This window comes from Pogona vitticeps, chromosome 4 (genome assembly GCF_051106095.1).
Source record: "Pogona vitticeps strain Pit_001003342236 chromosome 4, PviZW2.1, whole genome shotgun sequence".
Lineage (NCBI taxonomy): Eukaryota > Metazoa > Chordata > Lepidosauria > Squamata > Agamidae > Pogona > Pogona vitticeps.
This window is the reverse complement of record NC_135786.1, coordinates 177,821,677-177,893,765: the sequence shown is the minus strand read 5'-3', so window position 1 is coordinate 177,893,765 and position 72,089 is coordinate 177,821,677. Positions and strand designations below refer to the sequence as shown.

Genomic DNA, 72,089 nt, shown 5'->3' with positions numbered 1-72,089 from the left:
TAACAGCCATTTGGCTCTTGTGGAGACAACTTAGTAGATATCTTATTGAAAGGCTATGAAAATGATAGTCAACCTCTGGCATTTGATAATATTTGCATTGTACTTAAATATCATAATGGATTTTGTTGCCTTGCTTTTAACAGGTGTCTGAGGAAGTGGACATGTTAAAATTTAGCAGTTACTCCTTCAAGTACTACAATGCTTTTGTCTCTTTAATTTTTATAATTTTTGTTTTATTTATGCCTGGTATGCTAGCACAGACTAGCACAGCTGTCTCTTCTAAAACTGCTTTTTAATCGTATTGTTTGTTAATTAGGTTGTAACCTGCATGAAGTTACAAGCTGGAAAAAGGGGTTGTATAAATAAAATAGATGTGCTTATGAGTAAGGCGGTTTTATGAGCACACAGGTGAAAAATCAGCAGCAGAAAAACAAAGAGAGCAAAACTGCTCCATTTTGTTAATTAGTTTCTGTTTGCATCAAAGCAAACTGAATCTTTGGATTGTTTTCCAATTGACACTATCCAATCAACAATGTTAATGAATGATGTTATTATATAGTGTGATACAGGGTAGACAAAAACACATTTGTTTATAATCATAATGTTCTTTTAAATGTCTGCAGTTTATAAAACCATAATTACGAGTGAAAAAGTAGGATAGTGAATTCTATTGCATTTAATTTGTTTTAAAATTAATCTCAGGTGAAGAAAAAAGGTATTTAGAAGACTATAGTCAATTTAAAAGCATCTGCAGATTATTATGAAATAATAGCTAATGCATAAGAAGTTACAGAATTATAAGATATATAATCTTTGAAGATTCCAGGAATGCCATGAAAATTTAAAGTAAAGAAAGAATTATTCTGAAATATTTGGCTTCCAAGGACAAGACAAGGCTGCTCTCAGAAGCAAAGTCTCAGGAAGAGACTTCCATGTTATAGCAGAGTCTGCAAAACAGAGAGATACAAGTAGCATAGTTCCCTCTAACAACTTCCTTTTTGGAGTAATGAGACTTTTCAAAAGCAAGGTAACAAACAAGCAAAGTCATGTTGTTGGTGTAACATTTGGTGTAACATGTTCCAGTTCCTTTCAAAATTTACCTCTAAATGGCATTGAAATCACTTTTAAAGAGGCATTTTGATCAGACTTTTTCGAGTGCTATATTGTTCTTTTGTGAATCGTAAGATATTTGTTTTCAAAGCTAGTAACAAAGAAGTAACAAGGAGTACAACAAGTTACATAATAGCTGAAATCTTGTTGCAGTAACTTACACTGTGTTTGGCTGAGGATGATGTCATGACCCATGGTTAAACATTTCCAATTCATCCCCCAAAGATTCTGAGGCTCCTAGGTAATCTCTTTCATTGTTGAGAAGCCATGGGCCCCCATAGCTTCCCAGTGATGAAGGCAATTCTATGGGAGACCTGGAAGGTTTGGATGAGAAACTAGAATTTTTTAATTTCAAAAGAGTTGCCGCCACCTATGACTTTATCAGCCTTGTGCATCATAAGTTATGGCAAGAAGATTTTAGCCACAGAGTTACTTTCGTTCAACCTTGTTAACAAGTAAATGACAATTTGTTATTCCCGGAAAGTCTGAAACAAGGAACAGGAACACAGTTTTCAAAAGAATTTTCCCAATCTCTGTGTTATATGTGTACTATTATCCCAAGTCAACGAGTATTATAACAAATATGCTACATCATAGAATGGATCTGAGGTACTTTGGCATCAGCAACAAGATTATGATGTTTTGACAGGAGAGGCTGTCCCTGCATAGCTTACAGCAGTGGTTCGTAAATTTGGGTGTCACAAGTTTTCTTGGGCTATATTTTCCAGATGCCCTAGTTAATATAGCCAGTAGCTGGAATTTCTGGGAGTTATAATGCAAGAATATTGGGAAACCCAAGTTTAGGAATTACAATTACAGAATTGGGTTGGAAGAATTGACTTTAGATCTCTCTCTCACACACACACACAACTAGCAGTCAGCACCTTCAACTGGTCTTATATATGAATTCAGTACTCAGTAGATAAACTTTTCTTCTTGCCTACTGTAAATCTGACTTATTATTTTAAGCTTGCTGAGTTTGGATAACAACAGAAATAATTATCTCTAAAGTGTAGGCTGTTAAATGTATTCATGGTGCCTGGACTGTCAATGCCCCTGGAGTATGCAAAAATCTGGCTTTGTTTTTTCAGTTGAGGCAGTGATACTAAGACACATTGCATATTTTTCAGTTTCTAAACTCAAGAATGACACAATCCAAAGGGCATTTCCATGTTGAGGAAAATCACTGGTACACCCGTATACTACATGACTTGACCAGAAGTGAGCTGGCTTGGGTCTCCCAGCCAAATTTGTGGAACCAGTTAAAAAGAAATCCTAATTTCGCCATCATAACCTCTGATTACTGGCAGCCCCTGTTTCCTACTAAGGTTTCTGATTTCTTACCCCTTTGGTTCCCTTACCCCTGCACTGTTTTCAATCAAGGACCAAGATTTGCGTCATGGATTAGTGAATGCAAAATATTTATCAGTGGCAGCTATCTGAGAAATGGCCATGGCAGGGTTGTACAGAATGGTCTCTTACATGTATCTTGGAATCTCTCCATATATTTTCATATGAGATGATCATCAGATTTAGCAGCTGGCTTTCTTTATGTGATTTTTTTTTACTTTGACAAGATAATAAAAGACAGGTTGTAAAAATTAAAACAAAAATCCATGTTTGCCCCACAGTATGCTCCACTGAGTTCAGTAGGACCCAATGCAATATATTATGCAACAAACACACACACATAGACACACATGCACATCTTGATGAGCAGTGTTGGCTTCATTCAGAGGGCTGTGAAAGAGATACAAAATTCAAGCACCGTCCTTAGCTTCTGACTGTCTCCCTTTGTGAGTGGATTTTGTAATATGAGCTTTTTGGTTCAGTAAGTTCAGTCAATATCATGTCAGAAGCAATCAACTTGCAAGCAAAGCAAGTTGACCTAATATCAATTTTTATGAAATTAAAATATCTCAGTATGCGCTGTTTTATGTTCTTTTTTATGTGCTGCTTTTGCATCAACTCTCGAGGACTCCTGTGTTTTCATGGGTGGGCGGGCCTTCAGTCACAATTACAAAATGGGGTGTGTATGAGAGAAGAGGGATTAAGCCTGTGTGCTTTGTTAAGCCAATATTAAAATGATCATGTTGGCATTGCATTAGCTACCAGTATCTTTTCCTCAGTAGCTGAATAGTCTGAACTTTAAAATCAGTTTCTAAAGAAGACTCAATTAGAAGACTCAATTACTCATTTGTTGCTTGGCTCTAAGTTATATTTCTTTTCTTCAGTGCGCCAAAGACATCTTTAATGGCAAGAGTGTCCACTTCTTGGAAATGACAACCCCCCTCAACATGTCTGAGAAAGACTCCCACCAGCAGCATACATGTGGGCCTTTCTCCCTGACCTTGGCAACAAGTAGGTTAGGCTGAGAAAGACTACTGCCAAAGATGCTAGAATCTCATGGCATCGTGGTTGAATTAAGGTACTGTAGTCAAGAATCTGTTCGAGACCTAAGTTCAATCTTGCCTGGCTCTGGTATCTGGCTCAAAGTTGACTTAGCCTTCCATCCTTCCAAGGTCTGTAAACTGAGTACCCAGCCTGCTGGTGGAAGGCAACATGTAGCCTGTGTAATTAAATTGTAAACTGCCCAGGGAGTGCTTTAAGTGATATGGGGTGGTGTATAAGCAGCACACTTTGCTTTGCTTTTAGACTGCAGTAGCCATGCTGGCTGATGGGAGCTGTAATCCAACACATGTGGCAGGCACCAGGTTGAGGTAAGTGGCCATACAGTATTGTCCATGCTCACAGGCAAAATAACTGAGTCTTTGAATTGCCAGTCCCTATAATCAAGCAAGCTGTTCCCCTCACCCCGCCCAAGCAAGCTAAAGGAATACTGTTCATGAAGCAAACCACTACAAAACCACTCTCAGAACATCTCTCTTTATCAGCTTCCTCTAAATACTCAAGGGAACATCTATAGGCTGCAATCTGATGCATGTAACCTAGAAAATAAACCCCATTGTAAATGGCGACCAGAATCCTATTATTTATTAATGCCAGTGATAAGCCAAGTGGAGTAAATCTGAGAGGTGAATGCCATCAGTTAAGGTGCCAATGCTTGTCTTCCTTTTCATGTACCAGTCATGTGACTTGACCCACAATGAAGAATACATCTGTCCACTCCCTAAGTAACAGAAATTCAATGCTGCAGTTTATGCTGTTTGATTGATGCTGGTGTACATAAGTAATAGGATTCTATTCTTTGGGAGTTTATTTCAAATAAACATAAAGGGAATTGGTAGTGTTTGGCAGTGCAATCTCCTACTTGTTTGCCTGGGTGTAACATTATTCCCTTCAAAAAGAGAAATATCGAACATCCATACCCAAAGCCCTCCAACACATATCCCTCTGTTCACCAGATGGAAAATGAAGGAGGCTTTGGGTGGGTGGGAGTACAGGGAAATATCTCCATTTTTTCCACTTGGAATAATCATCTACAAACAGAATCCACCTCTCGCCACCACATTTCATTCTTGAAATAAACAAAAATGAAAGCTAACCATCTGGCATTGATCAACCCTGATTTTAATCTTCTGATTCGCTATTAATTTAGTCAACTATCTTTTGAGGTCATCCTCTAGCTCTTTACAGATTGTTCAAACATGCTTGCATTTCTGCACATTAGCCTACATCTCACCGCTCATCTCCTTTAGTGCCTCCTCATGAATTATCCAAAGGACAGAGAAGCCCATAACTCAGTCATTTGTCAGCTAAATGTTTTTGCAGGAGCTGGATGCTTCCTTAGTGATCTCTGGAACACTCTTGACCAACATATTTATGAAAACAAACCTACAGCCTCAGAAAGTATTGATCACTAATGTTTCAAAATGAAATTACTCTATGAGACTTGACAAACTGGAACTGCAACCAAATGTTGCAGTATGGAATGTTCTTCTTCAGGAGGCTGGCATCCAACCAGCTCGACAGTCTGAAACATGTTTATTTAGGCCATTCAAATCCATTTTTTATTCCACAATCAGACGCTCAGAATTCAGTGACTACTGATCTCATGCGCTCCAGAATTCAGTGACTACTGATCTCATGCGCTCCAGACATTTCTTCATTCTGTTACTACTATGTCTGTTATGCCCAAGGTTTTTGGATCCAGAAATCCCAGAATATCTTGATGTTGTCATTTTCTGACACCTTCTCTACCTGATATTCCCATGGAGGAGGCAGGCAAGTTATATTTTTGCATAATGATCAGTGCACTAATTGCCACTCTATCATGTCTAATTTTGTAATATTCTATTACAGTATTATTAATCTGTTTGTAGATGAGTCTTCCAAGTAGAAAAAAATGGATATATTTCCCTGGACTCCCACCCACCCAAAGCCTCCTTCATTTTCCATCTGGTGAACAGAGGGATATGTGTTGGAGGGCTTTGGGTATGGATGTTCGATATTTCTCTTTTTGAAGGGAATAATGTTACACCCAGGCAAACAAGTAGGAGATTGCACTGCCAAACACTACCAATTCCCTTTATGTTTATTTGAAATAAACTCCCAAAGAATAGAATCCTATTACTTATGTACACCAGCATTAATCAAACAGCATAAACTGCAGCATTGAATTTCTTTTAGTTAGGGAGTTGACCCTTTTATTCTTCATCGTGGCTCAAGTCACATAGGGAGTTTTCAATTAAACAATTGTATATTGATCTTCCAAGTACTCCTGTGAGGAGCTTGAACATTGTTGGAAGGTAGTTAATTGGTCGATAATTACTCGGTCTGTTGTCCTTTTGATGATTTTTTATTAACAGAAATGTGTGGCCTGTTGTCATCCAATCTTTAATTGTAGAATTTTGAAGTAAGTGATTAAATTGCACTGCTGTATGTTGATGGAGACTTGTTAAATGCTTCTACCTAAATCCGAGCAGCTCATCTGAACCAGGTGCACTCCAATATTTCACTATTTTTACTTGCCTCTTAATCGTTTCAGTTGTTATTACAATATCATCCATTTCTTTTCCTCAAGTTTCTTTACAAATGTCTTTAATCCATGAGGCATATTTGTTATGTCCATTTGGGCTTTTCCACATTTATTTCCAAAATTTTAGAGCATCACCTTTGCATGGGCCTAATTTCTTTTGCTCTGCATTTTCTCCCAGTGATGTATAGAATAATCATTGGTTATTTCAAAATTGTGTGTTTTCTCTATATTGTTTCAAGCGTCTATCATATCTTTCCATTTTCTTTGCTGTAGCTGGTGCCTGTTGTTTAAATTCTTCCATAAACAATTGTTTTCCTTTCTAGATCATATATTTTGCATAGTTTGGCTTTTACTTTTTCATTTTTAAGTTTTGAATCTTTCAAATATTTTCAGTTGCTAATGTTTGCAAGTAATTTGTTTCTTTTTCTTTCCAGCCGTGTTTTCCTTTTTGGAGTGCCGGGGTTTTCTGTTTTGATGATGATGACGATGATGCAGCAGCAGCTTGTAATCACATTCCATGGTTATTATGGTAGTTGTGCTATACATGAGCTGGTTTGTTTCCTTTAGTGTGTTGGTTGGGATTTTTCTGATAACTATATTCAGTAGACCTTTGACCTTTTACTGGTTTACTTTATAATTGGCACAAAGCAGGGGGCCTTTGTCTTTCTGTGTTCTGACTAATATGGGTTACTGTTTTTTCCTCAGTTATGTTTGCCATTCTGTTGTTGTTGTCATCATCGTTATCATCATTGCTGGTGCTTTTGGAGGACCAAAGGATCAAGGCTAAAAATAAGGAGTCAAGTTTTAAAAATTTGCATTAGGAAGAAAATTAGCTGGTACTAGAAATTATTTAAAACTGGTAACCAAAGATTTTGGCATCATTCCAACGGTTAAATGTGTAATGGGGAGGAGGGTGACCCGATCTTGCTTCCATATTCTTTTAATTTTTATCTTAATATTTGGTGCTTTGCAATATTTGCCATTTTTGAGTTTGCTTGTTGGTAGAATTTCAACTTTTGTAAAGTACTGTATGGTTTTCTTCGTTATTTACTGTCTACAGTTTTATCCATAGTAACTTGCTCATCTGAGTACAGTATTGAGGTTTCATCTTCTAAAACTGGAGGTGATTGGAATTTATAAAATGGAGAGGGGGAGGTGAGTAATGCACCTGATTTAGCTAATTATTAAAATGAATTTAGAATAATAATTACATTTGAAATGCATCCAGTACAGGAGAGGCTAAACAGGACAGGAGTCTCATAGGGAATGTCGAGACCGAGCCACCAGAATAATATCTTCAATTTTGCATATGCTGACATAGCAAACATTTTCAGCTAGTGCTGTTTCAAGTACAGGCCCCATTCCCTCCAAGCCATCTGGGACTGGAAAGCTTAAATGAATTAATTACATATTGATGTCAGATACTGTACCTTAAGCTTCACATCCACAAATTCCCCAAAGGCAAAAGAGAGGGGAAAAACAAAGAGAAATAACAATATGTCTATGTAAATGTTATAATATAATGCATACTATAATATGGGGAAAAGTTGCAACACTCAAATATTTGTTTTGTAGATCCATTGAAACTAAGGGAATGTAGGGAATAACTGACAAGCAAATCTCAGTTATTTTAATAGGCATATTCTATTTGGAAATAGCTTTGGATCCACCTTTTTATTTGCAATCTCTCTCTTGATTATCTGCTCAAACTGTTCTTCATATATGGCACCGGCCAATTGCAAGTGTCTCAGTTATGTCACTTTAACATGGGGCAATGACATACAATGATGAGGACTGAAATGTAGCATCATAGTAATGGACATTTCTGCACTCTCAGTTCTTCCAGCACAGGACTTCTGTCAGTGGAATGAATCCTTTAGACCCCATCCTCTGAGAGTTCATAGGCCAACACACCACACCTTGGTAATTAGAATCGATCTGGGTCACACAGTAACCTCTCCATTTCTTTTCAGACCTTTCTTGTCCAGAAAAAATTGTGTACATGAGGGTCAAATATTTTGTCATTCTTACTTTTAAAAATAAGGCAACCACTGCTTTAATAACACACCATTCTTTCAGTGACAGCAACTACAACAACATGCTAGCCACCACTAGCTGCCTGGCTGCATTCTGGGAGCTGTAAATTTAAGCTACCAAAATCCTATCCAGACTTTGAGGACCTACTGAGCAGAGTCAACTACAAAAGGTGTCCCCATAATATTAGAGCCTAGGAGAGTATTTTGAATAACAAAAGTGGATGGAACGCATAGTCCTTATTTGGTCCTGACTACCCCGTGCTTTCTTCATATTGGCAATACACATCTCCCATCAACAACTCTGAGGTTATGGGTGCTGGACCTCTGTGTAGTTAAACGTCTATGTGTAACTCTTAGGCCTGCAAAACATAACAACAAAAACAGTTGATTCTCACACACGGAGAGAGACCTCCCATGACCCATGCCATGCTTCCAGTATGCTCCATACCCTCCCCAGCCACCACTGGGAGACACCATTCCAGGAGAGGGGGCTGGCTAGGCTGCCGCTATTGGACTGGGGGCCATCATACTGCCAACAACAGGGGCCTCTGGAAATCTGAGACCCACCTTTCTCAGGGCACTTCCTGGAGTTTAATAGTATTCATTTAATAATTATTTATTGAAATGTTTATTTTTTGGAAAAAAAATCTGTGTATAACCGAAACTGTGTTGCTCAGATCTGTGTAATTCAGAGGAGAAGTGTACGTATAGTAAAGGATGGGGTGGTAGTGGAACTCTTTTATTGTAGCTGTTGCCTAAAATCCAAAATCCTTGCCAATCTACTCCATTTGGCTTGATGAGGCTCTGTACGATATAAACTTAAAGAGGACTCATAGTATTATGTACATCTTGAAATTCAGTTTTTAAAAGCTTTTCTTTCTCACTGGGATCCATCCCATGGACAAAGAACTCTGCCATTGTACAAGGTTCCCCTAAAAAACCACAATTTATATTTTAGCGTAGACACTAGGTTTGTGCATGAGTGAAGCACTCTGCCAGGTGAGTGAGTTTTTCTGCTTCCCTTCCAGAGGTCCATCCATTTTAGGGCTGATGCATATGTGGCATTGATTCGAATGTCAATGCCTCATCCACTTTTTAAAAATCCCTGCACCAAAGAGCAGGAATAAAAGAAAGAAAGAAAGAAAGAAAGAAAGAAAGAAAGAAAGAAAGAAAGAAAGAAAGGAAGGAAGGAAGGAAGGAAGGAAGGAAGGAAGGAAGGAAGGAAGGAAGGAAGGAAGGAAGGAAGGAAGGAAGGAAGGAAGGAAGGAAGGAAGGAAGGAAGGAAGGAAGGAAGGAAGGAAGGAAGGAACCAGGCTGGACAAAAAAGCTGATGCCCATCTGGTTCCCTCTTTGCTTGCCTGGTTGCTCCCCCATTCACTGCCCATCTGGCTGGCTACCTGCCTGATTGCACCTTCACCTGGTCCGGTCACACCTTCCTTGCTTCTCCCCCAGCCACTTGCCCCTTCACCCATCCAGTCTCCCACCTCAATTGCATTCACCTCACCTAGTTAACCTCAACATTCACCCTCATCCTCTCCCCCACCCCAAGCCTTCCCTCAACACCTCCTCCACCACTCAGGCACAAGTTCCTGTGACCTACCACCTTCACTTTCTGACCCTTTCCCTCATATAGAATCTTGGAATCATAGAAAAGGGAAATTGGAAGGGGCCTACAAGGCCATCAAGTCCAACCCCCTGATCAATGCAGGAATACAATCAAAGCATATCTGCCAGGTGGTTATCTAAGTTTTTCTTGAATGCCTCCAGTGTTGGAACACTCACTAACTCCTGAGGTAACTGGTTCCACGGTTGTACTGCTCTAACAGTTAGGAAGTTTTTCCTGATATTCAACCGAAATCTGACTTCCTTTAACTTGAGCCCGTTGTTGCATGTCCTGCAATTTGGGATGATCGAGAACAGATCCTGCCCCTCCTTTGTATGACAGCCTTTCAAATATTTGAAAAGTGTTATCACCCCTCAGTCTTCTTTTCTCAAGGGTAACATGCCCAATTCTTTCAGTCTTGGTTTCCAGCTCCCTGATCATCCTTGTCATCCTCTTCCAAACTTGTTCTAATTTGTATTCTTGAAGGCTTTCACAACCCAGAAAACCCACAACAACCATTGTTCTAATTTGTTAGCATCCTTGTTGGCGTGTGGTGTCCAGAATTGAATAGAGGAGGACTAGCACCTTGCAGGATTTGGAAACTATACTTCTATTAATGCAGCCTAAAATAGTATTTGCCTTTTTTGTAGCCACATCACACTGTTGGCTCATACTTAGCTTGTAATCTATGACAATTCCAAGATCCTTCTCACACATACTTTTGCTGAGCCAGGTCTCCCCCATCTTGTAACTGCACAATTGTTTTTTTTTTTTTCTGAGTTGCAGTCTTTATCCCTGTTGAATTTCATTCTGTTGCTTTCGGCCCAGTTCTCTATCCTATCAAGGTCCTTTTGAATTTTGTTTTGTCATCCTCCCTCTCCCTTTCTGTTATCCCCACCACCACTCTGTCAGACGCATCTGATAGGAGCTGGAGATGAGACTGGTGGTAGTGGTGGCAACAAGGAGTGTGAGGCATCAGCAGGCAGTCTGAGGTGGTAGAAGTGGTGGGTATAGCGGCAGGGTAAAGATGCATACACTGCCACAAAAGTTTTGGATTTGGACTAAACATGATTTTAGCCTGAGTCAAAAAAAGAGACAGATCCCTCTACTGGTTTATTCCAACTTTGGGACTAGGCCCCCTATTAATCTGAGCCCTAAAACTGTAATTGACTCAGTTTGGACACAAATCTGGTACTGAATAGATCCCAAACCACTGTTATGTATATGAGATTTAGAGAAGAATATGTTGTGACAATGGTACTTTGCTAGTCATTGTATATGATAGCAATAGAGATAGGACCTGCATTTTGTTAACTGAATGGTTCATGGATAAGATCCAGCATTCAACATCTGGAGTATCAAACCCGCTTATAAGGCAAAAATAAAAAATATAAAAAAATAAAGAAGACGAAAATGTTGTGGCACCCTGGAATATCAAGAAGGCTCTCAGGTAGCAAGGTTGGGAAGAACTTCACCAAAAAAAGTTAGAATTCTATTAATAATCCAAAGATAACACTAGGTTACATGGACTAATGGACTATAGAAGGCAAATTCATATGTTTATGGAAAATGCAAAGTAATGGTGAACAGCATCAGAAATGTATGGGTTTAATGTCTACATATTGTGACACCATCTAATTAAGAAATGCAAAATCAAGCTCCTGAAGTAGCACTCAATTAATACTTATTATGTACCAAAGTATACTTAGTTTCTTAAAGGCCCATTAATTGGTAATATGCTGCAATTAGCCCTTAAGTATGTGATTAATATTTGAGTAAATGCTCATTTACTGCTATTTGACATTCATTACCAATGAATAGACATTTAATTGAAGACTTTAAAGCAGGGGAGCAGATCAGCTTTTGCTTCTTCCATTATTATTCTCTGCTTTATCCCACTTGCCTTTCAGGTAGTAGTGTTATACTCTTCCTCACAGTTCATTCAGCTAAGCAGGAAATAAGCAGTTTCTCAGCTCATAATAACATTTAGGCTTGTGTGCTGGGGTTATAAATACAGTATACCAAAGCACACCCAATTGCAGTCAGCCAAATATTTTTAGCCCCCCATTCAAGGATCTATAAAACATATTTAGAATGATAATTTCCCTTTGCATACTCCTCCCCTTCTGTAATTGTAGATGCACATGTTGAGGGCAAATAAGGGAGAGGAAATGCAGCAATCCATAAATAAGGTAATAATACTGCCTTGCAGAAAAGAAATACACACACCACCCAACAATTTTAAAATACTTACTTGTGAATATGCATCCAATATACATGTTGGATGCAGATCAGCAAAAGCAAAAGTAGGGCGGAATCCGAAATGGTTTTAAAATAGGAACACCTGGCAACTGGCATTTGCAGTCAGATTCGTCCAGTTGGTGTGGGGCCGGGCTCACTTTCAAAGGTAAAAATTTTCAAATTGGAAATTATTTAATTGAATGATTCCAACATTCATCGTCCAAAGGGGAGGGGAGGTTATACTTTTATTAGACCACTAAAAAATAACAAACATAAGCTTGCTTTTGACCTGTATCGGTCTTCATCAGGCTTGGCACTATAGTGATGTGGATGATGGAGAACAAACTCTTAAAGTCCCCAAATCATTGCCAAATATGCAGAACACTTTCCTTTGTTAAAATAAAGCTTCAAAATGGAGACTGCAGATTCCAATCCAAGGTGCATTTTCAAATTTGACCTCTAGTATTAACTGTAATGTCTCTCCCAATCATACCAGAAAAAAGATTGCAAGTCATTCAGCATACGTACACCCACACCCACACACCCATTATGCAACAGGCAATGTCTGTGGAGATTTTTTTAACTTACGACAATTCACTTCCAAAAGTTATGCCATTTAGATAACTGTGCAACAGGATTTCAACCAATGAATTAATTACTTGTTGAAAACAGGAAATCATTCCCAGATGTTTTCTCACTACTTGCATTTCCAGCTGATAAACATTCTTCTGGTTTCACATGTAACAAAAAACTTCTGCTGTAAACATGGAAGTGAAAATTACTGATTTCCTTGTAGCCATGCCTTGTCTCGCTACACCTTGCCTCAGCGTACCAGGGCTGTTTCCTCAGGCGGCACCAAGAACAGCTCCCAATACCCCGTGATGGGACCCTGGTGATGGGTAGTTTCTCAGCCACCTGCCAAGTGCTCCAGTAATGCCAAAACTTCTTGGGCCTTGAACGCCTCCCAATCTATAGTGTCCACCCAACAGTCATCCTCCTGTGCTTTACTTTCCTCTTTAAATCTCCAGCCTGCCATGGCTAGTATGTGGCTTCCTAGTATTGTCAGCATTTGTGCTGCCCATGACCCAGTCTACAAGTAAATTGTGGGTCAGGAAACTCACCCTGGCTCTTGGGGAGATGGAGAGCCCTCTCTTGCCTTCAGGGGGATGGGGGCCAGTCCCACAAATATACACCTACAAGTGATTCCCCTGAAATATGCACCTATATACTTTTAAAAAGTTGTTAAGGTGTTTAAGAAGGTTAAATAAGCATGCAAACAACATCTCCACCCTCTAAATCAACCATTCTCAGCATATGGTCTCCTGAGGGGCCCTGGCAAATTTGGCAATGACAGGTTCATCTGTCTGCATTGTATCCTTGTTTGCACACAGCCAAAGGTTGATGGGGCCCCTGGAACCTGACAAGTGCTTTTAAGAGGTCCGTGACAAAAAAAGAGGCTGAGAACGGCTACTCTAAATCACTGTTTATGTCAACCTCTAGGGAAGAACGCTGACCGTTCACAGAAAAGAACCTCCTCTATCCATGGTGACTCTCCCAGTGATTTGGAATACTGGTTTCCTAGGATTCTAAATTATGGAGAGCTACCATGAGAAAAACTGTCATCTTCTTGTGGAGAGACCGATGGGATTGACAGTAAAGGAAGCAATAGAGTTCCACTTCTATATTGTTTATCTACTCTGCTTAGGGTCAACTGAAATGAGACACACTGCTCTCATTCCCTAAAAATTGCATGCCTGAGCAATCAGATTTACATATTAAACTTGTCTTAACTTGCAAGAGGGGAGGATTTGCTCCTCGGATAAACAGACATCTTCAGCCATACATGGAAGCTCTAGTTCTAAAGGCAAACCAAGTGACATGTCTAGTCTGACCTTTAAGGAACACGTAAATAAGGATATAAAGTATGGATATTTTGGAAGCGTACATCCAAGCTCTGAATCAATATAAATTTTGAATAACTCTTTTCATTGCTACTTTATTTGCCATTTGAAAGACCTTTCAGGGTTTCTGTAGCAGTAAGTTGCAGAGGAAACATTTGGTTCTTCTGTGCTGTTTGATATTTCTGTTTGACTGAGCTGGATACCTGTGATACCTGAATTTGCAGCTTAAAAGCAAATGGAAGACCATCAGACCTTGCTGCTCAGTAGGACATTTATTTTTTAAAGTAGCTTGCATTTGGGGGGGAGAAAAAAAACCCACAACTGTTCCATTTAGTTTTTTCCCTCCTTATGGTGTCCTTTATCAGCATCTAGCAGGTGTACTGAATTGTGACTGTTTCTTTTTAACCAAAATTTGTTGGGTAACAAGTGGTTTGTTTGAAATCCATTTAGTCCTGTTCGGCAATCCACTTTGCTACCTCCATCAGTGCTTCTTCAAGTACAGACAGAACTCTAGAAATACTGTTTTCACTATGATTGAGGGGTATTAGTGGTGAAGAGACTGAAATGGAGTATGGAAGTTTGTAAGCAGCCTTTTTGACTACTTTTCTTTATCCTGAAAGTGCAATTCTTCAAACTGTTGTTAGAATTTCATCTAAACTCACAAAGTTTCCATGATCGGGAGCCTTGACTTAATAGGTTCTTGATTGTAGGAGCTTTGTTAAGCACATTTGTCAGAAGTTCTTCTGCAGGGCTGTGAACTAAACATATGAAGGTCTGAGTAACTTCTGGGGGATGCGGTATGGCTTACATGTGTGCACCCACCCACATCACTTAGTAAACTTTCACATTTAGCCCACATAATCCCTGAACTGATACTGATGCTTTCTGTTAAATAAATAAAAAATTAAGCAGAATTCACAAACATACAATGGCTGAAATCCTGTTGCATAGTTACAGAAACCATGTAAAATTTTGGTTGAAATTGCTGTAAATTAAGAGGTCTCCATAGATGTCATCCATTGCAGACAGAGATTTCTTAACTTATGACAATTCACTTACAGAAGTTACACAACAAGATTTCGGACACTATCAAAAAGGCTTTGAAATCTACTCTCTATATCATAAGGAATGTTTCACATGATGAAGAGGGAACTTCTGAAATTTTTCATAGATATCTTATTGATCAAATTGTTTGCCCTTTCTCCTCCTCCTATTCAAGGTATATTGGCATTGACTGCACTCCTTCCTCACTAAATAGCACCATTTTAATGATTCAGCTGAGCAACAGTGAGGATTGGAAGCTATGTTCTCATTTTGATTTGGCTTCAAGGTGGTATCACATGACAAAATCTGATGAGTGATTTGATGTCATCAAAAAAACCAAGTTGGAGTATGAGGCTTTCTGCCTTCCTTCTGGTAATACACCATTGGGGGGGGGGTAATAAAGGATCTTGAGCTATGGTTCTATATACAACAGAAAATTAAGATTGTGAAACCTTTGTCTCACAAACCATTGGATTTCTCATTTACCAATTTAAGCATTTTACAAATACAGCCATATCATGCAGCATTTCTGTCACCCAGTGCCACACATTTCTGCATGAAAAAAAAGTTCCACCTAATGTGATGTTAGATTATGAATGCCATTTCTGTTGTTCTTGATTCTGAGACCTGTTTTATCACTGCAAATCAGCACTTGGAGGTGCAGTTACTGACTGATTAAAGTGGCATGTGTGAATAGGACTTTTAATTTTATAATAAAATGTTGCTGCTCACTAAGCACTTATCTGTTGGCACATCGGGGTGCTAAGCTTTCCTACATAGCAGATACAAAGCCATACAGTAGGTGATGGATGGAGAGAGTGTGTGGAGTGTCAGTGCAAAAAACCAAAACAGCTATACATGCACATGTGCGCGCACACACATACTTTAAATGTCCATTAACAGATCTTGTGAAAATACTATTTTATCATCTTCAAGCACCATACACTCTTCCTATCTGTGCATACTTCACAAGTTGTTCAGTAACATTTCACCTTGATCAATTTGTGCCTTTGCAGGGAAATGCATGTCTTGGTACTTGAGGATGAACAAATATAACAGCCAGTGTTCTTTTCCTCAGTATTTCCTGGGCTGCCGCCTCTAGCAGGCTGCTTGAGTTAGACTCCCTGGGCTTCTCAGCAGGTGTGAAATGCAAGGTTATGCAGCACAGACCGTTTGGCCTTCATGTTATTGCAGTTTGTTCCTACAATGTTTGCCTTTGTTCTGTTGTTTGCTTTTGGTTAAGAGCTGAGCCCTTGTGGTTCACCCAGATATGCCCTAGAGTCGGCTGTCCTTCCAATTTATCACCTGACAGCAATGATTGTACAATGTAATTAAAAGTCAATGCTAGCTTTTTGGATATATGCTATAATGAAAGAACCATCTGAAATTAGGACTTAAATAATGAAGGGTTCAGGGACAAGCAGGATGGTATTTGTTATGCATTTTAATAGAGGAACTTTGCCGCTAATTGGAGGCTAACTAAACCCGTTGGACACATTTCAAGTCACATCAGTGTTTTTTTCTCCCTAAGGAATCTGATAGGCTATGCAGCTTAGAACTGCCTTTTTCTATCTTAATTACCACATTGAGTTGTTCTAATGTTGGTTTACTTTAGAAGTGTGCATTATGATTATAAGCAAGCAAGAATTTCTTCTACCAGCAACCAGAATCTAATTTTCAGTTTAACACTTCCCTATCCACAAGAAGTGAGTGTACAAAGCAAGGGGTGAAGGCAACCTTTTAAATACTAAAGCTACATCCATGACCTGAGCACATGTATGTTATTCACACTAGAGAGCACGGACGAATATGAGCTACTCTCATCTGTAAGCACACCTCCGGGGATGAAAAGAGTTGTGGTATAGAATGGGGCAATGTTATGTCTACTCTTGTACATTGTTGCACATCCATAAGAACACAGGCACGTCCTTCCCAAGAGCTTATACATTTGAAAGGGTGAACTTTCATTAGCCCAAAGCCTGTGGCTAAAGCTCTTCAATGCATGTTAGCATTGTCCTTTGGATCTTCTAGAGAACAGCAAGAGTATTTGTTGTTACTGCAATATCTATAAATGCCTGCTGATGAACATAATGCAAGGTAAAAAAATGAATACAAGACCAGAACAAGGCTTGGCAACTACAGCACTGAATTAAAAACACCAACAACCACAGGAGTTTATTTAAGGTGCCAAATCCAAACTCTGAATAGTCATGATGATGTCCAATGTCAGGAAGGAGAAGAAAGACAAGAATGACAGAACTCTACAATTTTGCTCTTGAGTTTTAGGAATAATACTGCTGTCATCTGTTTATTGAGCTCTCTTTTTGATCTTGTGCCAGAAAATAATGACAATATGTAGTATATGATATCACAGGGTCAAATTGTTGTTGAAAACCACATGAGGTTGTTAAGTGGTAAGCACATATTTCCATAAATAGTTGTAGAATTATAAAAAGTTAACAATCCCTCTGATAGCATTGGGGAAGGACAGAAGTGGCAGGAGAAAGGAGGGGTGGAAGTGGCAGAAGTATTCATAAAATTCTACATCAGAGGCAAAGCTTGGAAAGTTACTTTTTAAGAAAAACTAATACTATGACATGCCAATGCTAGTTCTAATTGCTCAGTCATGATACTGAGCACTGTCATTTGCTGTTTTATTAGCACACCAACTTCGTTAGAGGAGGAGAAAGGATGAGTGACTTGTCCAAGACACCTCAGAATGTTCTATAGAGGCACAGAAATGTAAACATTTCATTATGGATGAAATCATAGTTCTGTCTGATAGGGCCTCCCAAATACCTCTGGGAAGCCCTCCAGCTTGATATCATAACCACCTGTTGCTGGTCCTCGGCATTTATAGTAAGAAATGCTGCTTCTCAACACAGTGATACTGGCTTTAACCCTGGCCGTCTAAAAGTCTTGATAATTTCCCAGATATATTGCATTTAATCTTTATTCCTGAGCATGCTAGCAGTATCTTCAAAAGATGTGGATTCTGGGCAGCCAAGAGAGTACATTGGTGCGTGTGTAGATTTATATTATCTAGGCCATGTCTTTTATGACTTTTTGTCAAAACTCACATATTGAATCATACCCAGGAGGCTAAATAAAACTAGTGAAGACCTTGGAGCAGGAATATTTGATAACAGTATCTGCTTTAAAATGCGAGCATACATCTAGGATAGCTTCTAGAACCCTTTTCTATACTCCCTGTTCCTTCTAGTCTCAGGGTCACATGATGTGCTAAAGTACAATTGAAATCTACCAGCAAGATTATCTAGGAACATTCCATAGTTTAGAATATGGCTGGTGTGGGAATTTCATCAGTACTAGATGTTCTCTAGAGACTTCAAGGCATGTTGACCCTCATTACTGGAGCATATGTTCAACCACTTCTTAGGTTCCATTTCTACGCATATTATCATACTGATTTTTTTTTAAAGATTCAAACTCCTTTGAAGTGAAATTCTGCCACATTTCATTTTACAGTCATGCTTGTTCCTTTCCTAGGCTTAGACACTGAATATCCTGTCCTGTTTCTCAGCAGTCCTGTTTCTCAGGAGGGAATGTTTTTAACGTTACACCTGGGAGTGCAGATGCTATTTTGTAATTCTCCAATTTATATCTCCATCAATAATGAAGTAATTGAAGTTTCTACATGATCAATGCTCTTTCCTGAGAACCGGCATCCCTTATCTATATAAACATTTCAGTGCAGTGCCTTCTCATTATTTCTGAGAGACTAGGAAGGATTTTGTTTCTTCTCCTTCTTCAGTTTAGTTTAGAATTTCTGGCATGATATACCAAGGGCTTCTTTTCCACACCTCCTTTGAGAAGCAGCAGAAACATTTCTTGTTTCTCTCACATCTTCTTAGCATTAATACCAAGTCTGGTATTACTTTTAATATGATGGCCTGATAGTTCAGCAACAACTTATTATTCCATTTGCCCCCCCCCAGCCCCGGAATAAATACGCGAGACAACAGCTTGGATTTAAACGGGCCACACTTTATTTAATTAATTCAACCAAATTCAAATTCTTAAAAACTGTTGGGGGGGCCTGCTGTAGTGCGGAAACAGGAAACCAGGGGTATCAAAATACCCCATAAGATCGCCATTGGGCGAGCCCCCGGCCCCCATGCTCCCGCTGTCTTACTGACAGCAAGAACCTGGCCGGCCGCTAACAAACACCCCTAGACCTCGAGCCATCTTTAATTGATGACTGTTGATCCAGGAGTGGCCCAACGCATCTTCCCACACCGGCCCTGTGATCGCACAATCCGCAGAGCCGAGAGGTCAGACACGCTGTTGGCTAGTTTGACTTACAAACGGGACTCACCGAGACCACCTGTTTTTCCGCACTACCCGCCACAGCATAAAGACTAGCGTAGCTATGTCTTATGCCCGCCACCAAGCTCCTCGAGCTCAAAAAGCAGGCCCCCCTTAATGTCTTCAAGAAAAATGTCCAAAGCCGCCTTGGACAGGTGGACCCCATCCTCTCGAAAAAGACTCTCATTACATGCAGAGATCCTGTGGTGACCAACCATGGATCCGAGGCCGCCGCTGCAGACACCTCGACAAACTTCTCTGTTAACACCCCGCTGGGCCTTGTTAACCGCATCCAAATTCCGGGCGCCTCGCCAGGCTAGCCTCGGTATAATTGTCGACCACACAATTCGCATTGTAGTATATCTCTGTCTTAACCAAGTGAGATCTCTCAAAATATCCAATATTAGCCCTTTACTGGGTAATCCAGGCAAATCATTACCTCCTAAGTGAATAACCAAAATATCAGGAGGCGATTGGCCAAAGGCTGTCAATCTACCCAATTGTATCCACTTCAAACCCCGAACACCTCGCCAGGTGATGTGCAAACGGTTTCCCATGCCTAAATCATTCCCCCACGCAGAAGAGGATGCGTATCTCGCCGACCAATAAACGAAACTGTGGCCGATGATCATCGCATGTCTTCGCAACTCGCCCGCCGCAGCACCTGAAACGAAACCAAAACAGCCTCTGCCTACACATTAGGTAAAGGTCTAATGTAACTACGGTAACTACTTGAAGCCCAATGACCCAATTGTTTGATCTGATCCATGCTATACCCTAGTGCTGCTGCAGTTGATGCAGCACCTATGCGAAAAGAATGTGTACCAAACTTCATTCCTACTACGCCCACTCTCTCTAGTGCCAAATCGGTCAATTTCCAAAATTGAAATTTTGTCAAAGGTGCACCATCTAAATGTTGGAAAAAAATATCCTGGCGCATGTCCTCTCATGTCCAAAAATTCCTGAATTGCCATTACAGGGCAGAGTGATCTAATGCTGCATCTACCTAGCACCAATTGCTTACCCCTTCCTAACTGATCAACCTTAGACCGTCGAATTCGAATCCTCAACTGACCCTCCTGAACTAAAACATCCCGCAATTGCAATGCCATGCCAGATGTATCTGTCTTGCCTGATGCCACTAGCTCGCTAACTCTTAACGCCCCAAAAAAGGCCACCAGAGCAGCCGCCTTAAATAATTTAGCCTCGTGATGATCGTTACACAACTTAATCCATTGTTCGCCCAATTGCTCAAGAATAGCCAGAGACATGGGTGTCCTGGTGTCATACACCCGCCCCCTTTCTCTATTCCAACCCTCCAGCATTTTCTTAATCCTAAAATCAGAGGAAAAATCCTTGAACCCATTAACTTTTGCCACGAAAGCCAGGGCTGACAACCTGCCTTGTATTGTGCCAGGCGCTAAACCTTTTCTGTGTAAACTCACTATGAACTGTTGAAGATACTCCACCGGAATGGGCCACACCCACTCTAACCCTGTTGTCTTCAGAAATTCTTGGAATTCTACCCATGCAGCTGAGTAACTCTTTTTTGTTCGAGGGGCCAAGGCCATACCTATTGCTTTTGATGCTTCCTCACGCCAATCAGCCAAACCTCCTCTGGCAGAACCTCTGGCAAGTCCCTGGCCTCTGGGGCAAGCTCCCTGAAGCGCTCGATCTGTTGGCGTGAAAGAGCATCAGCAATACGGTTGTCAATACCTGGAATATGACGGGCATGCACTAAAATGTTAAACTGCAACGCCCTCAGAGTGAACGCCGTCACCAAGTCCATCACCCTGTCCGAATGCGAAGTCATATTATTAATGATGTAAACCACCGCTTGGTTATTACACCAAAACCTAACAACTGCATTGGACCATTCCTCAGCCCAAAGCCATAAGGCTCCTACAATTGGGAAGAATTCCAAAAATGTCAAGTCCTTTGTGACACCTGCCTTGTGCCACGCTTCAGGCCATGTCCCGACACACCATCTGCCCCGAAAATAAATTCCGAAGCCAATTCCCCCGGCAGCATCAGAGTGCACCTGAAATTCAGCTTGCAACCTAATTTCAGATCTCCAAAAAGAAATACCATTGAATTTCTGAAGAAAGTGCAGCCAAACCCTCAGGTCCTCCTTCATGCCCTTTGTTATTCTAGTCCTATGTGTAGGGTGTTTGAGACCGGCCATGGCACTGCAAAGGCGCCTTAAAAAGGCACGTCCTGGCGCAACGACCCTACAAGCAAAATTAAAATGACCCACAACTTCCTGAAGCTCTTTAAGTGTTACTTTCCTTTTATCTAGTAATCCAGTCACTCTATCCACCAAATCAGTCAACTTATTCTGTGGTAACTTTGATGTCTGCTACTCTGTATCTAATTGAATCCCCAAAAAGGTGAGGGACGTAACCGGCCCTTCCGTTTTCTCCTCCACTAACGGCAAGCCGAGTTTCTTTGACAATTCCTGAAATTCTTGTAAAATCATCCTACACCTTCCAGAATTTGCCCTGCCACAAAAAAGGAAATCATCCAGATAGTGGGCAGTAGAATTACAGCGCGCTCGCTGTCTGATTTTCCACTCAATAAAAGTACTGAATTTTTCAAATGCAGCACATGATATCGAACAGCCCATAGGTAACGCTCTATCCATGTAATACAAACCTTGAAATTGAAAACCTAACAGATTAAAATCGAGGGGGTGAACTGGCAAAATTCTAAAAGCCGATTTAATATCACATTTCACCAGCTCCGCCCCCATCCCACAAGCTCTAACCATATTCACGGCCTTGTCAAATGACGTATATCTTACAGTACATAACTCCTGAGGAATGGCATCATTGACAGATGTCCCCTCAGGAAATGACAAATGGTGTATCAGTCGGTACTCCCCCGGGGCCTTCTTCGGCACTATACCCAACAGGAAAACTCTCAAATCGCTTATGGGTGGTTCTAAAAAAGGGCCAAGGACCCTTCCTTCCTTTGCCTCTTTCTCAATCTTCTTTTGTACTATGCTTTCTAAACCAATAACTGAACATAATTTTTGGCAAAATAAGCTTTCCTCTCACCCAAAGCCGGAATCCTAAATCCAAATCGGAAACCTTGCCTTAAATATTCTGCATCCGCCTTTTTAGGGTAAGACAAAAGCCAGACCTCCAAAATTTCAATTTTGATTGGGGTTGGACCCCTTACCAGGGGGACCATTGTTCCCACCTGGTTTCTTTCCACCTCCTGTCCCTTTATTTTGACGTTGTCCACTGGCTTTGAAACACGTGGAGTTAGCATGTTTTCCTCCACATGTAATACATTCATGTTTGAATTTACACGGGTTCCTGGTGCAATAACCCCTTGAGTTATACTCGAAACAAGGCAAGCGGGGTTGAACCGCCTGTCCCGCTCCAGAGCGGAATGCAATATTAGTGTTCACCCTTTTATTCAAATGTCCGCTATCGAATCTATCTCCCAGAATGGGTCTGGCTGGTGTCATGCATTGCAGCCACAAACCCGGTTGAGGCTCCTCCCAGCGTAAATTGGGCTGGATAGCACTCCTCATTCTGAATGCCTGGTCATACAAGAGCCAAGCCTGGCCCGCAAAATCCATGTAAGCTCTGTAAATTATGTCGAAATACTGAAAAAGGGAATATGCTCCCCATGACTGCGCATTTACAAGCACGCCTGCATAAATGATAAAACCAGGAACCCAATTAGCCCAAGTTCTATCTGGCTTTTTTCTCCTGCGCTTCTCTTTCTCTTTTTCATCATCCTTGTCAATCTCTTTGTTGTCCACTTCCCGGTTCAAAAGATCAAAGAAGTCCACATATTTTCCACGTCAAATTTTCTCCTTAACCGTGGGGGTCAAATGATCACCCAATTGCATCGTATAATCTCCATACGGCATAGCCGTAATTGGAACTGTGTTGTACCCTGTGTTAGGCATGGATGGATGTTGTCTGGTATTTTTGCCCTGCCCACCACCAGATGTCCCTGGCGTCACCGGGGCCGCATAAGGTGTGCTCCATCCACAAAACTGCTGTGCGGGTGACGGCCAATAAACATTCGGCCACTCCAAAGGCTGTGTAGTGTAAGATGTAGAAGGTGCCTGAGATTGTGCCGTAACAGCCCAGGGCCAGACGGCTTGTGATGATTGTGAATTGATAGCGTAGGCAGAGGGCGAACATCGGGGAGAGCTCGTATATATAGGCGAGCTCCCCCTCCCAACTTGCCCACGTGTCTCCCAACGTTCTCGCTCTCTCCGGGGACGTTGGGGGCAAAGCCCAGCCACGCCGTTCCAGGGCGCAAAACGCCCGTCCGGCGGCTGAAAGATTCTTTTATTTGTCCCTTCCTCTCCTTTTCTTCAGACTTTTTAAAACCAGTTCATTATTCTATCCATTTTTGTCATTCCTGATTCAGTGCATCCAGCCTCATAGTGTCTTCTCTTTTCTACTAATTGTTACAGAATAGGGGGAGATTATGTGTAGGGGGAGATTATGCCTATCAATGGCTACTAGTTGTAATGGCTGTACAGTGGACCCTCGATTTACAGACGGCTCATCTTACAGAGTTTTTGAGTTACAGACTTCTCTGGCTGCAAAATTTAGGTTCGACTTGCAGCCAGAGAATCGACCTACAGACCAGGAAAAAAAACCAAAATGGAGCAAAAATGAAACAAAAACGGCCAGTTACAGGATTAATCGGTTTTCAGTGCATTGTAGGTCAATGGAGACTCGACCTACAAACTTTTCGACCTACAGCCACTGTTCCAATACGGATTAATTCTGTAAGTAGAGGGTCCACTGTAGATGTGTACTGCTGCTGAAAGCAAATCGGATGAGACTTTTCCACTCATGTCCTGTTTGTGGGTTTCTTGCTACCAGTTGTGTAGCCACTGGAGGAACAGAATCTTGAACCAACAGATCTTTGGTCTGACTTAGTAAAAAGTTTCTATATTCTTACATTCTTAGCTGTTCTACACAGTGGAATCCAAATCCTCAGGAGTATTTCTTACAATATATTTTGTATTCACAAATACTCAAAGCACAGAACAGGAATCATCACATAAATTGTTAAATATGTGGAAGCCCACCCCTTGCACTTTTGGAAGGCCAAGAACATTTAGAACACAAGTGTAACAAAGCAGAGCTAACCCAAGGGGCTGAAATACTGTGGCCTTGATCTCACAGACAATATGAAACACTGATCTCCTTTAAAAAAAAAACTAGCAACACATTTTAAAAGGTGTATCCATGACATAAACACAAACCTGGATTACTTTACCAGGGAGGTGTTTTTTATGTTTGGAAAGCAACCTAAAACACTGTTCTGCTAGAGGGTCATTTAAAATAGCATGGATGTGAAACTCAATTGATTGCATTCATTTTTGCACATGTACACCCTTCTGTTGCTGCAGAACCAGTGGAGGTGATGGGAGAGGCAGCACGAAAGAAGGAAGGAGGGATGGGTGCAGGAGAGAGAAGGTCTGCTGGCAAAGCTGTTTGTAGAAAGTTTGAATGCTTCTGTCCCTTTTGCTGGTCTCTGGGAAGTAGAGAAAAGAGGTGGAACCTTATCCCTTGTATGAGCTCCAGCTGCCAAGAATCTTCCACCACTCAGAGCACAGGAAAGGAAAAAGAGAAGCCAAGCATTTTCCCCAGGCTCCTCAAGAGAGAGAGAGAGAGAGAGAGACTAAAAAGGAATAAAGGGAAGGGCTAGAGGAGGGGAAAGTGGAAGGAGAAACACATCTCAACCAGAATGCACCCTAGGACACACCCCATTCCTACCATGAAGACAGGTGGTAGAGACATGAATGGTGAGAAAGCTGACATGAGATGCAAGAATTTATTACTGCCCTGTTTCTCTCATGCTTTTTTGGGGAGGGGGAGGGGAAAGAGACCCAAATACACAACCTCACACAGGGACTGGTCTTGCCAGCCACCTTCCAGGTGGGAATGCAAACAGCATTTCAAATGTCATGTGATTTTAAATCAAATCAATTTAGAATGGAGCTTATTGGAGGGCAAAGGTAAATATAAATAAGCCCTAAATCTCTTAACAGGCTAGCTGATGGGCAGCTGAGTCAGATGGGGTTGGGGGGGGGAATTGAGTTCCTTTAGTTCCCTCAGGAAGAGGAGGCAATGGTGCATTTTACTATCTATTAGGGAGAGGGAGAGGGGGAGAGAGAGAGAGAGAGAGAGAGAGAGAGAGAGATGTAACATCTTAGAGAATATCACACCAGCATATAGTTTGCAATTTGTTTCACTTTTGGTGTAGTTTGGTTTGCATGTGTTTGACTGCATGTATTTTAAGTAAGAGCGATCCATCCCACCCATTTTGCAAGCTGTTTCACTCCTTTCTGGCACAGAACTGGGACTGTTGTTTATTTGGTCCAATTGGGAGTACTCTGGTTATCCCATTCTGCGGTCTGTGTGGTTACTTAATTAACTCTCAGAGTTATGGGTGAAGTTCTCTTCAGTGACAGTCCTGTAATGTATGCAGTGGATTGTGGCAGTAGAAAGGATGGTGGAGTAACCCTATCCTCTATTTATTCTTCTCACAGTTAAAAAAAAATCTTTGAAATGATGCAACACTATTTCAGATATAAGGGAGTATCCATGCAAAGGTGATGTATTGCTATAGCTCTATGACGCTTCTGAAATTAAACAAAAAAGGGGGAAGTTGCCATGGCCTGTGGAATGTGACAAAAGATAGGACAAGGGACAAGGAATGGGGCGTCAATCAAAAGGGGGAGAAATTGAAGTGATCAGAACTGTTCTTGGGATCCATCTGATGGAAGAAGAGACGTCTCCCATGTAACTAGAAAGATTGCTCAAGTGAATGGCAAAATAGACCACACTGAAGATAAAGGACTTGTAAATGTGACCTGGGTCACTCCAAATTTCCCCGTGTAGTCATGCCCTGTGCTATATTTTAATATTAGCTTTTATGGATCAAGTCCATTTCTTCAGAGAGTCTGTTTTGCAATATGTTTGAAAACACAAATACATGCTTGGGTAGACAGAGAGACATACAGACTGATGCTAGCTAGCATGGCAGGCATGGGTATATGTCTGGATAGAAAGAGAGAGAGGCCATAATGGAAAGGAAAGTCCAGGCCTGGGCCAGACTGGACTTTCCTTTCCCTCCCTTCCTCCTCTCCTTTCCACTTTCTCTGCAGCATTTTTGATACCTCCCCCAAACACCTACGGATTCTCAAACTGGTCTCCAGAATGTGTTCTGAAAGGTGTCCTCATCAGTTTCCCATACTGGAGCAACTTTTGAGGGTAAATAGAGATCTGTAGAGAAGACTGGAATTGCCACACTTCTAATTCCAATGAATTTTGCCTGTTATGCACAGATTTTAGGAGTTTTATTGACAATTGTATTTTCATTAGTAATTTTGGTCTCTGATGGCTAGCTGAACTGACACTCGGCTGGCTGAATCTGTGCTGAATCCAAACCCCTTGCTGATCCAGAGAAGTTGGAAATTACTGAGGACTCTCCCTGCCCTAGTCTAACATTGTGCTGGCATAGCATCTGTTTCCTGGGCTTGAGCAAGTTTGGATCTGGTATTACTTGTTTCCTCCTGTGTTCTCTCTTTTTTCATTACTTTTTTACTGTTTTGCAGGCAGATCTCAGCCGGAAGATCTGTTCTGCTGGAACATCCCTCTGCCATCTTATCTCAGAGGTTAAGCAGCAGAAAGGATCCTGCTGACACAAGGTTATCTCTGGTGGCACAAGGCAATTTTTGCCAGTAGAAGCAGCTTCTATCTGACCTTTTATAGCTAGTACATCTTTGAGTTAGGATTACACTGGTGGTTTGTAAAGGGAAAAAAATTCAGTAAAGATGAAGTCATAATTTAAAAAAAAACTGTTGAAATTCCTGGAATACATTTCTTAAACAAGCCTTCCAGGTGGGTTTTCCATTACAGGTGAAATAGAACTAAAACAATTCAACACACAGTGAATTCTTATGTAGTTTTCTTATATCAGCACTACTTGATCAGTATTCAGTAGCACTACAAGGGCTTAGCTGCCTTAAAATTAAAACAGAAAGAGGATTAAAAACTCTGAAGATATTTTCTTTAGACAAAATGCATGTTCTTGTGTTTAGCTTGTTCATACTAAAATCAATGTGACTCTGTCACCAATCTTTCAATGCCAGCTGTTCCCAAACTAAGTTATACAGTGTGAAATCAGAGAATAAACAGAGCAATGCTAATCAGACCCAGTCCAATCACACACTGGCATGCTGAGCATGATAGCAATATTAAATCTAATGTGTTCATGAGAACAGGTCATGGAAGTTTATATGCAGAGAATAATATTTGTAAAACCCATTAAATGCTTGATCAGGAGTCAGTGGTGAGAGATCAATGAGAAAGAAGAAAAATCAGGCAAAATACACTGTAGGTATGTTGACTAACAGACATCAAACAACCCCACTTTAAATATGTAATAATTGCTATAGCCTGTGTCAGGAAGTCCATAAAACTTACAAGTACACTGATGAGTATTCTGCTGGCAATTTACATTTGTGTAAGTTAAATTACACATTGGAATTAATTGCCACTAATAAGACCTTGGTCATGTTGCAGTACACACATCCAGTAATGCAACCAGTGCTTCATTACTTAGTGGCAGTTCAGCATGGTGAGCTATGCAATTTGATTTATGTGCATGTAAATCACCAACTGGATTCTGATCATTAATAGCGCGATCATTAACATTCAGGTACACATGACTTGCATTTGTTGTGTTCTTGGGCCAGCTCTTTAATTCAGGCAACCAAAATGACATGGTGAGGATGAGACCTAAGCCTATTTGAATACAGATGTGGCAAAATGCAGCAAAATGTTGGCTTGCTTCCTCTCTAGTACAACGCTCCATCCAACAATAACTAAATGATTGTTTAACTGTCCACTCTGAATAAGCCACTCTGAGTGATGTGCCCAACTATCCTTCTAATTCCATGGTCACTAGAAATTAGGACAGTGATGGCCACAAAGAAACTGACCAGTATCCTGTTGCATAGCTCTTGCAGTGCACTAGGAGTGATATTACCAATGGCAGATTGCTGCTAATTTTACAGTCCCTGCTTTAATTTTGAGTTGTGCATTACTTGTGTGCAATGATACAAAGTTGTCCACAACCCAAAATCATTTATTTCATTCCCATTGCTCTGTTGAAGCTACACAACAGAATTTTGTCCATTGGTTGTGAAGATGTATAGATTACAAAAATGCATACTTTGAGCTAAATTTAGTGTTGCACTGTTGGTTATTTTATTGTCTCCTTTCCCTTTTGCAGCTCTCTTTATCTCCCAAAAAATGGCTCTGGAGATTTTTCAGATTTAGGGCAACGTGCATGTGTGGAGAACACCCTTTTAAATTTTCCAGTATTCTGTTAGCAAGAGTCTGCCTTTAAGACTCATCTAGTAGAAGAAATAAATATAAAAACGCATACAGCATTGTGTGTTGTAAAGTCAATCCTGCTTTATGGCAAACCTTTTCAGGTCCTACGCAGAAAGCATTCAGAAGTGGTTTGCCCATTCCCTTCTCCTGGGGGCATCCTAGGACTGTGCAGCTTGCCAAAGGCCACACAGGCTGGCTCTACTCACAGGCACAGTAGGGAATTAGACCCCCAAACTCTGGCTTCGCAGACACATACCTAAACCAATGAACTATCCAGCCAGCTTATGCATACAGTTATTCAAAATGAGCACAGTCATTCAAAATGATCTGGAAATGTAGAAAGATGAACATAATAGTGATACAGTGAGACACAAAAAGAAATCAAAATTGACAAATTTGACCATGCCCAGTTAATCAGTATTTCAGATAATATGGATTAGGACAACTCCCCCTGCCCCCCTGTACATAATTATGCCATTAGCTGCTAAATAAGAAAGCAGTAATCAGAGATCTTTAATGTTGAATGCATTATGATACCAATGGAGGGTACTGAGCATATAGAAGAGAGGATAACAGGAAACAATTCAGAACAGTGGCAACATTTAGTCTGGATCAATATATCCAAGAATCTGGATTAGAGATGATGCTCTTAATTATCAGTGCATTCATTGACTATGAACATTCTGTTCAACGGACAGCTGTGGAGAGCAAGGGCTTTACAGCTGTGCATGATTTGGTTCAAGGATTATATACAGTACATAAAAAATGTGACAGGACCAGCATTGAACCATGAGAATAAGGGGCAGCTCCATGAAGTATAGCAGTATGAATATTAATTCATCTGCTCAGCTAGTGACAGTTTCCCTAATGCCTCCTCAGTTGGTGACATTAAACAGGTTGCTAGCATTCAGAAGACACAACCCAATGGCTTCTTTTATGTTCTTCTGCACAGAGGCTGCATTTTTCATTAATCTAAAGCAAGGCATCTAATGATTTACTTCAAGAGAACAAAGATGCAGAAAATGCATTTTTCTTCCTAAGGGTCAAGTAAGAGGAGATTTATTCTGATAAAACACATATAAGAAATTAAACAACAGTGACATGAAGTGAACAAGAGTTTCCACTTGAGTTTAGTATCTTTGCTACCATTGAGGGAAGAAGATATTTTAAAAAATTTACACTGAACAGATGAAGATTTTTCTCTTCATAAAAAAATTATCCGTGTTTCCAATTGCTCCAGTGGATCTTTGGCCCTTAAGATTTTCTTGGTTTCAGAGCAACTTGCATTAACTTTTCAATGACAGTAACAAATAATGTTGGGTCAAATCAGCTTGAAAGATCCGCTTATAGAAGCTGGCTTGTGTAGCAAATGTGCATTATTTATTTGAATTTTCTAAAACAAATGTCAAAGTCCTGTTGCCTTCATAATGGTTTACAATGAATGAAGGGAAGGTCCAGTCCATGAGTCTGATCCACCCAGGACGGAGCTCTTTTTATCTTATGAAGGTTTGTGGAATGGTACCCTCATGCACACACTAGCTGAAATCATATTGCTCAATGTAGAAATTTGCACTGAAGTTGGCCCATTGAATCAATGAGGTTTTTGTGAGTCACCTCTTCCATAGGTTCCATTGATTCTAATGTCCTTCTCTAGTTGCAAAACTATGCTAAAATAAGTCACTACTAAAGCAGTGCCATTTGAATCTTGGAATGTATGGAGAAGTTGACTCACCAAATCCCCACTGATTTAATGGTCCCACTTTAGTGAAATTTACTGTGCTACTATGCATTAGGATTTTAGTCAATGAAACAACGTGCTTTTGGGGGGTGGAATTGGCCCAGTAATTAAGAAACCAAAGTGCTTTGAGTCAGCCTAGTTATTCAGTTATTCATTGTTTCTGAAACTATTTTATTTTTTATTTTATTTATTTATTGTATTTATACCCCGCCTATCTAGTCATTTCGACCACTCTAGGCGGCTACTCCTGTTATGTTATATCCCCTGCTACTATACTCTCCTGAAGGAGAATCTCTTTCACCGATCTTTTACATTAAGACTGTTCTTTATTGCATTTTTTAAAAAATAACATTACAAATCAAGTAGCTTGGAATATTTTTGAATCATGTGTTACAAACATTAGAAATATTACTTCATTAATTTTAAATCAGTCACTCTCATTTCAAGAGGAGTTATTTATTTTCGCTAAGGCTTTCACGGCCAGGATCTAATGGTTGTTCTGGGTTTTTCGGGCTCTTTGGCCGTGTTCTGAAGGTTGTTCTTCCTGATGTTTCGCCAGTCTCTGTGGCCGGCATCTTCAGAGGACCAGAGCACAGAGTGCTGTCCTCTGAAGATGCCGGCCACAGAGACTGGCGAAACGTTAGGAAGAACAACCTTCAGAACACGTCCAAAGAGCCCCAAAAACCCAGAACAACCATCAGTTATTTATTTATTTATTTATATTTAAATAAGAGAGACAAACTATCACTGACATAGTCGGGGTTGGCAGTTGTGTGTATAATTATCATATCATGCTATTGAGCCTTCTTGGCTTTTAAAATGTTCTGGGGAGGCTCTTCTCTCAGTCCCACTACCTTCTCAAGTTTGTCCAGTGAGGACAGAAGGGAAGGCCTTTTCAGTGGTTGTTCCCAGGCTTTGGAATGCACTGCCCTGAGTAACAAAATTGGCCCACTCCTTCTTGTCCTTCTGTCATCAGGCAAAAGCCTTCTTTTCCATGCAGGCTTTTAAGCAATAAGTGTCTCAGGAATTAGACATTTATTAAACTAAAAGATTTTAAAAGGTTTAAAATGTTTTAAAATTGTTTTTAATCCTGGTTCAATCTTAATATACATTATGTTTAACAGGTTTTTTTATATGATACTTTGAAACTGTTGATTGTTGTATAACTTTTGCTTTTGTGAGCCACCTTGAGTTCCCTATGGGGAGAAAGGTGGTATATGAATAATATAAATCAACCAATCAATCAATAAGTGCTTCAATGTGCAATTTATATTTGCAAACTCGCATTCAATTTTGTTTTCTCTCTTTGATGCTGCGATGCACAAATCCTATCTATTGATTTGGTGTATATGAATTTCTCCAAGAAGCTCAGAGCAGTTTTTCATCTCACCTTGTTAAGAAGGCTAGTGAGTTACTGGGAGGTGGTCACTTATGGAAGTTTCCCAGTAAACTTTAGGGAGGAGCAGAGATTGGATTCTATGTCCAAGCTCAGCAGTTATGGTCCTCTATCTTTGAGGGCTACTAGTAAATCAGGGTGATCTGTGAAATTCCAGAGCAACTATGGAGAAGAGCTGCTTTTCATCCCCTGATGTACAGCCACACACAATGGATCCTTTGTGTCCCATTCAGCTTTGGGTGCATGTGTGTTATTACAATGAACTGAGGAAAGGAAATGTTGATGGTAATACCAGTAGACTAAGCTGCTGGTGACAAAGGAGTAGGTGAGTGACAGCAGTGTCCCCAAATAAAGCACATGATTACCCATGGAGACTCCAACTACTGAGGTGTTAAGCGAGCTCAGGTTGAGGACATAAATTGTCTCTCAGACACTTCGCACATCTGCAAGGTAAAGAGAAGTATGTGCATTGCTGTTTTGCGTTTTGGGATATTCTGCTTCTCTGAGATTCATGGACTAAATTTTACTGAAATATTGTTACACTGTCAAGATCGAGAGTGTGTATGATTGTGAAAGGATGATTCTTCTGTGGGTTTTGAATTTGACAGGTCACACCATTAGGCCAGGGCATATCCTTCCCCCCTTCTGGGTCATAGTCATTTGCATTTTGGGTTGGAACATTCCCAAAAGGGCACAGGACAGATTGGTCCTAATCAGTATCCCCTTGGTTTGGTTACAGAGCAGGTGTGGAGCTTCTTCACACTCTTCCTTTGTACTCTTGATTGAACCTATAATCATAGTCTGACACTTTCTTCTTCTGCCTGAATGTCAGCAATGAAGTCTGTGACAAATAAATAAACATTGTGACAAGTTTCATCTGCTGCTTCAGGACAACTCATTTGAATGCTTCCAGTTATTCTCTGTTTTTGATGGACTTCATCTTCTGTTGCCATAAATGATAAGATAATAAAACAAAAACTTTTCTTCAAAGTTATGAGGATCAGAGGCAGCCATGTACACCAAGGACACTTTTTATGATCCTCAGATAACCTAATTTATTGTGTATAATATGCTGAAGTTCATTAAATCCTGATATATGAGGTTTGTCTCCTTCAGCCCTGTTCTTCTCCTTCTTTTTATGGTTTCCTTTGCAAATCAAAATGATGCTGTTCCATTTCCCAGTGTAAAATAAAATACTGGATGAAAAATTTAAAAAATATCAGAGCTTAGCTATTATAGAAAAAAAAACCCTCAATCAGATCTGAAAAACCACTTATTATGTCAGATGATCTGGGTCCCAAAGGGAAGGCCAAATGTCATCGATGTCTCCAGTTATCTCTGTGAGACACAGTATTAATCCATTTACAAATCCCAACTTTTCTGTTGTCAAGTTTTCTTTCAAATGTGAGGGTAAATAGCAACAGAAAGGACAGCAAACAATAATGAAGTGTAAGCCAGCTTTACCTAATACAGATCCCTGATGGTAAACAAATACACATTGGTCTGTCACTTCAAGACCAGAAGGCGCTGTTTGCTTAGCATTTAACTGAATTGAAAGCACTGTTGTCTTATTCCAGGAAGCAATCCAAATATTTTTAGCTCTCAAATTGAGTCTCAGCAGAAGAAGGACTAAATTTGGCATGGCATCCTTGAATAGTTCTGTAGCACTACTGGTGGTTCTTAGTAGGATGCACGTTAATAGTATAATACCATAAATGAACTGTTTACAAGTCATACTGAGGAGAGATTTAACTTGTGCAGTATTTTTTTAACCATTACAATTGTTGTAAGGGATGACTGTTGTTGCAATACAATTTCTCTTATACCATACAGTTCCACAGAGGCTAAATTTAGATGTCAAACCAGTTGTGCAGTTGACACCATAATTCACCACTGTGGTCAGGATTGAACACATGTAAGAATGTTCCAACTGACTCCCTCCCTGCCTGTACTAGCCCTAGACAAAAATATACAGTAAGACCCCACTATCCATGGGATTGATATCCACTGATTCACTTATCCATGGTCTGAAAATATTTGATTAAATATTAAAAGTATTAAAAGGGGAAAAAATGAAAGCTTTCTCCCTGGAAGCAGTGGCAGAGGCTTCTCCTACCTGTTGGTTTACCCAGAGGTAAAAAAATAAAATAAAAATAAAACACCCACCTTCAGTGCCTGGCAATCTCACTGGGAATTGGGATGGGATCCAGCCAGCTTGCTTTGTATGGAGGCCTGACAATGTGCTGGCAAAAAGCTCTCCCAAATGGCAGCAGACTCTGCACTCTGCCCTCCCTTTGAGTAACCAGGTTTGCGTGGATCAGAGGGAGGTTGGGAGGGCTTTGTCCCTACGCCTTCTGGATAGTTGGCAAGGGCAGGGAGAGTGTCTGATTTTGAGAGGAAAAAGTTTTCTATAATCTGCACTGTTTTTTCAGCATCTGCAGGGTGGAGGAACCAATTCCCTATGGATATAATACTGTACTACTCTACCAGCTACCAAAGGGAAACATTTCCATAGTACTAAGGTAGGAGGGATGAATCAAACTCTCTGGGCACATTCATTGCTAGAACTTGATTCTGCTGTTATCTCCAGGCCCTAAGGTATTGTTAACATGGCTCCTTGTTTAAAATCAGAGGTTTTGGAGGTAGCTTTTTCGTTGAGTTGTCATAAAGCAGAGGTGATTTAATGGTATGTAATACTAACAAGTAAGTCATAAAAGGTGGAAATGTTTCCAAATTACGTATGTTTTGACGAAGCATTTGGCACTGGATATCAAAACAGTGCTCTGTACAAATGTTCCCCATACCATTGTCTCATGCAACATGTAGATTTTTTTTTGTTCAAGTAGAAAAATATTGGCTTTTTTCCCCCTTGGAAAGTGCAAAAGTGACATGAGTTTTAAAAGCCCTTCTTTATTGCTATGCTTAACATTCTGGAGTCGAGATGGAGGATTTGTATTCGACTCCTGGGGGAGATGAATACGAAGGCTGCCATGAGAGCTGACCAGCCTGATTAAACCCTCCCCCACTCACCGGGTATACACTTACAGCTTACAGTGTGGCGCTCGCTGCCATTGTTCTCTCCGTGCAAATCAGGGAAGTAACCTGGCTGGGGCTTCCCCACCTCCCTCTGCTACTGACAAATCAGCAGCTGTGTGGAAAGGCTTATCATCCTGTCCCCTCGCCGGATTGGCCACAACCCTAACTGGTTCTGTATAAACCCAGGTATTAGTGAAACAAAGAGGAAAATACATTAAGAAAACAGATTAAGTCGATACTGGAACTGGGAGTCTGATCCTCAAAGAAAGGAATAAGGAGATGCAGTTATTAAGATTGTATGCATGTGTATCTATGTTTCTGTACATATTGATTCGGAGTATAAGAGTTGATCAGACTGTGATAAAAGATTGCATATGATTAAGCTGGACATCATTACTTTGCTGGTAGCCACCTACCTTACAGTGACCTTTCCATGCATACAGGAATTGGTCCATCCCAGCCCTCAAAAAGAGTAGCACTGCTGCTGGACACACACACCAAAAAGTCCAGGTTGGACACAGAGCAGGATCATACTGGTTTGCAGTCAGATGTGCATCTCGTTATCACCAGAAAATAGTTGAGCTGTGCCACAAGCGGTCCGAACTGTGAATTATTTCTCTGTCTGATTGTCCTTTGGGAAAGGTTTTTAGTTGTGCACTTCCTTGTACTTGGAATTTGTATAGGAGACTACACCTCTGTGAGTGAATGAAATTAGATACTTCATCATATTTTTATACCTTCTGTTGTAGGCACTATGCCTGGAGTTGTGTGTGTGTTATATCCCATCCTGACCCATATCAGAGCTTCCCTGTTGTTGGCTGTCCGGAAAAGAGAAACCATTGTTTTAGGTGCCTGTTTTAAATAGCTCCCCCCCCTTTAACTAGCTGAACTAAATGAATTGGTCTGTCCTCCTAACTGGCCAATTAGAATGTTGGGTATATTTAGGACCCTATTTAAAGCCTCCTTGTTTTTTCCTCTGTTTTAGCCAGTACTTTTCAACTACTTGTCATTTTCATGCTTGATCCTGACTGGATGTATTTGCTTGTTCTCAGCTTCTTTGCTGAGCTCTCCTCTAACGTTTTCTGTTTTTCCTTCCTTTCTGATCAGGCATTAGTTTTCCTCTCGGAACAGTTCAGATGTGAGGAGGCTTCACAAGGGGTTCCAATGGTTTTCAACTGATCAACTGTTCTTCATTCCCCCATCACAGCTTTGGGCCTAAGTAATGGAAGAGGGCTTAAACTGAGATTTACTTAACTCTTTAGTGCCGTGATGGGAGATGGACAAAGCTTAGAGAAGGTGAATTTTGTAATACAGCTCATAGAACACTCTGGGAGTTGGAGTCCAAACATTCAACTTTTCCAGCCTTTGCAGATAAGTGTATTTGAAATGCGTGGACAGGAAAGGAGGGGGACTATGGGTCTGAGAGATATATCAGTCCGTAATTCCTACAGTCCCTTTCTGTTGATAATTTTGTTTGAAGCCATTGAGAATTATAGGCCAAAACATCTGGACTGCCAAAGGTTCTCCACCTTTAGGTTACAGGTTGCCTATACGGGAATTAACAAGACAAAAATAGGAATTTAGTTTTGATCTTTTAGGATGCATTCCAGTTTATTCTTACATAAAAATATTTAGCTTGGATAGATTCCACATCTTCTCTCTGAGCTGGGAAGTAGTTAATTAGATTAAAGGTTAATCTTGGCCTCATGCATCTTGTGATTATGCTTGCAGTTCCTCCATTTAATGTGGGGCATAATGACAGGGTGGCCTTATGGCAATATTATTAGTGCTGACCCACTGACTCAATGTTGCATTATGCTCTTGCAGTAAAACTGTGACCTCTTTAAAATCCATTTAAGTTATTCTTTGGTCTTCCTCTTCTTCTTTCTGTTTGGTCCTTGACTGTGTCATTGGGTCATTCCAACTCAATAATTCTATTACTGTAACTGTGAAATGTTCCCCAACTGAAACGTTCCAATAATGAACAGTGTACTTTGAGATGAGGCAACTTACAAATTGGATGGAGTCTCTCTGCCCGATTATGAGGCCCTCATTGTCCCTCCATCATCCATTGTTACTTAATTTGCTGGGGCAAAACCAAGAGAGGCACAGTGTCTCTTTAAACCAAGCATGCCAAAAAGTGAATTATAATACCAGAAGCCTCTCAGGTTTGGCTGTGCAACAACCAATTTGATAGTATAGCACTGGTATAAGGTAAGCTATACCCACAGGAGGTTGGGGGTAAGAGGATTAGATTCTTTCACATTTAGAGGTTTTCTACCCCTAGACTCTTCAAACTTGATTATCCGAACTCAGAGATACACAAAACTTTTATCTGCACCAATAGGATGCCTACCAAAACCATGTATTCAGCAAAACCGAAAGCCTCCCACTTTGATGACAGCTGTGGAGAAGAGAGGGGGATTATTTTGCTGTATTTTAATGTCACCTTCCAAGTTGTGGTGGAGGAATCTAATCCTGTCCCCAGACTAGTGTGGACATCTACACCACTGCCAAATTGATTGTTGCACAGACAAACATGAGAGGCTTCTGGTATCATATTCAGTTTTCTGCTATGATAAGGAAGATGCTGGTGGTCATCTGCCAGATGAAACTTTGTTTGTTCTAACTCCTAATCAGGTGTTATAGTCAAAATATGAGCAGGAGGGCACCTTGTCCCATTTCATCTGTTGTTCCTGTCTTCTTGTAGAAGGCAACAAGGGGGAATAGAAGTGTGCACCAACATTCTCCATGTGAGCAAGAATGTGGGAACTCAGGGTGTTATTTGCATAGAAAGGGACTTATTTTCACCCTCACCACTTTCGATGTGAAGAGATCAACAGTGAAAGCCACAGGCTTAGACAGGCCACCAGGCCCCGGACTACTGCAGTCAAGGTTTATGTTACAAGGAGGCTTAACAATGACATTCTTCTCCTTGTCTTTCTCCAAAAGGCACAATGCGCCCGAACATATTGTATGCATGTATCAGCTGTTTGTTGCTCTGGTGTTACCCTAGTCTAATTCACCCACAAATACCTTCACACTGAGCCAGTGAGTCCTAGCATTGGCTGGAAATGGTTAGAGATAGGATACCTAGACACAGAAAAATGAGATTTGTTCTTATCTCCCTATCTGGAGATCCAGAAAAGCATAAAAATTCCAAGAGATTTCAACTGGAGCCCTGAGAGGTGGCAAAATTAGCTGGCATTTACTTCAAGCAATAGCTGTTGGAAGGTGATTCCAGAATGCTTAAAGAGAGATCTTAGACTAGCTATGGGGCACTGGGCCTTCCTAGGGGCCCATAGATAGTCTTCTGGCTTCCAGTGCAATGAAAAATGCTATGGCATTGGAGGAGATTTCAGCTGCTAGTTTAATACTTTTAAGGCCTGTGGAGCTACCCTGTTTTCCCGAAAATAAGACCTAACCTGAAAATAAGCTCTAGTATGATTTTTCAGGATGCTCATAATATTAGCCCTACCCCAAAAATAAGCCCCAGTCAATGGAAACCCTGCCCTCCACCATTGTGCAGCAACCAGAAGAAGATGACATGACTCTATTTGAATTCATGTAGATTGTTGTATATGAAAAAAAAGAAACATCCCCTTAAAATAAGCATTAATGCATTTTTTTGAGCAAAAATTAATATAAGACCCTGTCTTCAGGGAAACACGGTATTTGATTACTATTGATGAATCTTAAAAACACAATTTCACAAAATAAGTCTCTTCTTATTGACATTCATATAACAGCCAACATGAACAATTATAACAACAGCAAAATGCGACAATTTTTGCACCCAAGTACTTGGTAACAACACCAATACAGAAGTTGCATGGAGAATTTGCAAAGTGCAAGTATCCCTATGATTTCAAAGTCTGACCACAGAACAAAACAAAACAAAAACAAAAACACAAAAAACCAAGATCTCTCCCTCATCTAGATTGGGTATCCATAACACAGGAGCATCTTCAAACCCCTAAAATAAAATACCTATGCAGTTCATGAATTCACTATGTTGATTCACCTCTCCAACACAAACATATACGAATTATACCTAAGCCAAGTTGTCAAGGGCCTTTGTACTCCAACTGGCAACAATAGCTCCGACTTCTTCAGCTCTCCCACACTTTCTGAGATTCGAACCTCTTCTTCACAGCCTTTCTCTTTCTTAGGCCCAGTCCTTTGGGCTGAACCAATATTTCATAGGGCTTACACTACTCCAGTTGGTTTTATGCCTAGCAAAAGGGACCTGCATTTCTTCTTTGCACCAGGCCATAAACTGTCTCAGGCCAACCTAATCACCTCCCTTTAAGAGAGCAAGGTGACTCCTGTATGCAAATAGCAAAAGTAATTTCAAAATGTTTACCATATTTCATTTCAACTGTAGCAATAGCACAGCAAGGAACAGCCAAGGTTGGCTGTACATAAGATCCAGCTTTGCTTCAAAGATTCACCCCAATGTGATTTTATTCCTCAACCAGGGCTATATGTCAAAGGCTGTAAAAGACTTTCTACTGAGAATCAGTTGCTGGCAATCTCTCTTCTTTAGCAGTCTAACGTCATATATGCTGTGTAGATGTCTAATAACTGCAGGTGTATATAACTCGCTATTATAGTGATGTAATATTTCTGCTCCCATGTACCTGTATTTATCTCCACACACATATTCTATTTTCCTTTCCTTGAAACGTAGGGAGGCATTAAAAAATGAATAATGATTTGAATTAATGCCAGCAGCGTAAGTGTCTTTTTAATTGCAGATATTTTAAGGTGATACAATTCTGCCTAAGTAGCTGACTTTTTACTTCTTTTTCAGCTGTTGTTTTAGAAAGTGATTCACAGTACAGCAAATACAATGTTAATCAATCAGAGCATGAGTATGGGGAAAGCAGTACATTCCCACTGCTCTTCCATATAGCTTAGGTTAGTTAATGTGAAAACTGTTTATATGTGAACATTTCAGTATTAAATATAGCAATCTGTTTAGAAGCTGCAGACCTGCATTCTTTCTGTATTACAGACATTGCTACTTCCATATGTAGGGCTGGCTGAAATGAGATTAAGCAATTGCCCAAACACATGTTTGACTATGAAACATTTTCTGCATTGTTGCCTTTCTTTCAAAGGATGAAAATCACCTCACTTAGTCCCACATTTAGAACTGCAGTGGTGCAATCCTATACATGCTATTAAACAGGTATGGAGTGAGTATAGGATTGTAGTTTGAGATTAATAATCTAGAGAAAGCTTTCCTTTGTACCTAGGTAAGTTTCTAATTCCCACAGTGTTAAAGAGTCATTCTCATACTATTCGTATATAGATGCTATATAGTCATCATTAGCAATTAGACAATATAATGTGTGAAACTACAATGGTGCCTTGCTAGATGATGACCTTGCAAAACGACGAATCCACATGACGATGAGTTTTTGCCATCACTATAGTGCTTCGCAAAACAGTGTTTCCTATGGGTGTTTTTTGCTGGATGATGTTTTGGTCTGTGCTTCGCAAGATGGTTTTTTTCCCCGGGACTGATGCTTCGCAAGATGAAGGTTTTGACAGCTAGTGTCCATGATTCGCAAAACGGGTGTTTTTAGGACTGATGCTTCGCAAGACAGCAATTTTAACAGCTGATCGGCACTTCGCAAAACGGCTTCCTTATGGTAATTTTCACAAAACCATGACTATTTTTCTGCATTGGAATGCATTAAACAGATTTCAATGCATTCCAATGGGGAATTGCATTTCGCAAGACGATGTTTTCACAAGACAGCGATTTCAATAGAATGGATTAACATCATCTTGCAAGGCACCACTGTACGTACTAGCAATTGTGCAAGCTACTTCTGTCTCCATAACTAGAATTTTGGAACATTCCTGTGCAACATATACACATTCGTGCATCCCCTTCTCCTCTTGCCTTCACACTTTCCCAAAATCAGGGTCTTTTCCAGGGAGTCTTCTCTTCTCATGAGATGGGCAAAGTATTGGAGCCTCAGCCTCAGGATCTGTCCTTCCAGTGAGCACTCAGGGTTGATTTCCTTTAGAATTGATAGGTTTGTTCTCCTTGCAGTTCAGGGGACTCTCAAGAGTCTCCTCCAGCACCACAATTCAAAAGTATCAATTCTTTGGTGGTCAGCCTTCTTTATGGTCCAGCTCTGACTTCCATACATCACTACTGGAAAAACCATAGCTTTGACTATGAAAACCTTTGTCGACAAGGTGATGTCTCTGATTTGTAAGATGCTGTTGAGGTTTGTCATCACTTTCCTCCCGAAAAACAGGTGTCTTTTAATTTTGTGGCTGCTGTCACCATCTGCAGCTATCATGGAGCCCAAGAAAGTAAAATCTGTCCCTGCCTCCATATCTTCCCCTTTTATTTGCCAGGAGGTGATGGGACCGTGGCCATGATCTTATTTTTTTTAGACTACACTTTTAGACTCTAGACTACAGCTGCCATATTCCCAAGCCTTTAGGCCAGTGGCCTTGCTGGCTGGCAATTCTGGCTTTCGTAGTCCAGAAAAACAACATTACTAACCTTTTATGTGTTTTCGTTTTTACAGTCTTGCATGCTGCCTCTAGTCCGTGTGGCTGGGACTCTTCTGTGCTGGAGTGACTGTCTGTCCAGCACTAAACATTCATTTTTCCCTGCCTCAGAGTCCAAAGAGAGCCCTGTCTCTTTGCTCTGTCTCTTTCCCTCTTCTGCGTTTGTTGAAGTCTGTCGTTGAAAGCAGTCATGCTTGTCAGCTTGTTGTTGATCTATAAATAATAAAACTTTTTATTCTTTCTCTTACAACTGTATTAGAGCAGGTTTTTGAGGCTGTAAGTGCCAGTTTAAGTGAGAAAAAAGGTGGAGTGCTCTGGGGAACGTGAAGCTTTTCTGCTCTGTGAATCTCTGCACTTCTGCTGCACAGCTAGAGGAATCTCACCAGAAATTCAAAATTCTGCTAGCACCTCCTCTTTTTGTGATCAACCATTTTGTCCACCTCCCTTGACAAAAGCAGCAGAAACAGGTCTAAAGAAAAATAATGAGTTCAAGCTGTGAAAAATTATCTTCAAAACTGAGCAATGATGTCTTCAGTACACTAAGAAAATCCACTTATGTTTGTCTTCTTCCCCTCTTTCTATGAACCTATGACCTTTATTTCCTCCATCTCTTTATCAGTAAGAAAAGCAGATCAACCAGACAAGTGCAAATGAGGTGACAGTGCATACAGCAGTGGACTACAGAAATAGGTTGGCTTGAAACCCCTTCAGAGGTTGTATGATGCATTTTAAAGAGAAAGATGAAAAGGTCAACACATTCTGCAGGCCACTGAATGGCCAGCCAGCAGTGACAAATATTCAAGGATGAATTTGCAGCTAAGCCAACTTGTTGAAAGAATACATGAAAACCTGTCACCGAACAACACCAATTGATTCATTGAAAGGGAAACATCATGCAGTGACACTTGGTGAAAAATAATTGAGATCCTAGAATGCCCCCCTCCCCACCACACATGTCCACAAGCGGAATCCTCCACAAACCTGACTGCTGTCGCTCACCACATCAACTTGACAATTTGACCTTCTAGTAAAACCGGTGGTATGATGGAAAGAACATTGGAAGGGCTCCTCACTGGATAGTGGCCACTTGAGGTTGTTTGAGCACTGAAAGCAGAATTGGTTGCTGCAGCTCTGGGGAAGGTTCCTCTTCCTCAGGTGCTTTCTAGGGGTCAGCATCCAGCACAGCTGGGCAGTGGGGAAGTATGGGCTTGCTTTGGGAGCTGAAATATAAAGGCCTCTACAGTAGCCAATGGGACCCATCATGGTTTCTGTTAAATATATGATAGATGAAATGGCAAATTCTTAAGAGGAAATGAATCAAGCAAATTTCTTGACTCTCTGCACATTTCCTGCTTTGTGTCTAATTCAGTAGCTTCAATGATTCCCAAAATGGTCATGTTGAACCTGTTGGCCAGCCAGTTTTTAAAAATAGGGAACCTGACAATTTTAAAAAATGTGGCAGAACTCAGTTACACATTGGAATGCATAGAGATTCTAAGCAAGACTTCAAAGAGTTAAGTACTGAATCCGCTGGTTTCTGTTCCTTCCAGACTCAGCATTTAGAAACTCAGGTTCTGTCTGCTGAGCCTCTGAAGGACAGACAATTTTGGAGCAGTGTTATCAAAATGAAATGAAATGGCATGAAAGAAGAGAGAAAAAAAATCAGACCAAATGAAATTCACATCCATTCCTACTATGTTTTTACCTTCCTGGTTAGTTTTATCTCTTGTGTGCTGATGCTCCAAGCAGCTCTGAGAGACTGTGCTAAGAAGAGCTGCTTTGATGGCTGTTGTGGGTTTTCTGAGCAAAGAGCTGCTCTATCTGTCCTTTCTGGAGTCAGCAGCTAGGCTGTATTTGAGAACATGATCAGATGTGGCAAAAAAAGAGCCAAAAGTTTGATGCTGCCATTTACATGGGAAATGTCAAATGGACTAACATATGCCTTCTGAGTACCACTTCAACAGGGATCAAAAGCTTCCACTCTGTCAAGATGGACCTATTAGCAGAATGAGAGAGAGAAAAAAAGAAACTCAAGTTCAGCTTGAGTTATCTGGAGTGAAACAAACTGATAAACGTTCAGAACTGGAATAGTAATATACATGTAAAACAATGCTAGCATCCTGCCTTCGAAAGAACCTCAAATCTAATAGTGAAAACAATCTTCCATTCTTGGAAGAGTTAGTTAATAAAATAAAATAAAGATCTAGAAGTAGGAACTAATACAATTAGTGATACTATCTCCAATCCAGTGTTCTGGCCCAGATAAATTTGCTTGGTTCAGAAAAATACTCAAAGTAATACTTTATTAGGGTGATTTTTTCCAGTCCTCTTAAGCAAATGTTAATTCAAAACCTAATATTGTGTCTAGAGATGGCCGCAAATCAGAAATATGGTGATTTGTTTTGATTTGTGATTCATGAAGGTTGATGAATCATGGATTATGAATTTTGGATTTTTTCTGATGAATTGATTCATTTTTTACTTTAAAACCCTATAAAACGCAACCACCCAAGCACTTAGAGACACCAAATTCACAGAAAACCCTTTCCTGACTCTCCTCTATCAGCCCTGCAAGTTGGTAAAGATTGGGTTTCAGACATCCAAGTTAGACAACCACAAATTTGGTCTCCCCCACCCACAGGAAAGTGCCCTTTAACAGTTGGCTCGGGGAAATCTAGTCTTCACCAAAATGGGAGATATTGTAGATATCACTGGAAGCTTCTATGTGATTCTGGTGCCTCTAGGTACCGGAGGGAATTTGCCTGGGGGCCCCTCTTTGTGGGTTTATAAGTCAGGCCTCCAAAATCTAATCTTCACCAAATTTGGAGGGGTTGTAGAGGAGAGTGAAAGGGGACTTCTCTGCAATTTGGGTGTCTCTGGGTGCCTGGGGGCTGTTTTATAGCCCAATGAATCAACAAATCAAAAAATTGCTAAAAATCATTGATTCATATTTGTCAGGGGTCATTGAATCATATGAATATGACTCAACAAATTAGTGATTTATTATTCTTATTTTATGGGTTAGGTGTAGGGATGGGGGACAAGGGGGCATGGGATAAACAGGGAGTGCAAATCCACATAAACATTTAAAATACTCATTCTTATCTGTTACATTTCAGAGATACAGAAGTTCCCGGTATTACTTAATTATAACATACATTCTATTTCTAAATTGATCATAGGCTTTCTATTATCAAATATTAATTTGCATTCTATTTCTGAGCCAGTAATAAAATTTATGCCAGCAATCCTCATGGTTCATCTTTCTTGTCGGATCTAACCATTCTGATAATTTATCCATTTCCGCTGTATCCAGAATTTTTCCTATTCTCATCTTGTGATGGATTCTCCAGATCTTTCCAATATTCAGTAAAGAGAATTCTTGCAGCTATCAAGATATGGAAACAAATTAGTGATTTTTGAGTGAATCTGGTGATTCAGTTTTTAATTCATACCTGTCCCTACTTGTGTCTCAAAAGGGAAATAGAGTTCCATCATAAAGGTGCGTCAACACACACACACATGCCATCTTGGTAGGTATTTAAAAATCAAGGCTGGATTTTTAAATGTTTTGAGGGGGCATTACAGAGTGTCATATGGAGCATTTAAAACTATAATCTATTCAAGCTAGAAACACACCATAAGATACAGACTTCCTGATATACACTTCAGTTTTACATAAAGTATGTAAGAAGCAAAAGTATGTTGGTTTTTCTAAAACTTTTTCAACCAATTTGTTTGAGCATTATGTCACTTGAAATTCTTCTAATTTAGGGAAAAATTTGTGAAACATGATCAGATTTCAAAGTTTCGCTGTTTCCTATGTACTGTCAGTTGTCTGGCTTTAGGTATGTAAGTACTTTTGTGACATCCGTTTATTGCCATTCAGGAAGGATGTGACATGATTCAATAACTCTGAAAATTATAGATAACTTCTAAGCATAGAACCTGCCATCTAATATCTTGGACACTTGCAGGAATAACATCATACCATAGTGCCATTTTGTATTAGACAATGGTAGCTAAAGTGGGGACGCAGGTAGAAAGTTAAGAATTCTAGGAAGAGAAGAAAAGTCAGATGTGAATGGAAAAACCATGAAAATATCAATTCAATGAGCAGTGTTAATAAAAAGGGTAAAATTTGTGACATAATTATTTCAGAAAGGACTGAAAAGCATCATGTAAGGTGGCAGGGGTCTAAGGTTCAAGGAGTCCCTCCTGTTTATCAGACCTCAGGTTATACATAATGTTTTTGTATGTGTTCATGGTGTGGTTACATCTACCATTCTTGGGCTTGAGAACAAGAAGAGCCCTGCTAGATCAGGCCCAAGGACACATCTCACATTGGCTCTACCAGATGCCTCTGCAAGCACACAAGACAACTAGATACCTGTCTCCTGATAACCCTCTCCTGCATCTGGCATTTTGAGGTACCTTCCTTTTAAGCCTGGAGATTATACATCCCCATCATGGCTTGTAACCTGTGATGGACTTTTCCTCCAGGAAAAGGCATCTAGGCCAGATGCCATCACCACATACTGTGGCAAGGAGTTCCACAGATTAACAAACATGCTGGGTAAAGAAATATTTTCTTTTGTCTGTTCTCACTCTCCCATCACTCAATTTGAGTGGATGTCCCCTGGTTCTAGTATTGTGTGAGAGGGAAAAGAGCTTCCCTCTATCCACTTGATCCATCCCTGCATAATTATACGTCTCAATCATGTCAAACACTTTAGCCTTTCCTCATAAGGGAGGTGTCTCAGACCAGTCATCATTTTAGTTGCTGTCTTGTGGACCTTTTCCAGTTCCACTGAGCTGCAGTGACCACAACTTTTTTGAGGTGCAGTGACCAGGTGCAGCCTTACCAGCGTTTTGTACAATGGCATTATAATGTTGGCTGTTTTATTTTCAATCCCCTTTTTAATGATACCTAGCATGGAATTGGCCTTCTTCACTGCCGCCTCACACTGGATCAACACTTTCATTGAGCTGTCCATCAGCACACCAAGATCTCTTTCCTGATCCATCACGGATAGCTCAGAACTAACTCTAGCAACAAGCTAGAGAATCATATCGGGTCCTCTCCCCTTCTTTAAAATGATTATGGTATACAGGTGGGACATAATAGATTAAAAGTGAGGTTTGGAAGGTGTCTTCTTTGCTGCTTCTTAATTAAGATAGATGCTCAATGATACCCATTCCACTGACTGGCCACTAGCCAATTCTAGAATAAGAAGCACGGTGCTTTTTTTTTTTTACTAGGGCAGGAACAGGATGCTTGGGTGGAACTAAGCCTGGCAAAGCCTTAAAGCCTTTCATTTGAGGGCTTTTCTCCCAGGTAAGCCACATTTAGGTGCTTCTGAAGTGTGTGCAAGTCAGGATGATAAAATTCTAACAATTGAGAATTATGGGATTTGTACTCCAAAAAAAATAAAAAATTCCATCCCTATTGCCCGACATTTAAGGAATTCAAAGAGGAAAGAATCAAAGTTAGTTTGCCTACTCTGAAATACTAGAGCATGAAGTAGTTGGTGCTGAATCCAATGCTCCTTTTTTCCAACAAAAGGGTAGATAACTTTGCAGTCACTATTTTGCTGCAGGCATTTGTAATGAACTCGGACATGGCTTTGGCATGTTGACTTGTAGAAACTTAGCCTTAGTTGACCTGGCTTTGTTATGGCTTTGTGAACCTAAACATCGCTTTGCCATACTTTCTGGAATCCCTGTGTTAAACACACACATTTTCAGCCCAGACCTACACGTAGAACCTTTCTGGCTAGGCAGAACATGGAGTAGATCATTATCATTTTGAAACATCGCAACGGGATTGGGAGAATGACATTCCTATAAAAAATGACAGCTGTCAGTGGAGACCACAATTTCCTCTTCATAATGTCCTGGAACATTAGGGTATCGAAAATGAAAATGAAAAAAGACAAGAATGTTGTGATGCTTTAAAGACTAAGTACAATATTTTCATGTGAGTTATTGTCCACTTCCTCAGACATGTTTGGGCTGATTTATTGTGGGTAAAACAGCCACTGAGAAGAACTGATAGATGCACGCCTCACCCAAAACTGGTTAAAACAAGTGTACAGATCTCAAGCACAAATGAACGTAAGGAAACAGTGACTGAAATCCTGTTGCTTAGTGTAGTAAGTCACACTAGAGAGGACATATTGAATCAGTGGGGATTTGGTGAATCAACTCTTGCATATGTTCCATTGCAAATGGGCCTAATCTAGATATACAGTGGACCCTCGACTTACAGACGGCTCGACTTACAGACTTTTCGAGTTACAGACTTCTCTGGCTGCAAAATTTAGATTCGACTTGCAGCCAGAGAATCAACTTACAGACCAGAAAAAAACCAAAATGGAATAAAAATAGAATAAAAACCACTGGTTATGGGATTAATCGGTTTTCAGTGCATTGTAGGTCAATGGAGATTCGACTTACAGACTTTTCGACTTGCAGCCATCATTCCAATATGGATAAATTCCTTAAGTAGAGGGTCCACTGTAACTAGTTCAGCCAATGTGTTTTCAACAAATGCACAAATTAGAGAAAGCAGCTATTTCAGTGCCAAACTGTTTCTACAGGTGGTAAGAGGGGGGAAAATCAACCTTATGAAGTTTGTTGTCAAGCTATCCCATCTAAGCTGGCCCAAGCAAGGTTCTGACTTGTAGCTTTCGTATTTTCCAATAGCAATAACTGAGAATGTATTATGAGAACACCACATTCTAGAAAGAAAGAAAGAAAGAAAGAAAGAAAGAAAGAAAGAAAGAAAGAAAGAAAGAAAGAAAGAAAGAAAGAAAGAAAGAAAGAAAGAAAGAAAGAAGCCTTTGCAGGATCCTATAGCTAAAATATAATCTCATAGATGCAAAGTGCAGATAATAAAACTGATATACCTAGAGACTGCTAACTGCAGGATTCTAGTGTGTATCTGCAGTAGACTTTGAAGTGCAGGAGTCTTACTATTGCTACTAACAAAACAGAACACAACAGCATTGTCAACAAACTGCCAGTGTGATCAGGCACTTATCTTCTGATGTTCAGTTCCCTTCTGCTTGTTAACCTTGTCAAGGAGGGCATGGAGGAGAGCACCATCCAAATGAAACCTACAGTTAATTACTGTAATTCAGAGAGATAGTATTCACTGGAGGAAGGCAGTTCCACCCTCACAATCAACCTTTCCGCAACTCAAGGAAAACACAAACATGGCCTTACTCCGATAAATTAAGCATGAACAAATGTTGCACATTAAATGAGTTAAAGGACCTTGCTGGAATTTATAAGGGCTGCTTAAGGGAGCAATGAATCCCATTAAGATAGACACTAGGCTGAGAGGAAATGGAGGCTGCCCCTCTAGGTTTTCACACATATTTTCTATTCATTGTGGCAGTTTCCAGAGATAAAGAGCTGGAAAAGAAGTACAGCTGGCTGTTGCTCAGTGATAGCACACATGTTTCACATGCAGAACGTCCCGGGTTCAATCCTCAGCATTTCAAAGTATGGCTAGGAAACAATACAACTCTGTCAGTCAGAGCTGACAATACAGGGCTAGGTTACCAAACTCTGTGTAAGACAAGTTCCTATGATCTCAAAATATCAGCCCCCTCTGGAGATTCTAAGCATATTTTAAAAAGACGAGCAAATACTACGATCTGCAATTAGAATAAGGTACAGGGTTAGGGTTAGGGAAGTGGAAGGTCAAGAATAATAAAAGCTAAATCAGATCCTTTGATTTGTGTTTTGTTTTGAAGAAATTCCAATTATTTTCCCTCTATTTTTTGGCTAGAAGCTTTAAAAATTAAAAAACAACAACAACAACCCTGTCTGCTACTGACCTAGAGCAGAGCAACTTTATAACTTCTGTGGTATCAAGATATTAAGCAGGGTTTTGCTTCCTACTGTTTCCATGGGTGAGCGAGGATTTGAACCCAAATCTCCTGAGTTCTAGTCTATCAATCTGTCCACTACACCACACTACCTTTCCATTTTGCAAGGCCAGTCTCATGTGAAGTAACTGGGAAGTCCTTGAAGGAGTTCTGATGAGCGCAAGGAGTATTTGGACAATTCTGTTAATTAGGGTACAATATAAGGGCACATGAACAGGGCCTGCCCCTGACCTCTACATGTTCATTAGATATTTAGGAGCAAATTGTGGATCAAGGCCACAATTCTACTTCTTCCAAATGTCTTTATTATGTTGAGAAACATTCTATTAAATATGTATCAAATCATCCTGGCCAATGGCTTCATATATTATTCACAAGGTTTGTTGTTATTACATATTATAATCAATTTATATTCTGCCTTACAAGCTGGTAGGAACCTCTCAGACTCTATTTGCATTTTTCTAGGAATGGATGAACTTCTTTCTGGTCCATACCAAATTCACATGTGCTTATTCACAACTTCAGTCCAACTGGTTTACACATTATTCTACTATGTTTATAAAGGTTTCTTCTTGAAAATTCATGCTTTGAAACCGAATTGTTGATGGTGTTGTCTTTCAAAATGCTAATCTCTAACCTAATTTTATCTCAAGGTATGCATTTTAGAGTTTAATATATACATTTTAATATATACTTATGTACATGTTTTGAATTGAGCAATGCATAGTGTGGAAAATGCCAAGGGAGCTTTAGCAATGATCTTCCAGTTTATCTAAGTCAGTTCACCTAAGATTCATGAAAATCGGATTCATCAAACTCATTTTAATAAAGGCAATATCAGCATTTCTTAGCCCTCTATTTGGCTTCCCAGTTCGCCTGAGGGAAGACTGTTGATCTGATACAAATAGCCCGAAATAACTCTCTGGTATAATAATCTTCAGTTGATCTGATACAAATAGCCTGAAATAACCATTTGGTATAATAATCTTCAATACACATCCTTCTTACAAAGACAGTGGTGCATCCTAAGAAAAGAAAGGAATACTATATATCGAAGTGATCCATTTCCTGGGAGAATTCAGCATTACCCTCTGACCAAATATTATTCAAGCAATAATCTGACATGATGTGGTTGTGTTGTGTATCAATACTGTTCAAACAGACAATACTGTACTAGACAAACCAACAGGCAGAACAAAGACAGACAGGTATATCAGTACGTTTGATGCATTTAAACATTTTTGGTGTACTTTGATGTGATTGTTTTTATTTGGTTCATGAATTCCTGTTTGCCTAGTCAGTCGGACAATGAATTATTGTCCAACTGACTAGGCAAACAGGGATAGATAGATAGATAGATAGATAGATAGATAGATAGATAGATAGATAGATAGATAGATAGATAGATAGATAGATAGATAGACAGACAGACAGACAGACAGACAGACAGACAGACAGACAGACAGATAGATAGATAGATAGATAGATAGATAGATAGATAGATAGATAGATAGATAGATAGATAGATAGATAGATAGATAGATAGATAGATAGATAGATAGATCAAAAGTTATGAACAGGTTCTATTCCTATATAGAACCATCATTTGAGAAACAAAAGGGGGGAGTGCATATAGACCAGACCCCCCCTCCCGGTCAGCCTTATCTGGGGCCCTGGTTTGTGATTCAATGTGGCTGAAACCACCTCCACCATGCTGCTGGACTTTAGTGTGGCATGCCAGCACACTGAAGGAACAGAGAGGGTCCTGAATGGCCAAATCAGTGGTTGCCTGAATTCAAACCAGCCAACCAGGATCAGAAGCCCCACCACTAAGCTTTTCCACAAAATCTCTAGCAGGTCACTCACTTCTTCACCATAGACCTTGGACTAAAAGGTACCCTTGACTCAAAAAAAAAAATCATTTTCAACTCTGGCTTTACTGAATCCTTTTGTATCCCGCCACTGGACACCAATTGTGATGTTTGCCCTTCGTGGCCCCTGCTTGTCTCCCCAAATACAGAGCTCACAAAGGCAAACCAGAACCTCCTGATGCTCAGACTAATCACTCCTCATCAATATGAGGAGTGATTAGTCTGCGTGTCAAGACTAATCATCCGCATCAATATAAATCTTCTATATTAAATATCACAGGTTACTTATCACTCCTCAAACAAATCACTCCTCAGATCCCCAAACTTTCTCTCTTTCTGTCTCTGATTCCAAACCATGACCCTGACAGTCTCCCAGGCTCTGCCTTTTTACCATCTCTTGTGGCCCCACCTCTTAACCATATTAGCATATAACTCATGAATATTACATATCTTATTACATAACTTAGAGTGAACTCTACAGGCAACAAAGACCATGTTCGTATATTCATTAGACATTTCTTTCTTCAGTATAGCTGCTGATCATGTACCTCCTTGTGGTTCATTTCATACCAGGAAGGCCTTGGAAGGAGCACAGGTTGGCGTCACTCCATAGAACTGGGTGTAGGCCCATCATGCACCACCTGTTCATTCATTTAATTCTGGCACTTCCAGGATCTGCTGGTCACGATATGAAATGACCTTGTTTAAGGCAGCATTTACCTTGGCTTTCTTTGCTGCATTACAGGCCAGCAAAATGGCAGCCAAGACACAGCAGGACAGATTTGGAAGAATGTTGAGACTCAGAGATGGAGCAATTAATAAGGCATCACAGTCGTCATATGGAAATGAAAAGTAGATCAGAAGGGAAGGGCACACACTATCTTGTTGAGAAGGGCAGCAAGTTAACTTAGCTGCCCAGAACATGCAATGAGGACATTCTTTTGGGGGTGTCCTGTGACCCATGACTATTCATTCACACACTGGCAGTACCTTGTTTACACAATTTCAGTTCATAGCAATATTGAGGGGAGGTCTGGTTTCCCTGAGGCAACCCGTGGCTGATTTTGGTACATATTTGTTCAGAATTGGGAAGACTACTGTAGCTTTGTCAATTGGCTTCTCTCTTGGTAAGGTGAAAACATTAAACCGCCGGCGGTCAGAGGCATACAAATATGTGCATTCCTAGATGGTGTCTAATGAATAACATTGGCCTTCTTTTATTGAAATGTTACAGGGATTTAGAAATCAGTGTGGATTTGTGGGCAGAATGCTGTCTCCTGGGATAATGGCATGCAACAAGTACTTGCTTCGGCACCGATCTTGGACTGGGAAGAAGTTTTCACGTCTGGTGGATTAATAAGTGGGAGTCCTTGATGCCCATCCTCAAGCAGTAGCTGCATCTTTTCTCTCCTCTGGATGTGTTCACAATCCAACTTAGTGGTAATGACCTACCAGCAAGAAAGAACTTAGATTTGATGCACTCCGTGGAAGAGGACCTTATGCTGCTTCATTTGTGTTTGTCTAGGACCACTTTAATTTGGTCAGACATGCTCCAACTGCACGCATGATGAAGAGGAGTAAAACAGGATAGACTGGATCTTGCCAGAAGAAAGGTTGCAAGGGCAGTGGGCCATATTGTGGTGGAGGGTGGGGCTCTAGGGATACATCATTGGGCCATTGTCCTTACAAGAGCTGAACTTTACAGGATGGATGGGGTGCCCCTTTCAGACCTTGTAAAGGACAACTGGCTTGAAAATATCAGAGAAGGCCTCTTCGAGTGGCTCCAGAGGGAATAGTTTGGGGGGAGCTACACCCACCTCTTGTGAATGTTTGTTGCACATAGGAACAGATGGCAGGTGAGGGAGACAGGTGGTGATCCTATCCCAGGTTGGAGATTACCAGGGGCTGGCAGGGGCATACCTGGCTCAAGAAGTTTGCTGTAGCCCCTCCCCAGAAGGGATGATGGGTTCCCCTAGTGATATGATGCTGGGGGATAGACCCAACTCAGGTTTCCAATCCTTAGTTATTCCACAAGGATAGTAGGGTAGGCATTGGTTGCCAGGTGGGTCACCTGATTGCCAGTATCCGCTCCTTCATGCTGCTTCAAGACTATTCTGCTGCAACCAGTCAAATCTGTGGCCTGTCATTTTATACACAGCTTGTTAATAAAATGTTTTAAAGTAAAATTGGTGTGTTTTTGGAGGCAAGGAGGATGTGGTTGGGTTCTCTTGCTAGGATGTGCAAAACAAAAATCACAATTCCAGCATCTTAGAGAGAAGCTTTACATCACTTCAAATACAATGATTCTTTGGGGTGGGATGGGGGGGTGAGTTTGGAGGATTGTGGTGTAAGTCCTCAGGTGTGCTGTATCCAAGTGATGAGTGATCAAGTGGTATACATGCATGTGTGAACTTCCCCTTAGAGATGCTACAAGAAGATGCTTTTGAAATGGGATGGCAGGAATTCCCCATCTACCTCTGCCATGAAACTTTACACTGTCAAGCTTGTACAGTCCAGTAACTCAAGTGAAATACCTACCAGGCAGTAGATTTCATACTCTCTTTTTAAAAAAGAAATAAAAATGTCTAATGTAGCAAAAAAAATGTAGTCAAATGTAGACCTCGTCAGCCATATAGATTAACAAGGGTAAGAAATTCTGCTGTCAAGATGCTGTAAATAATCAAAGGCAAAAGTCTCCTTTGAACATCTTAACACCAAAGATGCTCAAGAAAAGCTGTTTTCCTCACAGGAGAAAGAAAATATCTTTTAAGATTCTCTCACTCAACTTGAAATAGCACATCTTTAATTCATATTACTTTACAAACGTGTCATATTTGTAGTCAAAGTCATGGGAGAGTATCTTCTTTTCTAGAAACACACTGAAGGCTGCCTTCCTCAACTCTGCTATTCATACAAGGCTCCTAAAATGTGATCTTGAGGATGGCCCAGGTGTTTAGAAATATGCAGACTAGCTTAGATGATTTAATAAGATGACTATCGTTCTGCCATTGGTTGCATTTTGACTGTTCTTGCTCTTACATGGATTCTCAGCTGTTTCTCCCTAAGAAACCTGCATATAACCACTGACTTAGTAAAAGGGGTTTTTTGTGTGTGTGTTCTTCCTTGCTTCCCTGCCTCTCAGAAATATGACTCTCCATATTGTGTGGTAAACAATATTGCAATGACATCCCCAGGTAAACTGCTTTTCATCTCGATTACTAGTTCAACAAGAATCACTGCTGCTATTGCCCATTCCCTTCAGTCTCCAAAGCTTTCCGTCTTTTCTCTTCGAGTTATTCTTCCACCTCTTCTAGCAATTGAATCATGCATTCTCAGGGTGGACCCCTACCCCAAGCTACTTTCAGAATAGAAGTACAGTTTCAAAGAATCTCTGAATGTGGCCAGAGTTTTGTGATTCAACTGTGATGGAAACTATTCCTATGTTTTATTAATATGAAACAATGTTACTTCTGGAGATTTCCAAATTCAGAACTTAACAGTGTAGGCTTAGGCAATTTTATGTCAGTCTATGGCTGGATAGGAAGATTGTGCTTTTTCAGATGTAACTGGTTTCCAGGGTTCATCACTTCCATCCAGCATGGCCAATGGTTAGAGGTACTAGATGCTGTAATCAAACAACATGTGGAGGTCCAGAGGTTCCAAACTCCTAGTCGAGGGTCCGTAAACTGAATACTAAAAATAAAGAGGACTGTGCAGAAAAGCTTCAAGAATCTGCATCTTCCATAGACTTTTCTCATGGTATCTCCTGTCTCTTCATGTCATTCTGGCAGCAACGGATAGCACACCCATGCTTGCAATGAGCATCATTCTTTCAAAAAGGCTCCTTCCCCAGAGGTGAAGGCCAGAGTACTACAAATATGGCAGCCCAATCCATGGAAAGGCAGAAACAAGAAGCTGCCTTCTTTCACTCTGCTTGAGCTGGAGACTATGATCAATCATAGGACAGTGTATCAGAAAAATCTTTGGCTTTCCTTTTATTTAATGGCTGATTAGAAATAATTAAGTGGGTCCTTATTCATTCATAATTTTTACTCCTTTCTGCCTGCCTTTCAAAGTTAGAACTCTATAGTGTTCCATTTTGTCTGCTATATCTGTAACATTGTATGGCTGGGTAATCGCTTGCAAAGACAGGCTGTGGTCACATGCTCAGAGAGTATCTACATTTCTGCCAGCTTGTAGATGTAAAGGAAAGTGGCTTTTCAAAGGGGTATATTTAAGTTACATGCTTCAATATTTCTGAAATTCAAACTAGAGAAGCCATTGCAGATTTATGATCAGGCCACTAGAGATGGGCATGAACAGTTGGTTTGTCAGTTCATGCCGGTTTGGCCATTGGCCCAACAGGTGTCTACAGTTCCAATGAGGTTCTGAGGCCTGCCTCCTCTGTCAGGCACCCACTCAGAGGCAGCATCCAGAGGAGGCGGGGCAGGGAAGCTGGCAGGATGCCCATCTCACCTGTTTTTCATTTTTTCCAAAGATGTGATGTGGGCACTGAAGGATATACACAAAACTTTCTCCTAGTGCTGTTTTTAGGAAGAAAAATAACCTATTGCCATCAATACTGACTTTATCTAGTTAAGGTAAACATGCAAGCATGGATAGAGTTCCGGATCCTAGATCACTGAAAAATAGTTTGATATGACATATAGCCTGACAGCCCTATTCTGTTCATGCAGGATCTCTCTCTCTACGCCGGAACACAAACAAAGCACAGTGCTGGCACATGTGGGTAGGAGAGCCTTACCCTCCTCAGAGAATTGTCTTCACACGACAAAAGTGACAAAGAGGTGTTCATGGCTAGCACACTCCCCTTTACAAATATGTCTAATAGTAACATATTAAATAGGATTTACGACATTAAGAAACCTACACAGTTATATAGTCAAACGTGTGTGTGTGTGTGTGTGTATGTGTGTGTGTGTGTGTGTGTGTGTGAATGGCAGAAATTCAATGATAAGGCACAGTTAGAGTACAGCTATTCAATCAGTGGGGATTTGGTAAGTCAACTCATCTGTGAGTTCCATTGATTCAGTGGGCTTACTGTAGTTGCTACTTACCACAGGGTTTTGGCCTATGTGTATAAGAATAGAAAATATACTTGCGTGTGTGAGTGCGCACGTGAGCGCATGCATGCACGCACGTGCACACACACAATCTCTAAAGGTGAACAGAGAGACAGAAACGGTCTCATCAAAAGAACTTCTGTTAAGATTCTATTCCAAACCACCATACTTGGAAGTAAGCCCCATTGATTCCAAGGCTCTTACTTTTGCACAATGTATTTCACATTAGCTTGTAAAATGTTGTACAGTCCTTGTACTTGCTAATTTTAGTAGTCCCTGTGGCCTATTTTTGGAGTTTAGATCCACAAAGTCTTTGTTCCATGTCTGAAACTTTATTGGTTGGAATATGTTGGTAGAACCAACATTAATTTGCAAGAGTAGACTACAGGCACTTTGCAAGTGGAAATTTAATTAACAAGCTGCAGTGTTAGTCAGATTATATTGCTCTGATTTTAGCACTTAAAAAGTGTGTATGTGGTAGAGATCTGGCTGCATGTGAACACAGAGACACCTGCTTGTCATGCTCAGTTTAGAATCTAAGAAGATAAACAGCGTTTGGCATTTCGGAAATTAGAACTCTATGTGAAAAAGTGAATCTAAAGCTGCAACTTGCCCTGCATATGCACAGAACAAGAAACATTCTCCTAATGAGGAAATTTCAAAGTACAACACCATGAAGGCTGTCTGTGTCTCCATTGTCCTAGTCTTTGGTGATTTAGATAGGGCTATACTCAGCATTTGGCTGAGCTGCTTCTTCTGCTGAATCTTTATGACTGAGTGTGCAACAACACAGCAGGAAAAATGCAAAGTGATCCAAGATGAAGTTGCACCTGGGAAGTCAGGTTTCCCTAGGTGAATTTTGTTTAGCAGATCACACAGGAGTTGGCAGAGAGGGCAGAGGAAATTGGCAATCTGAACTGGTTAGGACCTTGTTAAGGTGGCTGTACTGTAGTTATCCACATTTGCAGGAGGCATGACAACTGTAGAGCTACCTTAACAAGCTAAAAGTAAATCTGACTGCCCTTTTTCTCATTATTTGCCCCGCTCCCTTTGATTTTCAACTGGTCTAGTGCTCCAGCTCTGGCATCAAGCCTTTGGGAGGGGAATGATTTGGAGACAGAGGGATATCAGTTGAGGGGAACTGACCACCTTGAAAGCATCCCTTTGCTTCCTCTCTCCCCACCTTAAACAAGGAAGCTGGGAGAGCCAGCTTCTGGTCAACCATTGAATTGGCTCCCATTATATGAATCAATACAAATTCATTCAATTCTATTAAAAAGTAGAAGCCCCAATGGTGGAAGGAGAAACTATGGATGAGGTGGAAACTGCAGACTGATTCACTTCAACTTTTATGTAGTCAACAGAAAATAACGGGAATCAGAATGTCCCAATACTGGACCATTATATGTTAATGTAGCCACAGAGGAAAGAAGTATATAACCATCATAGTTCTGCACAGCTGGAAAAGCAATGTAGCTGATACACCCCTGATAAGTACCAAAGACGGGGCTGAATTCTGACAGAGGTTGTGAGACCAGTAGGTAGGTTGAGGAAAGAACAAGAATTAGTGGTGCAGACAATCAGGTGGATGCCTGGTCCATCTCTATATATTTTGATTCCAATAATTTCATTAACAAACTTGCTTATTTCCCAGAAATACAATAGCATCCTTCCATAGTCTAATGATGGGATTGGAAATAGGTTGACAGGGATGTGGGCTGTATTCTGCTCAGTTGCTCAACAGAGCTGGAAAATTGCTCCCAGCTTCCAGTGTTACCGCCAATGGTTTGAAATCAATCATTCTGTAGCATGAGTAGGACAATTCCACTTGTAACAGTGTTTGATTTAAGCCAACTTGCCACTGCTTCAATTAATTCACTTTAATATATGTAGAGCTGCCTGTATTTAGATTTTTTTTTTCCTGTTTCATCATTATGATGGGACCCCAGGTAATCATATTCCCGTCATCATTAAACTTTGAGCTATAAGCCTGTCAAACAATCTGGTGTCTTAATCTGAACATTCTGAACACTTGTGACCCAGATTTTTAGACTGAGAACTTCATCAGGCAAGCTAGAGAAGTTTGGAAATGACTTTTGATGACAATGACCCTGGATTACAGCTAGTGATTCAAGGATCAGAGGTGCCATGCTAGCCCTCTGAGTCATGTTTTCCCCTCCTATTTCTGAACAGTAATTGAGCATCCTAAATAATTGCCTTTTAGAAGAACTGTTTTTCGGTCTCATCAGTAACCTTCAAGATGGTTCGTGAGAATTGTGACCTTGCTCATTGCTGATCTCCTGTCACAGAAAGCTTGCATAAGGGATCAGTGTCAAAGGCATGGTCACCTTTCAAATATCACTTTACTAAGTGACAAAATATTGCACTTTAGGCTATCCTTGCTCTCTGCCCTGTTTTGTTTTGTTTGGCTTAGCTTTTCACATTTCTCCTTTTCTACACATTAGCCAGTTCTGTTTCAGTTTTAAACATGAAGGAGTCACTGTTGGCAGATTATAAGTGCAAACCATAAGTGCCCCAATCAGAGAAACAGACTTTTGTCAACAACTAGTATTTACTGCAAGGCTGCATTTCCTCGTGGGTTATCGTATTGGCTCTTGCCTTTCCATTGGACTATTTCAGTGACGTGGAGAGGGGGGATTTGCTGTTTGGGTAACAGCCTATCCTCCACATTATTTTACCCAGGTTTCGTGCTCTGGAGAGGACACTCCAGCTTTGCGTACAGTGTCAAAACACTAGACGCTGTTCCAAGTCCTCCATACAGAGCATGTTACCATAGTCTCTCGAGACTGAAGGATGCCTGTGATGATGATCTGCCAAAGAATGGTGGTAAGTAGGGCAGCAGTGGATGGGACAAGATCCAAAAGTAACCAGGCTACCTGTGGTTCCCTCCTTCAAACACCTTCACTCATGTTTACCTCCACAACACTGGGATGAGCAGTATATCAAACAACAGTTTTTATTAAATAGCTTTCAGAACTTTTTACACTGCCCATTTGTAATAGAAAATAGCCATCAACACGCTTTTCTCTTTGCATCTCTTCAGCTGACCTGACCTGGGATGTCTTCTTAACCTTAGCAAAATCGCATGTCAAGTCCCCAGGTTTCCCTTGGGGTACAGCATTGCCTTTACATAGACCAGTCAGGAGGTGTGACAACAGGGTTAAAACCCCAGTGAATGCAGATAGTCAACTCCCCTCTCTTTCTGGCTGAACTTCCTGGAGTATGGTGAGTTTGGCTATCTCTCTTTTGTCTTGGGCTTGGGTACTAATATATCTTTACTCTTCTTTCAGAAATTAACTTTCTGAGCTTGGTGCCTCCCTGTCTTTTCTCCTGTAGTCTCCAATAAGAGGGTTCAATGAAGGGGTTGAGCTGACATCTTTTGGGGTATTCGAAACAATACCAGTTCTCCAGTCCAAGAATTTTCCTTAACTACCTGATCTCACTCTTTAAGTTGTTTAGACCTTTCCTTTTCCTGTTCTATCTTTTCCCTTTTCTATACTCTTTCCAGCCTTTCCCCCTTTTTTATATTCTTCTCTACATTTCAGTTTTCCTCCTCTAGGGGCTGTTTTGCACTCCTCTCATTTCTCCCCTCCATCCTATTTTCTTCCATCTCTGTTATCTCTTTCCAGTTTATTAGGGCTTCGCCCTAATCAACGGGCTTGAGTTTGTAAATGTTCATGGCCCAGGAGGGAAGCAAAATGCCATTGACAAGGCTGCCATCTAGAAGATGGGCACGAACCTTGATTTGGAGGTCCAACCCAATTCTTCACTGCGCTTGCACAGCTGTTTTGTGGACACAGCGCCCTCCCCCTTCCTATCTCCCACACACATTTGCCCATCCCTTGGATGATTTGCAATTCCCTCCATGCCTCCCCAGTGCAATTATCCACTCACCTTTTGCAGCATCTCTTCCCTTTTCTGCCTTCTCCATCAGCTGCCCACATAAAGGCAGTGCTACAGGAATCCCTACCTCACCTCATTGTTTGGGTGGCTGACAGAGAAGGCGGAAGAGGGAAGTGACACTGCCAAAGGTGAGTGGACAGTCATGCTGGGGAGGTGGGGAGGGAAGTGTGTGTCACCCAAGGAATGGGTGAGTGTGCAGGAGAGGAAGGAAAGGGGAGGGTGACATGCCCACACAACATCTGTGTGAGTGCAGTAATGAATCATGCCAGACCTCTGAAGCAATGTTCCATCTCTGCTCTCATCTACCCAGTATCCAATTACCTCCTTTTTGCTTCCTCTGTCACTTTGTCTTTCGCCTTCATTCTCCCCACATAGAGGCTGATGTAGAAGGAGACATTTAGTCCTGGAAGGACCCCAAATGATTACTTTGGGCGAGCTTTTGAAATTAATTTGAAGTTTGCCAGAGGTTAAGCAAGGTCCACATGAAGCTTAAAGATAACAGGTTGAGTGCTCCTGCTGTCTCTACTACTGCTTGATAAAGTATATTAAGTGTATAGTGGAGTTAAATGCAAATATCTCCCCCCCCCAAAAAAAAATAGGACTGGCCTGGTGAATGTATTTGTGAAGCCATATTCAAGATCACAAACATGTGGGCCGAGTGTGAAGCAGAATCAAAACATGAATGGCCATTGCTTGGGATTCATATAGATTTCCTTTGCTGAATTATCATCAAAAGAAAGAAAGGGCACTTCCATTTACAAGTGGCATGCTGAGAGAGTTCCCAAGACTCTGCAAATGCTGTGATCAGGTTTTCTTTATTCAGACTTGTTTCAGACTTTACTGCCAACAACAAAAAAGGAGATGTGGACTGTAAACACAAAGAACTCGCTGCCTGATAATTAGTGGAATGATCAGAAGTAAGTCCTTACTGAAATAGTAAATAGCAAAATGGGATACCACTTGTCCATTGAAGATTCAAAGACAATTATCCTTGGGCAATTTATTCAAGGACAATTATCAATCAATAAGTGTTTCTATTGATTCTGCACACCATTATGTAAGTGGTCAGAACATTTGCAACATCAGAAAAGAACAGAATTAAAGCGATCGAGCTTTGTTTTACTGCTTCATGTGGAAAGCATTGTGAGAATAAATCCAATCTTTTCTGAGTAGGTACGGTTATAGCTAGCCAATCTCTGCACATTTCTTTAGTTGTTGCAAATAAAAAGTCTTTCATGAAACAATGAAACATGGGTTTATGTAAGATTTTAAAGAACCTGCTTTAATTAAATTGCAAAAGATAGATGGAGACATGAAATTACAGTTCTTTACTTAATACCAATGTGAAGTTTTAAGTAGTTATTTAATTTATTTGAAAAAAATCTATATCTAATTCCATCTATGCCTATGTATATATGGATGCATCCATCCATCCATCTCCTTTATATATTCAGCAGGTCGACAAAAATTGTGCTTTTGGTTCCCAAACTGAGCAGCCTATACAGAAGGATACTAAGGTGAATAGTACAGTTATTGCTACTTATAGGATAATTAGTGGGGTTAAACTTCCCCTCTCTTCCCTAGGCTTAAGGCATCAATTCACACAAGCAGACAATTTTCATTCCACACTTAGCTTTTAGGCTATTTTAAAATGGATCCAGATCATCAGTTTCAGCCAAGAGTGACTGAAGTGGCATGTCAGGCATTTGCTAAAACTACTTGCCCGAAATGTGTACAAATACTTTTAAGACACAATGAGTCATTCTTTTTAGGGGGTGGGGGAAAGCCTTCTAAGAATCTGAGATAAAAAGGATGAAGATGATACAGGCAAAACCGTGTACAATCAGAGCTATCTTACCCTTCAGATTTAGAAACCTCATTCTTGAATGCTCTGCGTGTTCTAAAGTGCCTCCTAAATGTGCCAGTGAAAGAAAAACGACCATACAACCTAAAGTTCTAAAATGATTGTCCAAGCATAATACTTTGAAGAAAAGACAGAGAACATTTAAATCATCAAACCTGGCTCATCTGAATGCCCCTTTCTGCAGCTGAATTCCAAGAGGTCCTTTTAATTGTACAATGCCCACTCTGTCTACTTTTACTTTCCTCATTGATCCACTCTGTAATGCAAATCAATTACATCTATTTAGGGTGGATTTAGCAGAATTAGCTTTAACAGCCACTTTATTTATATACAATTAGTTTAAATGGAGAAGAAAATTAGGTAGGTTTAATACGGGAATATTTTCCAGCCCATTTACTCATGCATCTCCTCCTTAGGGTATTTCAATGAGGACAATGCCCATTCTCATCATTATGGGGACTATTGATTCCTTTGGATTCATTTCTCAGAATCCCAACTGTTCTCTAGCAGCTAACTTTTAGAAAAGTGATTCCAATTGTGATGCGTTAAGATGACCTTTTGATGTGACTGCATGCTTATTACTTTTTAAAGTTGGGTAGGAGACCGTTTCAGGGGAAGTATATTGGTCCTCTAAAAGAATCTGTAGTTAACCTCCTCTTCCTACAGCAATGTCAAGACAAAATTAGATGAGGACCAATGAATCTCATGTCAACATTTTGCTGACAGCTAAGTAACTAGAGATGACAGGTAAGCAACTATACCAATGGAGTCTGGCTGCAAAGCCAGGGGCTGGAAGAAGGGACTATCAGACCACTTCTGAGTACGGTGGTGCCCTGCATAGCGACGTTAATCCATTCCAGGATTAATGTCGCTATACGGAAACATTGCTAAACGGAAAGAAAAACCCCACAGGAACGCATTAAACCCTGTTTAATGCGTTCCTATGGGGCAAAAACTCACCGTTCAGCGAGGATCCTCCATAGGGGCGGCCATTTTCGCCACCTCAGTAAGTGAGGAATCCATCTAGAAAACAGCGGGCAGCCATTTTGGAACCGCCGATCAGCTGGCATTTCCCCCCAGCTGGCCGGCAGGCATTCAGAAGGAGCCTCCTGAGGAAGAGGAGAAGGTGAAGCGGGAGACGGGAAGCCAGGCGCTGGGCCCTTTCCCTTCCCCTGCCACCGCCACCCCGGGAGGAGCAAGCCCGCCGAAGCGCCGCTCGCCGCCGGCCCTGGGCTGAGCACTGGCCGCCTCCTCCTCCGAGGAAGAGGAGAGGTGAAGGGGGAGATGGAGCCAGGTCCTGGCCGCGCCAGGGCTCGTTCCCTTCCCCCTTTCCCCTCCGTTGCCTCGGCAGGAACAAGCCGGCCGGCTGCCGGTCTTTGGAAGAAGAGGAGGAGGTGAAGGGGGAGGCGGAGCCAGGCGCCCGGCTGCGCAAGGACTCGTTCCCTTCCCCCGCTGCCGCTGCTGCCCCAGAAGGAGCGAGCTGGCCGAAGCGCCACTTGCCGCCGGCCTGGGGATGAGCGCCCGCCGCTGCCTCCTCAGAGGAAGAGGGCTCCCCCGCGGTCCTTCTCAAGCTCCCACCGGCATTTTTCCCCAGCTGACCGGCGGGAGCTTGAGAAGGACCACGGGGGAGCCCTCCCCCATGGTCCTTCCGATGCCCCCGCCGGTCAGCTGGGGGGAAATGGGGCCTATGGGGAAAAATCGCAAAGTGATTTTTTCCCCATAGGGAACATCACAATGCGATCACTTTTGCGATCGCAAAATCCGCATCGGTATGCGGATTCGGTGTTAAATGGGGCGCCCATTAAGCGAGGCACCACTGTACTTTATCCCTAGAAAACTGTATAGTAAAATAGACCTGGAAAATGCTGTCAAGACTGCTAGAAGTCAGAATCAAATTGAAGATACAAGGTAAGCAACTAGAGTCAACTGGGCATATGAAGTCTCAGCAGACCCTATCCAAAGAGATAGCTCAGTAAGGAGTAAAGGTGGATGGAAAGTGAAAGATGGGTTTGAGGAAAACGTGATTACATAAGAAAAACAATGGGTAGGTATATTGCACAAATTTTAAAATATTGGTCTAAACCCAATTTCTATTCTCATTGCTAAATCAGTAGTTGGGGGATAGGGGTTGCATCTGTCTGATTGTGTGGAAAAGAAACTTCCAGGGTTGCAGGAAATTTATTATGGCAACTAGATACATTCTATGGAATAATGGATATTTATACCTGTACTTGAACAACAGGTCTATATCTCAGTTTAAAAATATTAAAAGTAAGTTGTGTCCTAACTCCTGATATTTCCCAGACTTGAGATAGAGTTCATCTGGAATAACAATTCATTGCTAACACTCCAATAAATTCTGTGATCAAAATTCAAGTTTGATTGAGCAATAAGAACCCAAATCATTGATGCACAACTAGTGTGACACTTCTTTAACTGTTACCTAAGATAACAAATAGAAGTCTTGGAACGTCTAGTGTAGCTGAGGACGCCAATTCGAGAGTGACAATCCCTTCCACACTGACGACAAATACAATCTCTCCCCTGTCCAGCTCCCTCATTTTGCTGGTATCGGGACTACCTTTTTGCCTCGACCTGCTGAACAAGTGTCTCTTCAAATTGGGAGAGGCCATGATGCACCACCTGCCTCCAGGCTGAATGCCCAGATGTCAGTGTTTCCCATCTGTTGAGGTCCATTCCCAAGGCCTTCAGATCCCACTTGCAGATAACTTTGTAACAGAGCTGTGGTCTCCCTCTGGGGCGCTTTCCCTGCATTAATTCTCAATACAGGAGATCATTTGGAATCTGACTGTCAGACATTCTCATGACATGCCCAAGCCAACATAGACGTCACTGTTTCAGTAATGTACGAGTAAACAGGCTAAAAATTCCAGCTCATTCTAGGGTTACTCTGTTTGGAACTTTGTCCTGCCAGCTGATACCAAAAATACATCAGGGATAATGCATATGGAAAGTGTTCAGCTTCCTCTCCTGCTGAGAACAAAGGATCCAGGACTCACTGCAGTACAGAAGTCTACTCAGGACGCAGGCTCTATAGACCTAGATTTTGGTATATGCCATCAGCTTCTTATTAAGCCATACTCTCTTTGTGAGTCTAGAGAATATGGTAGCTGCTTTTCCAACGCGTTTATCCAGCTTGACATCTATGGAGAGAGTGTCATAGATCGTTGAGCCAAGGTACACAAAATCATGAACAACCTCCTATTCTTTTGTAGAGATGGTAATAGAGGGCGGTGAGTCCACGCCCTGTCACTTGTGTTTTCTTCAGGCCTTACTAAAATGATTCATAAATTGTCTTCAGCAGAATGGGTGACAACAGCTGCATCATCAACGAACAGGATGGACTTTGGTCTTCGCTCTCAATCTAGAGAGATTATAGAGCTTTCCGTCTGATCTTGTCCGGAGGTAGACACCTCTTGTTGCAACTCCAAAGGTGTGCTTCAGCATGACAGCAAAAAAGGGTCAGCGTGAGGACACAGCCCTCTTTCACTCTGCTTCGGATGCCAAAGGGATCTGATGTTGAGCCATCAAAAACTACAGTGCCCTTCATTTCCTCATGAAAGGACCTGATGATGTTAAGGAGTTGAGGTGAACATCTAATATTGGGAAGTATTTTAAAAAGGTCATCCCTACTAACCAAATCAAAGGCCTTTGTAATATCTATGAAGCCCACAAAGAGTGGCTGTTGCTGTTCCCTACATTTCTCCTGCAACTGTCTGAGGGAAAATACTATGTCAGTGGTAGATTTATTAGCTCGAAATCCACACTGTGATTCTGGATAGACTTTGTCTGCAAGTACCTGGAGTCTCTTCAGCACAACATGGGCAAGCAGCTTCCCTAAAACAGATCAGTATCTGTTGATTAATTTATCTGCTGCTTAAAAATACTATACTGTATAAAAAAATCTCAGAAATGCATATTTATACACATTTCCAGGATGTCTTCACCAACTGTGGTCACTAGAGGGAGCAAGAGACCATGCAATGTAAAGCATTTGATACTTCTGCATTTTCTGGCATCCCTGGGGAGATTGGAACAAATCCCCCACAGATACTGCAGTCTTACTGTATCTCTTCTGGAGTAACCTGTGTTGCTTTACTCCCCAACCCCAACATTCAAAAAAACTTTCCAGCTTTCAACTTCATTATTATTATGACCATTGGTCAGCCATGTTAAATATGTCAGACTGAAACACAGTAACATTTCTACTTCCTAATCTAGTTACAGCAGTGATTCAGTCATCTATTTCTTTAAAAATGACCCCCCCCCAAAAAAAAAATTAGCCATGAGCAAATGTAAAACTGTAACATGAACAGAGCAGCCCAGCTGCTCATGGTTGGAATACCAATATTTCAGTAAAGAAACAAAACAAAACAAAACAACAAATAGCCGGTCACTGCTGTCAATAGGCCCAACAAACCATACACTTTGGGAAAGAACATTTAATCTTTTCAATCAAGATTTTGATGAAAGGAAAAAAAAAACATTCCACAAACACTGACTGGGTTTTATGATTTTTGTAATGTTAAAGGGAAACGGCTTGCCAAGACAAATAATCACTGCTACAGAAAAGGATAACAGCCCTTGAATTCACAAAGAGCTGAATTGCTTCAGGACCTGGGAACATGTACCTTCTGACCAGGAAATCACTCAGACCTTTTCATGATTAGCATGAAAGTCTGAAGTGGAGATTGTAAAAGTGTGTTCAGTTGACTGTACTTTTGGAGTTCCTAAGATCAGCAACCTTGACAACAGGCTGCTGATTACATGAGCTTTGAAAGCACGTTCAGCCAAACATATCTACTGACGCGGCTTTAGACTTTAATGTCACGGGAATGGCTGAATACCATCCAGGTGGGGAAAAAGCATGAAGGAAGATATGTGGTTCCCTCATCCTCCCTATTTTAAAGCCCCTTCCAACATATCAGGCATACCATCTAAAGACCTTTTTGGTGGTGGACTTTCTGTACCAGCCAATGTACTCATTTTTAAGCTCTTTTGCTACAAATTATTTCTCAGTGATGACTGCTATCTGATGGATCAAAATAGGGGTGAGATAAGGCTGTGTGTAGATCTGGTTTGGAGGCCAGTTCAAGATTTTGGAAAGCATTTTGATTTAATTTGTGCTCCATTGTGCCCTGAATCTGAGACAATTTGTGAACTTTTCATTTACTTGCATTGCGACACCAAAATGTTTCTGCATTGAGGTACATGAAATTTTGAGATATGATAGATTGTGAAGGTGGGAGTAAAGCTCCTAAAATGTCAGAGATGCAGCTTCAGAGGGTTGCTTACTGGGTACCTTTAAAATTAGTGGGACTTTTTAGAAAGAGAAAAAGAGGGAGTGCTCTAGGGCCAGAGAATGAAGTTCAGGACAACTGCTCTTCTGTAAGTTTCTTTGGCTGCTGGTCACTCAGGGTCAATCTATATATGTATTACAGAGCAAGTCATTATAACTGGGATTCTTTAAGTGCTGGAAGTGTCTGATTGTCACAGTAGGAGGTGTTTACATCTACAGTTTGCAAAGAGTGGCCCGGTGGGCCAGAGAGGCGGGGTATAAATCAAATCAAATCAAATCAAACAAACAAACAAACAAACAAATAAATACATCTTGCTCTATTTTGTGATCGGTCTTTGTGATGTGATGTAAACATGCACTTCAGGCTGCAAATCTGATTTTTCAGACATGAAAGCCTGCCCAAAATTGCATCTTGGGAAAGTTAACCTGACTTCAGTTTCTAAGGACAATGTTATCTGTAACACATAATTTGATCATATGAATTAGCAGAGGTGATAGCTCTGGTTCCGTTCTGTCTTTCTATTCAATGTTGGGTTTTTTTTTAGAGTTCCCCATCCAATTCTCTGTAAAAATGACAACTTATCTTCAGGACAGATTGAAGCCTCAGACTTTCTCTCTCTTCCAGCGTTAAGCGTGGCTCCCCATCCACCCACACAACAGTCCATTCCTCTTCTCCAACCATTCCTAGAACAATGGGTGCTTTCACTCTCTATTTCCCCTCCTTTCTCATTACAGGCAAGACTCCTCTTACCTTTCATTCTCTTTGCTCTTCAAACTGTTACTGCTGTTAGCCGTGGGCTTGCAAAAATTAAGAGAAGACCCTCTAGTAAGAAAAATCTAATTTGCATGTAATCCTTAAGCTTCTATGTGGAAAGTTCAGAGGGAAGGAGCAGCAAATGCATTTAAAATAGCCAATTTCTTTATTTGTCTCAGATCAAAGAATGACATATTATGTGTCAATTATACTTTTGAGTGAATCATTATAACTAGCTGTACACGTATTTACAGGCTACTCTCCTGTTCTTTTTGTGATGTCTGGGCTAGACTTAACATTACCTGGCATCAGTTTTTATTACAAGGGTAAGGAGGGGGGAGAGAGGGGGAATGAATGAATGGGATATATCAATACCACCTTCTTTAATAAAGAAAATGTGATGCTTGGAGGATGGAAAATTTCCTACTCTATGGAAATGACAGCAACTTCCACTTAGACACGAAATCTGAAGGCTAATCAGCTCTGTTTTCATATGAAATAATAACTGCAACAAAAGCAATGGCAATGATAGTATTGTCATTAAAATAACAAGGTTCTAAGGTTATCCAGCTATACTTTTGTTCTTTACCCTCAATATACACTGATATTTATTTATTTATACCATAACTTTCTCCAAAAAAGGAATCAAGTCATTAAGTCATGTCTGACTCTTCATGACCCCATGGACCAGAGCACGCCAGGCCCTCCTGTCTTCCACTGCCTTCTGGAGTTTGGTCAAAATCATGTTGGTAACATCGATGACACTGTCCAACCATCTCATCCTCTGTTGTCCCCTTCTCCTCTTGCCTTCACACTTTCCTAACATCAGGGTCTTTTCCAGGGAGTCTTCTCTTCGCATGAGATGGCCAAAGTATTGGACCCTCAGCTTCAGGGTCTGTCCTTCCAGTGAGCACTCAGGGTTGATTTCCTTAAGAATGGATAGGTTTGATCTTGCAGTCCAGAGAACTCTCAAAAGTCTCCTCCAGCACCACAATTCAAAAGCATCAATTCTTCAGCGGTCAGCCTTCTCTATGGTCCAGTTCTCACTTCCATACATTGCTACTGGAAAAACTATAGCTTTGACTATGTGGACCTTTGTCAGCAAGGTGATGTCTCTGCTTTTTAAGATGCTGTCTAGGTTTGTCATTGCTTTCCTCCCAAGAAGCAGGTGTCTTTTAATTTCGTGGCTGCTGTGTCCATCTGCAGTCATCATGGAGCCCAAGAAGGAAAATCTGTCATTGCCTCCATATCTTCCCCTTCTATTTGCTAGGAGGTGATGGGGCCAGTGGCCATGATCTTAGTTTTTTTTTATGTTGAGCTTCAGACCATTTTTGGCGCTCTCCTCTTTCACACTCATTAAGAGGTTCTTTAATTTCTCCTCACTTTCTGCCATCAGAGTGGTATCATCTGCATATCAGAGGCTGTCTGACAATCTTAATACCAGCTTGGGATTCCTCCAGTCCAGCCTTTTGCATGATGTATTCTGCATATAATTTAAATAAGCAGGGGGGTAATATACAGCCTTGTCATACTCCTTTCCCAATTTTGAACCATTCAATTGTTCCATATCCAGTTCAAGGTGACTTACAATATTAAAAAAATAAACAGTATTAAAAGGTAAAAGCAGTAAATTATTACAATATTACAAAAGAATTAGACAAATATTTAAAAATCACAGATAAAAACACTAAAAATGCATTAGAAACAATAGAAAATACTAGTCCCCCTTTTAAGAACTGCCCTTAGATAAGAGTCATTAGGTGGATAGATGTTTCTACCTTTTATCTTCCGGGTAATGAGTTTATGGTGGCACACATGATTGTCTTTCTTCACTGTTTAGTGTTTCAACAGTGGAGTTGGGTAAGTCAAAGTGAGACCTGGAGTGACTGGCCTGAGGTCATCCGCCAGCTTTTATTACTGTGTAGAGATTTTCTATATCCCTCTGCACCACACTGACCACTATACTGCCCTTCACGGAGAATGTAACTCTCTCAGACTTCTGATATGACATTGCTATTGCATGACACAATGGAAAAGTCATTTGCTGGATTTGTGCTTCCATGTAGATACATTTCACACTTCTTGGGACTATTGTTGAAGAGGTCTACAGATTGCCTCAGAAATCCATGCACCTGTGAGGCTTGCACTTAAGAGGATAACAAAGGGCTTCAACCCATGCATACATCCAAGACTATGTTACAAATCTGCAATGGCATGGCAAATACAAATATGCACACATTAGAAAAACGTGCACAAAACCATGCCCAAATTTCCATGAAGGAAAAATGGCCTCAACACTCATTAATGAATGGGAGAAAAAGGCTAGAGGCAAGTTGAGAAACTCTACGAGAACAAGACTGATGGATGTTCACATACATAACTAACCAATAAGGAAGCACCTCCAAATAACTGGTACAGCTTGTTACTCATTCTCTAATGAATATCAGGAATGCATCTGTAAGGAACAGAATAACCTGCCGCAATTGAAAAAATGGCATTGAGCCCAGGAAGCACTTAAGGTCCAGTCTGGAACCACTAGCGGTTATTGTCAAACTCTCATTTATTTAACAGATTGGGCCCTTGAAAAGAGCTTTCAGTGTGCAAGGTGAACATGGGGAACATTCATTTGTTTTTTATTTAAATGGTGGAACAGCTTATTACAAGATGCTATGTGCAAAAAAACTCTGTCAGATTCAACTGCAATGATTTACAGTACCTGACAATTATTCCACAATAGTGCTGTGCTAGAAATTTCTTCCATGAGAATTTTGCTTGTTGGCAATAAATATAGTAGAAAATAAATTCCCTTCAAAAAGGATTTCATGGTAGGAGAATTTTGAGGAGAAATGATCATAGGTAAAGTTCTGGATTCTTGGGTTTAACTTACTTGTGAGATGGGACGTAAGAGCGTCTGCATGCCTTATCTTTCATTGTGCAATCGTCATGGTAGCAACTGATAGCCTCCCCTATACCCCAGGTTCTCAACCTCCATTAAAGCCCAGGGAAGATGTCTTAAGATTGTTCTATCCACAGAGCTCTTCCAGATCAGAAAACATTGGCAGCCAAGATAACTGCAGAAGAATGATCAATTGTGTAGGAGAAAGAAAAAAAAAGCAGCATTTTTGGCCACACTGCAACATTAAGGCAAGCTCAAACATATAGTCAAAAGAAATTCAAAAAATCAACACAAAAGAGGCAACGCTGTCCAGATTCATTGTCTTAGAGATAAGACTTCTCCATAACTTTATATATTTGTGATTATTACAGATTGCCTTACCAGTGCTTGTTTCATTGTACAAAGGGGCCAACTACCCATGTACAGATCCATTACTTCCTCACTAAAACGAATCGCTCCCCTTCATGTATGTCGGAGAAAGCAAGAATGTACCCTGCCATGTCAAATTGGATATGAATAATACCCAACTTCATACAGGAACTTCTTAAGGAACATCAAACGTATACAACAAAGAAGAAAACACTAAGACAAGGAAATGACCTCATGTTGGCCAGCCATGCACTCTGACCCAACACAACCCTTTTCTTGGTTCTGATCCATGCCGTGTCAGCAAGTCTCAAAACACTGAAGCAGTACATTTACCCATTTGGCTCCACAGCTGTTCTTTTCCCACTTAACTTTTAACCTCTCTTCTTACTTCTGAGGACTTTTGCTAATGCTGGGTTTGCTGTAAATGTACCATTGGCATACAAGTCACCAAGAGCACCAGTGTAACTTCTGGCTCACTATCCTTGCTCTTCAGTCACTGAGAATTTTAGATTAAATTACTTGCACTAGAGACCACTTTAAGTGTATGTGAAAGTTGGTCTTGTGTTCGAATTGCTGCTTGCAGAATAAACAGGTAAACATTAGAGACCTGAGAGGGGACAACGTTGCAGTTTCTCAAACAGGATGTGTGTGTCAAATGCTACATTCTTCTATGGCAAAAACAAACAAACAAACAGAAATCATTTGTGGATAATGCACCTCTAAACTCTATATGTTCATAAAAATAGGAAAAGCAGTCCTCACGAGTAATTTGAATTAAATAGCAGACAGGAA

General features: G+C 40.7%; 1 long non-coding RNA gene across 1 annotated transcript; it reads left to right on the top strand.

The window, feature by feature from the left end:
- Positions 1 to 23,631: 23,631 nt before the first annotated feature.
- Positions 23,632 to 60,462, top strand: LOC140706388 (uncharacterized). Its single transcript, XR_012086029.2, has 3 exons — positions 23,632 to 24,997; positions 34,165 to 34,254; positions 52,321 to 60,462. It is a non-coding gene; the product is annotated as an uncharacterized LOC140706388 (long non-coding RNA).
- Positions 60,463 to 72,089: the final 11,627 nt, after the last annotated feature.